The following is a 64978-nucleotide window of genomic DNA, read 5'->3' as shown; positions in this document are numbered from 1 at the left end:
TCGCATGCAATATAACATTCCGTCTTTGGATTTAAGAAACGTTGTATAAAATACAAAAATAGGTATATGCTTGCTAATGTGTGTACGCCAGACACATATAACAGAACACTAGTAGTTGTATTATATGTCTTTGTGCATACAGAGAATATTATCAGATTATTACATGGCATTTTTCATATCGCATGTATTATCTGCACTAGATTCAAAATCAGCACAGGGGCCGCATGGCTCGAGGGCTGATGATACATGCACAATGTATGCAATGTAAATACGGGAAGGCATAAGACATATAAGAACAACAATGACATCATGCTAAGCGGATGTGTTCAACGTGCTCTTCCTTAACACCATTAGCGAGTATGGTCTTGAGGAAGTCCGTTGGAGGGGACGATAAATGGCTTACCCGTGTCAATAGAGAGTGATATCTCTTGGACGTTAAATTGAGGACGGCTTCTATGTTGTTGTTGGTTTTTTTTTTACCAATAAAGCCATGTTATCTCCAGAATGCTTTATATACTTGTTGTTCCTTAAATTTATTTACAGACACTTACCAATTTTCTCTACCAACAATACTTTTGTGGAAAAATAAAATTCTACCATTAATGTCATCTGCCCTATTTGTTCGTACATAACAGAAGTGACGAACAGCCGCTTTCCCTCAGTGACTACTGTTATATTCCTAACTTGGACCAGTCAAATGTATGTAGAAAATGTTGGATCGATCCGTGTTTATAGCTAGATAAACACCTCACTTGTATGACAGTCTCATCAGATTCCATTATATTGACAGCGATGCGTGAACAAAACAAACAGACATTATAGGTTAAAAGTCAATTGATAAGTCAACATTGTGCTATAATCCTTATCACTTAAAAAAACCCACATACAAGCATAGAGCAAAGAATCAAAAATAGCATACAGACCTAGCATATAAGTAAAACTTAAAGACAAGAATACACAAAATTACCATAGTAGAATAACACAATAACGGGAAATATAAGTACAGAAACACGTCATAAATATGAAATGAAGAAACATAAAAAGACGTATAGACAAAGCACATAGCAAAAATGAAAGACGAGTAATAAACAAGCAAATAATTTCGAAGTAAAAGCAAAAGGTATATAGACAAAGCACATTAGTAAAACGATAGATAAGTAAACGAGAATATCTTAAATATTAATGACAGAATGGACAAGTACCACAGTATCTTAGTAATACCAATACAAACAAAGATGTAACAAAGATGCACAAAAAGTCATGTATCAAATGTAGCAACCTCATTCATTGCTTTTTTGTTTTTGAATATTATTTATGTAGTTTAAATCCACCATAAACGATTGCAAGGTCACAAGTTCAAGCATTGGGGCCGAATAGCTACATCAACATGGATCTAACGTTAAATCGTGCGTATGACAACAGAATGTAAACGTCACACAGGTAGAATTATAAAATAAGGCCAATTAATATTAATTAATGACTTTGATCCCCGCCCGCCCCGATTTTTTTGATTTTTTCAAAATTTACGATTTCCGGATTTTGTTCATTTTCGTTACCGATATCCGTGTCGAAAACTTCGTTTTGTTAACTTCCGGTAACAATTTCCAACAGGAAGCGACTAAATAACAACCTCGCCAGCCAGGTCAATAATTTTCTATATTTAGATCGGAATTCCTTCTATTTATTAAGACTCGGGTTAATATCGGTTAGGGAAATTTTTTCCGTAATTTTATAATAAGAAAGAATAGGATAGCAATTATCGTTATTAAGTGAAGAAAATGTTTCTCGTTTCTCGTTTTGTTTATATAGATTAGACCGTTGGTTTTCCCGTTTGAATGGTTTTACACTAGTAATTTTGGGGCCCTTTATAGCTTGTTGTTCGGTGTGAGCCAAGGCTCCGTGTTGAAGGCCGTACTTTAACCTATAATGGTTTAATTTTTAAATTGTTATTTGGATGGAGAGTTGTCTCATTGGCACTCACACCACATCTTCCTATATCTATCGAGTTACTCAATGAAATTTCACTTAAAGTGGAGGGGCATTTAAAAAATTTACCGGCCTTGTCCGTGTGTACGTCCGTACGTCAATAAATTGTTTTCCGTTCTTTTATCTCGAGTTTGCCTCAACAAAATGTTATGAAACTTATACACAACCCCTTTTACAACAAAATTGAGATCACATTTGAATTTTGCTGGCGTCATTTATACCATATTAGGGTTATGCGCCTAAACAATAATTGAAAAAATACTGTTTCCATTTTCTTACTTTTAAAAGTTTGCCTGACACAAAATCAAGACATATACCTAATAAATTTGCAGCAAAGAAACAGCGTCTTTATTGATGCTCTTCATCTTGAAAATTAAAGTAAGATCTTCAACACAGAGAAAACTATTCTCGTCTCAATGAAAGTTGCAAGACAGCCACTAGCACCAGTTTGAGCAGAATTGTTTGCTAGTCAATATCGTCACAGTTGTACCAGGGAAGACACACGGCAGATGCGAGGCAATATGATCAATTTAATATGAATAGCTGGCAAAGAAATATAACAAATCTCTCATAGATTGCCCGACAGTTCACTTATACATTGATATAAAACGAGACAAATCACACAGGGTAAGTTACTAGATGTTGTATATATATGAAACCCCTCACAAATGAAGTAGGTGGTGTGGTGGGATGTATGACTAACCAAGTGTGTTCTGTCCTGCTTGTCGGTTTGTCCATATATATAGAAAGTGAGGTACTAGTACACTATATTATGTAGGTGGTCTTTTAACCGAGCACAGAATAAAAATGCATCAAACTTATCATTTTTGCTGAAGATGAAGCCAGAATATTTTTTTTAGTACCTGAATAAGCCAGATCATTTTTTTGTGTTAAAATAGAGGCCAGATATATAAAATCCCCCCTCCTAATTCAAATGTTCCGTGCTTTAAACCACAAAACACAGATCAAGTTTGAATTTGGGAAGTGTCACTTTTACTATTGTAGAGTTATAAACACTTTACAAATGGAAAAAAATTCTTATTTCTGTTCTCTAACTTGAGTTTGTCACAAACACATATTATGAAACTAGTGTGCATCACTGATTAGGAGCAAACATTTGATTTTTAAATAAGGAGGAGTTGGTGCGAGGAAGATTTGTTTTTAGTTGTAATCCCTGACCTGCCTTTTTAGTTTTCATTGTATTCGGTACTGCCTTTTTTATTAGTTTACCCTGACTTGTTTTACTTAAATTGTCATCTTGCCGTTTTGAGCAAAGTTGCTCATCCTGCCTATTTCGTTACTCAAAACTCTTGTCCTGCATTTTTATTTCAAATATCATCCTACTGAAGGTCGGTCGTTTTTCTCTCCGGACACTCAGCTGGTTTCTGACCGCCACAAAGTAGCCAACATATGGAGCTTTAAAGAGACGTAAAAACACCAACAATCAATCAATCAATCAATCAAAACGGTTATTATAACAAAACTTTGATCAAAGTACAAATTTGGGTAGTGCTACTTTACTGTTCTTAAGGTAACAATATAGGAAATTGGACCATAGACACAGACCCGGTTTTACAGGTTAGTATCTTATAAGGACTAACCACCATAACCAGGTACTATAGTTGTCACACACTACCACAGAGGACTGATTAAAAGACCCTTTTGACCATGGACTCAGACCAGGTTTTACAGGTTAGTATCTTATAAGGACTAACCACCATAACCAGGTACTATAGTTGTCACACACTACCACATTGGACTGATTAAAAGACCCTTTTGACCATAGACACAGACCAGGTTTTACAGGTTAGTATCTTATAAGGACTGACCACCATAACCAGGTACTATAGTTGTCACACACTACCACAGAGGACTGATTATAAGACCGTTTGGACCATAGACTCAGACCAGGTTTTACAGGTAAGTATCTTATAAGGACTAACCACCATAACCAGGTACTATAGTTGTCACACAATACCACATAGGACTGATTAAAAGACCCTTTTGACCATAGACACAGACCAGGTTTTACAGGTTAGTATCTTATAAGGACTGACCACCATAACCAGGTACTATAGTTGTCACACACTACCACAGAGGACTGATTATAAGACCGTTTGGACCATAGACTCAGACCAGGTTTTACAGGTAAGTATCTTATAAGGACTAACCACCATAACCAGGTACTATAGTTGTCACACAATACCACATAGGACTGATTAAAAGACCCTTTTGACCATAGACACAGACCAGGTTTTACAGGTTAGTATCTTATAAGGACTAACCACCATAACCAGGTACTATAGTTGTCACACACTACCACATAGGACTGATTAAAAGACACTTGGGACAACAGACACATATACTCATAAAACACGGTTCTTCTATCTCTTATGTATAAACAGATTATAGAGGTTAGTATAGACATTCGTCAATTGCCATAGCATTGTCAGTTTATTTTCGATCTATGAGTTTGAATGTCCTTCTGGTATCTTTCGCCCCTCTTTCAGTAACCTGACAGTATGTTCTACGTTGCTATGTAACCACATAACACTTCTAAGTAAAACAAAACGCATATACAATTGTTAACTATCTCTTACTTTTAAACAGATCATGGAGGTGAGTACAGATATACGACTAACTTCAGTAACCTGGCAGTATGTTCTTCACAGAAATATAACTGTACAACACCTATTCTTAGTAAAAAAACTCATTTTACATGGTTGACTATCCCTTATGTATAAACAGGTTACAGAGGTTAGTACAGACATACAACTAACTTCAGTAATCTGGCAGTATATTCTACACAGAAATATAACTGTACAACACTTGTCCTCAGTAAAAAAAAACTCATTTTACATGGTTGACTATCCCTTATGTATACACAGGTTACAGAGGTTAGTACAGGCATAAGACTAACTTCAGTAACCTGGCAGTATGTTCTACACAGAAATATAACTGTACAACACTTGATCTCAGTAAAACAAAACTCATTTTACATGGTTGACTATCCCTAATGTATAAATATTTCAAAATTGATTATTATTTACAAAATAGCTCATTTTTTTCAACTGTTCTGTCTATTTCACAAACAAAGTCTTCATTGCTGGTGCCAGTTGCAAAAGCCTCACCAACACAATGGGTTTTTCTGTGGAACAAATTCTTGCATATTTTGCATTGAATCTGTAAAATATAATGTTCATGTATATTAAAGTAAAGCCTTTAAGTAATGTGTCTTTTCAAAAATAGAAAATAGATAATTATGTAAAAGCAATTGTTACAAAAAATTATGTAAGTCAATTGTTACAAAAAATTATGTTGATCTCTATGCATGATAAATTTGAAAAGATCAGACAAGATTATAAATAGAATATATAGAGTATACATGATTACCAATTGTTCTTCATCAGCATTTGTTCGAAATCCACAGCATGGACAGCATCCCACCATGTGTCCTGTAAAGAAAGGATTTTAAAAAAATTTGTGAGATATTAAAATATTAATGGATCTATAAGTGTCTACAATAAAACCAGGTTCTACAGGTTAGTCATCAGAAGATACTAACTTGTAAAACCTGTTTGGTGTCTGAGTATTTCTGGTCCTTTGTCTGGTCCTATGAGATATCACAGATGGATCTATAAGTGTCTACAATAAAACCAGGTTGTACAGGTTAGTCATCAGAAGATACTAACTTGTAAAACCTGTTTGGTGTCTGAGAATTTCTGGTCCCTTATCTGGTCCTATGGGAGATCACAGATGGATCTATAAGTGTCTACAATAAAACCCGGTTCTACAGGTTAGTCATCAGAAGATACTTACCTGTAAAACCTGTTTAGTGTCTGAGTATTTCTGGTCCTTTGTCTGGTCCTATGGGAGATCACAGATGGATCTATAAGTGTCTACAACAAAACCAGGTTCTACAGGTTAGTCATCAGAAGATACTTACTTGTAAAACCTGTTTTGTGTCTGAGTATTTCTGGTCCCTTATCTGGTCCTATTGGAGATCACAGATGGATCTATAAGTGTCTACAATAAAACCAGGTTCTACAGGTTAGTAGAAGATATTAACTTGATACATTTAATATTTTTTAATCAAGTTAAAAGCAATTTATATACATCTTCCAAAATATCATTTAATACTATATATATACCAATAAAATGTACCTGTGCATTCTGGGCTTTGACTATTTTAGCCTTATTTCTATCTGGCCCATGGTGACACTCAAATCTCTCTGTTTGTAGGACTATATAGGGATTGTCTGGCATATGAAGATTGTTCTTTTCCCTCCACTGGATCTTGTGCTGCTTACTGTCAATATCTAATAATTGAAATATTCAATACTTGATTACTACTGTGTTTGTATTACAGTGTGAAATGTACATGTATTGTATATTTATCACCTAAACTCATTCAGCATGTTCAGGACAGTTACCATCTCATTTTAAGTTTTAATTTTAGAAAGAAGTGATCTTTTTTTAGTGGAAACTGGTCCACTGATACAGAGATTTTAAGCCTAGAGCAATTATATACACAAATGGATGATAAGTAGTGCAGAATAGTCAGTAATGATGAAATGAATTATTTTCATGCAAATTACACATACATATCAGATCACTTTTTCAAATAAAAATTAATGCTAAAATCTGTTTTACACAATTAGTTTTGTTTCAGTTTCATCAATGTACTGGACAAAGAAATAGCATGATGATATAGAGTTATTTTTGTATATAAGCTTTGCTTTCATTCATAATATTTGTTCAATTTTATATAAAAAATGAGAACCGACTAATGTGGTTTAAAAATGTATCAATAAAGGTACAAGAACTGTCAGAATTAGGAGTTAACTATTCAATCTGAAGGTTAGAAATTATATCATTGTATTGATATTAAATCTTCGAACTACCTGTATCCTCTGTCTGTTGGAGTGGGGGTTGTTCCATATTTGCGTTGTTCTAGTTCTACATGTTTTAACTATTTAGCTTAGCTGTTCTCTTCCCTCCTGTTCTACTTTCATTTTCAAAAAGAGCGCCGGAAATAAATACGGAGAAGCCGTTCTATTTTTAACAAGTAGATGCGTACGCATTTCTGGTTTCAAAGGTTGTTATCTAGTTGCTTCCTATTCAAATCACTTTTTTTGGTTCCACAATATGTGCCATTATTCTGGCGTTTTGAATTTCATTCATTTGCGGTTTATTGTCCAGATTTCCTGACGCGAAGTCGTTATACTGACGTTCGTAGCATACCACGCTTTCTTTTCGTTTACACCGCATATTACTCTAAGAATCACGAAAACCATGTTGGTTTTCGTGATTCTTAGAGTAATATGCGGTGTAAACGAAAAGAAAGCGTGGTATGCTACGAACGTCAGTATAACGACTTCGCGTCAGGAAATCTGGACAATAAACCGCAAATGAATGAAATTCAAAACGCCAGAATAATGGCACATATTGTGGAACCAAAAAAAGTGATTTGAATACGGAAATCGATCCTAGCACTAAGTTGTGCGACGCGGTTCCTTGCCTTGGATCCTACATAGAATACAGGGTTACTAAAGATGTAAATGAAAACTGAAAAAAATGCTAAAACTGATGCTTTTACTATTTTAATGCAGGGTGCAAATATAGCTAATCATATGCCTAATATAAAACATGAACTAAACCAAGAGAACAAATTATTTAATGATATAATTGAGTGGCTAAGGGCACAAAATGTGGGCTTTTTGTCAACTAATAAAGACAGTCTTGGGGTGAATTTGGTTAATACGTTAACAGACATTTTGTGGTATGTGGACGGTAATCACCATACATTAGCTAGCCGAGCATGTGGTATTCCCGAAGCACTGACTCATTTTAATGGGTACTATAAACCTGAATTAAGAAAGAGAAAAAAATTGATTCAACTAGTCTCCAAGAAAACATTTAACGCAGTCATTCAACTGCACTTTTACTTCTTACGGAAAATGGCTTTTTAAAACGAGAGAAGTGGTTGCCAATAAAAACTATTCTTTTAGAACTTGGACAAAATTTGAAAAAGTATGATGATTTTTTAGTTTCACAGCAGTACAGAACAGAATGCAGTGCTTCGAAAAAGTGTTCCAAGGGGACAAGGAGAGGTGGGAATATTTAGCACCTGTCTCTAATATCAATCCTACAAAGCAAGCAAGATACAATTTATTACATACTGCTATTATACATAGTGACTTTTTTGCTCCTATTGTGGTCAATGACTACAGTCTGGTTGAACCAAACAGAAGATATGACTATTTCAAAGGCCATATAGTACCTGTAAAATGCTGTCAATTTACATACACAGGATCAAAAGAACACTTGATGTTTCTGTGGAAAGTTCCAATGGTATCTGAGAGTGATTTACTTACAAAGAACATGCAAATAGCATGCAATTTGCGTAAATCACTCCCGGTGTATCACAGTCGGGCAATGCGACGTGAATTTCTTTTTTTGTTTGGTCGCACCATTTCTAATAAATCTGCGTTTTTAAGAGAGGCTTATAGACGTCTGACTGGGACCCGTCTGTATCACTTACGGCATCACAGACAGAGGTTGACAAGCGCATTAGTGAAATTTTAGACAATGAAGACTCTGAACGTATTTGTGACTTAAGACTTAATAACCGGGGTCAACCCGAAAATTATAATGAATTTCTTTCAGAATGCCAAAACTATATAAATGAGAAGCTTGAATTAGCTGTAGATGACAGACGGCATGACATAATTGATAAGAGGGTGATGTTATAACTCATTTGGCAGATGCGTTTTCAGTTAGTTCTTAATAAAAAAAAGGTAAAAGCTAAATTAGCTCCAACCATTTAAGTTCCTTCACAGCAATTTTGGCCACGTTATGCCAATTTTCAATCTTCTCATAGATATACAGGCAAGTTGAAAGTAAAAATTTATGATTCAAAGTCGCCAATTTAGAAAGACTCATGTAGATATGCATTATGCTTCTGCTATTTTAAAGAGTTTGCAATAATGTATAAACCATTTTGTAATTTTGTGTGTATGAATGATAAGCACAAATTAAAAGTTGGGGAGCCTGGATATCCAGTTGCAACTTTGCAAAGGGGGAAGCAAGTCATTGTTGCCATGGGAAAGAAATTTGAGGTTGCTGATCACGACTTCACACAATTTTCAATAACTCAAAGTGTAAATCTATTTTCAGATATTCCAGATGAAATTGAACAAACATTTTATTGTGGGCAAGTTTTTGTTGATGTAAAAGAAACAACATTTCAATCTTCTTCCCCATGGCGACATATGCAACTGAAATGTCTAAAATTCAGAAAACATCATTTTAAAAAAATGGTATGATCAAGCCCATTTTAATTTTTTACAGCGATGAGGGTTCCGACCATAGATTGACATATGTTTCAGTTCAAATTTCATTGATTTGCGTGTTTCTTATATTTCATCTTAATATGATTTGTGTTGCTAGCCCTCCACAAAATACCTGGAAAAATCCAGCTGAAAGCATAATGTCTTGAATTGTCCTGAACCTGGGTTTCCATTCATTAGGACTGATGCGTGAAAAAAACAGAGCACTATGAAAAACAATTAGATTCTGCGAATTTATTAGGTGAAATTAGAAAACTAGCAGAAATATATCCTACTGTTGAGGAAGAGGTTTTAGTATTTTATTGTCAAATGTAACAACTATGCTCAAATGGAAAGATAAAAACTTAAAGGTATTTAATCCAGCAACAGAGGGTGAAATATTTGATCTCAGACGAGAAATATTGAAAATAGACTAGGATATTAAAGTTACAGATAGTACTCAGCAGGGTATTTAAAAAAGAAAATTGTTTTTCAGTGTTTTGAATGATCATTGTAAAATTGCTCAGTACATGTTTAGTGTAAAAAATGTGGTAAAACATCATGTCATGTTTGCAAAAAAAATCGTTTAAGTAATGAAATGTTTGAAAGTCTTTATCATCTTCCATACCCAGAGCCGCTTAATTGTGACAAATATAAATCATTTGATCAGTTATATGGAAAGCCAACTTCAGAGAAGTATAGACCATCACTCGTTGGCAAACCATCATCTGAACATGGATTACCATTTTCTCTATCTTCTCAGTACGCTAAAAATTTTGAAATGGTTGTTATATGTTGCGATTGTGATAAACCTAGAGTTCTTTACTCCAAAAAAAAAGTTAGGGGTGTCAGAAGGACACAACTATCACATTGTTTAACTAATATTCAGTACACATGTGGTTTCTCATTTGATGATTTAGATCTTGAAGAAGAAACCCATGTTTTGAAAACTGTGTTTGTAAGAAAAAACATAACATGTAACTGTACTGTTGAATAAACTTATTATTCTGCTTGTTTTGAAGATGTTTGTTTCTTTTGTGGAACGGATGAGCTTGAACCTGTTCAGGCAGGTGATGAAGATGAAGCCAACAAATATGATCCTTTATGCACTGTTTGTAAAGATAATGGTAAAAAAACTTGTTGAAAGACGTACTAGGAACAAATCTAATCCTAAATGACTTTGAAAAAAATTAAACAAAAATTTTCTATAAATGATACATTGTTACAAAAATGTTTGAACTCTTTGTTTTAATATATGTTCTAAGTATCAAAAATTTGTAATATATTGCATTTAAATGTCATTTTTGTTTTGTTTAATAAAACAGATAGTTTTATTTGAATTAAGCTTTTATTGTCATTCACTTTGATATGGTCAATTGTTGGATAATTTTTCCACTGGATATTTGTCAGAGAAATGAGATTTGAATCTTGTAACATGAGATGGATCATCTGAGATTCAAGACTATTTTTGTGACTTTGAGATTTCTTTTGGTCAGTTTAATTCTGAAGAGATTGGAAGTTGAATTTTCTATTGTGCACCAGCATATGTCTGGAATAAAATATAATACATGTATAAATGTTGACTGATTGCCAATCAGACACTTTTCAAAAGAGACCAAGTAACATGGAAATTAAGAAGTATAGCCAAGGTTATCTTATGGCCTTTAATAATGAGCAAAATAAGCCATTTTATAACGTTTATATATTTATAAAACCTTACAAAATAGTTTCATATGAAATAAAAAATAAATTAATCCCACCCTTCCCATTTTTTTTTAAAAGTTGGATGAAAATATACTAATTAATTTTAGTTGGCCTAATGTTCAAAGTATTATAAATAATAAAGTCTATAGTTTTCTGCAGAATGCAAAACAGAAGTTTGTATCATGCGGTTGTTATTATCCATTGTTTATATCATAGATTATAATGTTAATGTCAAATTTATCAAATATATTGTAGAAATATTGATATGTTTATGGAAATGTTTTTATGTCTCACTAAAACTATCAGCCACCTTAGCCAATGTATACTACATTGAGTTGGCCAAATGTCATAATCATCAAAGTCCGTAGATACCAGGACTAAATTTAGTATACGCCAGACGCGCGTTTCGTCTACAAAAGACTCATCAGTGACGCTCAAATCCATAAAAGTTAAAAAGGCCAAATAAAGTACGAAGTTGAAGAGCATTGAGGACCAAAAATCCTTAAAGTTTTGCCAAATACAGCTGAGGTAATCTATGCGTGAGGTAGAAATGCCTTAGTATTTCAAAAATTTCAAAAAATTGTAAACAGTAAATTTATAAATATAACCATATCAATGACAATTCCTTTCAGCACAAACTGTCATTTGAAAAAGGTTTCTTTGACAACATGGTAGCAATTTTCCAATGCCTAAAAACTTTGGACAAATTACTAAAGTTAAAGAAGATGAGAAATGTTCGTTTCCTGGCTGGCATTTACATTTTGACAGAGGTTTTGCCAATATTGGCTAAATTGAGCAAGATATTACAGAAGAGTATTATCAATTTTGATGTATTGGGCCTTGCTTTGAAAAAACAATTGATGATTTGGATGCAGCACTAGAAGGAGAACTTTTTAGCAAATTTGAAGAAGAGTAAGCAGTTGATTGAAAATATAAAACTTTAGAACTAGACCCAACACAATACAAACTAGAACAGATGAAATGTCTTATGAACAAATACACACAGGCTTTAATTTTAAATATGTATTAAAAATTCACAAACTCGACCCCAATCCTAACAGCGTTTTCAGTATTTTGCCGTGCCATGATGCCAGAAAAGACTAATCCACTTTTCAGAAGATATGGTCACGGTAAGTTGCATAATCAAGATAGAAGTACAAGCAGGGTGGACTAGCTTTAAATATCATTTAATAAAATTCAAAGATGATAGACCGATAAATAAACAAGAAGGAACACCAACTGAACAAGCTGAATACACTCTTCAGAAAATTATTCAACTACACTTTTCCAAAATTGACTAAAATTTCAGTCAAGTTAGTAATGATTGGCCAGAAAGTGCTGTGACAAGAATTAAAACTAGGATAAGGAACAGACTGAAGAGTACAATACTTTCAACATGATTTCAGGTTGCAGTAAATGGTCCACCAGTTTGTGAATCAGAGCAGTTGATTAAACAATTTGTACACAGCTGGTATGATATAAACCAAAAAGGAAAATGAAAACTTCTAAATCATCACCTCCATTCCAGACACCAAGAAATGTTGTATCAACATCTAAGGCATGCTGGCAAACAAGCATATATAGAATTGAAGTTGTGGAAGATGATGAATCTCAAGAAAAGAAAAGAATAAATAATATATTAACAATTTTGTAGCTGGCATAGTTTCAGTCAGGAGAACAGGCCCACATTCAGATCTGTCAGAGAATGAATAGAAAGATTATAATTATGAATAACTCGTAGAAAGAATTGGATAAGAGGAAACTGACACTAGGTGTACACAGAATATACAGAAAGTATAATATAACTTAATACTACACTGACAACTATTCACAATATCTAATGTTCATTTGTTGCCAATTTCATGTCTTCACGAAATAAATGTATGTTTGGCTATGCTAGCTAAGCTAGGAACAAAACGGAAACGCGCGTTGAACACAGATTTATTAGCCTTTCCTTGGAATAGGTGCATGATGATGTGGATGGTTTAACCTAAAAATAATTATCAGTGGAACTGATAACAGATCGTATAATAAAAAAAGTACAAAAAGATATACTACTTCAAAGAACTTAAAAATCAAAAATATAAAACTATGATAAATACTGGAGACAAAAAACAAAGAAAAATCATATAGGGACATGATAAGCAATGACGGATTCTTGACTAGTGCACGGGCTTATAATAGTAAGGTCAACGATTGCTATTACGAACGGTTTTTTTTCTTTTTGAAAATGTCATTTCTTAAACATATACCTTATCCAATTAGGGCACTGTATAAATCACCAGTACAAAGCAATGTAGTCGAAATTATCCCTTCGTATGCTTACGGACACCAGCATGAGTTGGTTGACCTTTAAAGAATATCTACTTCATACTACAATCCAGCCCCCTTTTACCGTTTGTAACTTATTTCGGGTTTTTTTCTAACATGAGCAACACGACAGGTGCCAAATGTGGAGCAGGATCTAATAACCTTCACGGAGCACAGTGTTTAGTGGGGTTTGTGCAGCTCAGTCTTTAGTTTTCTATTATGTGTTTTGTGTACTATTATTTGTATATGGGTCTTTTTTTAGCCATGACGTTGACAGTTTATTTTCAATTAATAAGTTTGAATGCGTCACTAGTACCTTTCGCCTTACTTTATTAATTGGCATCACTTGTTGTTTCATTTTTTGAAGAAATATCAACGGCACAACATTTTAAAAACAAAAGCTCTTATAGGGCTTACAACCTCATAAGCCAAAAAATGGCTTACACCACATTGGTCAAAAGAAAAAGACCAGCCATAAACTCAGTATACAAACACCACATAGAAAATTAAAGACTGAGCAACACGAACCCAACTAAAAACCGGGGGTGATACCAATTGCTCCGAGTAGTAAACAGTCCCTGCTCCTTATGCGGCATCCGACGTGTTGCTCACAAAATTACACACACAGTAATAAGTTGAATTCGATAGGACAAATTCGGGGCAATAGAGGAAGGGATTGTGACTTCAACGATTGGACTATTTCTGTCGTCATCTGTAAATCAGATATTTCAAAAGCAGTCAACCAACTCGAGATATCGTCTGTAAAATTGTCGAATTGAAATTATGTTCATGTGTTGAATGCATGTCTGTCTTATGTTTGCAGTCAATTCATTAATGACAATTTCTTAACACTCAGACAAAATCACGGAATAATCTACTTCAAATGAACGATTGCAACATCTGATATTTTGCTAGTTTTACTAAATTAAATGCAATATCCTATGGCGTTTTTTAATTATTTTAGTTGATGCTAACTTCCTCATTTTCACGAGTCATTGGTTCTTGTGATATGTATAAACTAGCATCAGATTATCCCTGCTTGATGTACATTTATTTATATCGATTTTGTGATTATTTCCTTAACCACAAATGCTGTTCAGTAGCTGTATCCATGCTTTTGCCAAAGTTACTAAACTATGTCGACATTAGAAAAATATAAAGAAAAAAGATTTTTCAGACGTCATTAGAATAGGTTTTAATGAAGAAATTCCTACTAAACGTTCTACAGGTTACAATAATTTCGACAACAAAAATGGTTTCATTTATCTGTTTTGTTTTTGTCTCTGTTTTTTGTTTTGCTTTTCCCCCTTTAAAATTCTCACGTATATATATATATATATGTATCCCCTTTTTAAAAATATAATTTTACCTAAACGTGGGAAGAGAAAACACTTTGCGTTGTTCAAACTGGTTAACCTTACCAGAATAAATCACGAATGACTTGTTGACGATCGACGATCAACATGTTAGAATATGTATCTTCGTGGCATCTACATCCGTATGCAATAAGAACTGTATTTGGTATGTTGTACTGGCATCCAGACACTGCAATCGTTGATCATTGTTGGAGGCCAATGACCTTTTATTGTTCAGATATGTTTCCTTCAGTATGAAAAGCTGATTGTCTTATTGACAATCTTACCAAATGTTATTACTTTTCATTATCTTTTATGATATCTCATTCATAAAGTGATTGAATTTAAAATAAAATTACTAATGTTATTGAATAACATTTCAAAACCACGTCTCTCTTTGGTAAGGATGTAAACTCATCATAGATATAAGGATTTAAATTGTGTACGACAGACGTGTGTTGTCACATCAAAAGGAAACCAGGTTTACTAGATTTAAGAAAGGCAACTGCTTTAAGGCTAGTTTGATCCTTCACGTTCTGTGTCTATATTTCCAATTATTAAGAACTTTTTCTATTTGCCGTCGAGAAGTCCTTAATAATTGGAAAAATAGACGCAGGAAGGGAAGGGTCAAACTAGCCTGAAAGCAATTAACTTTCTTAAATCTAGTAAACCTGGTTTGTTTTCAAATTAACAGCTTATTTCTTGTTTTCTTTGTCTTTACTTTGATATATTGTTTGTCTTTATTTTGATTTATGATATTTGAACATCAGTTAACTACTGCTTCCTCTAATTTAAAACAACTACACAATTTATACTATCAATACATTGTGCGTATGAGTTTATCTAAAAAGGTATTCTAGCTGACTGTACTGTTTCTTTGTCATCAGATTATACTAAAATGTATACACTTAATGCAGTAACAATTTAAGTGCCAGCAGTCATTAATACGAACAAGCATAATTATTTACATAATTTGGTTGTCCTTTCAATGTTGACATTTAAATTTCCGATTTGCTCAATTGGATTGTTTCACTGCTTTCATTTTGTATTGGATACATGTAGAGCTTATTGTATGATACGGATACGTGATTATCATGAAGACATTGACATGTATACATGACTGCTTTGTACTGTTGGTGGCTTTCGGGAATTTTTACTGTATCAACTTAAAAAATATATATTGTTTCACACCAAGTTTTCTAAATTATGTTTTGCTATTTTTAAGGAAAAAGCTTTCCAAAAACCTCAAATAGTTTATTTGGATATTTCATTCGATATATTCATATGCCAACTTGATATTTATGGCAGGTTCTATTTATTATATAAAATCCATTGCCATGTTTATCAACGTCTTGTCTTTCCCAAGTTTTTGCTCTCACTATTTCCATTTAATTGAAGTAGAAAAGCTCTATCTAGAAGTAATCATCTAAACGCAAGACAGGTGTCTACATCTACAATATGATATTGACTGCAGACAATTGGTTTCTGTAACTAATTATTCTTACTCCATTTTGGAAAACTTGTTAACTTGTATTTATTCTGAGAACTGTGTACCCAGAATAAATGTATGTTCAAGTTCTTATTGACACTAACATGATATCAAAAAGTAAAATCTGTGAATAATATTAGTTGGCAAAAAAACAAAAAAGGATAACTGCATATGAAGAAATGCAGTAACCTTTTCATACTTCTTATTGCATCTAATAATTACAAGCAGTCCTATTAAACCTGTCTATATTTTGAAAAAAATGCAAATATCGACATGTAAATGACTTTAACCGATATGTTCGTGTAACTTTTGCTGAGTAGATCAATGGTGGCCGGAAGTACTGTTGTGATTGTGAAATGATTATCGGCATCAAGTGTAGAACACCAATATAATTCATTGTTTGTAATTACTTCAGACTATGCAACAATACAATGCGATGACTAACAGTACAGATCAAATCTATGCTCGAAATCAATATGTACATCAAAAGAACAATGCAACACCTATCATTTGAGGTAATTACTTAAAATCGTTCTAGACACCGTTTGTTTCGGAAAAGGTACGCTCATTGTCAACCATTGATCACTCTTTCATTATAAAGTCATTTTTGTATAGATTTAAAATCGTTAATATTGCAGCAACAAAAACAAACTATTGATATCTTAACAAAAATAGAATCAGTGCCATTACAATAGTTTAAATGATCATCTAATTTTGTACAAATCTGATAGTTTACTCATGAATTATTCTTTTGATTCAGATCAATGACGTCGGACGAAGGTGGAATTATTAATCTTTTCGAGTTGGTTTTTTGCTGCAGTTTAATGGTTAACAAGCCATATCGTAAACAACAGTTCATGAACTTGTTTGGAGAGTAAAAAAATAATTGCTTGATTTTTTAATGGATTTGCATTAATTTGAAAAATCATGATAACAGCTTTTATAGTTTTCTTGCAACCGAAACGCTCTTCTGGATTTACCACTAACATTTGTAAGACAATGATGTAATAAAAAAAAATCACAGTCGGAAGAACTATATGAATAAACAGAACATTCAAAATTAGCCAAACCCATCTAAGTTCGATTGACTGATGTATTAAGTAATGTCAGCGTCCATGGTCTTTATAAAGGAGATAGCACATTTGGTCAAATAGAACAATTCAAAGTGCATAAAAACTCTTTACAAAGAAGTAGTCGTTGTTTAAGTCATAGTCATATAGAAATCGAGTCAATACACTCTGTATTTACTGCAAAGTTTCGGAGACACTAATTGACACAAATAAGAGAAGGCATTTGAGAATGACTTTCCCGAGCTGTTCGTTGTAAATTCTTTATATCGGGTTGGTTAGTTAATGAAATTTTTATAAACTGTATTTATCAACTTGTATCAGCGTTATGGCATAATCAATATTTTTGGTTAACTACTCCTCTAATAAAGAATTGCAGCAAAAATGATGAACCAGGGGTTATACCAAAAAGCGTTTCGTCTTATTTCTAAAAACCAATGCATCGGAAGGTACCAAGACCTAGCTTGTTGATAAATATTTCGTATCAACTTCACAAATAATACACGATGGTCTAGATCTTGAAGTATAGATTATGGGTACTAACGTTGTTAATCATCTTAAAAACGTGTTATAATATTTTCTAATCCATTCAAAGCGTCTTTGTACTTAAACATCCCGTCATTAAGTTATTGTGGTATGTTAAATAATTACATTCTTGTCTTTTATTTTTTGCTAACGTGTTTGGTCTATATGCTTATTTGTGCCTCTTTGTAACATAAATATTATGCTTGTTTGTATAATGATTAAAATTATAACACAATAATGACTCTTGTACCCCTATTTATGACATTTTTTACCTATTAAGTCTGTTTGTTTTGTTCACACATCGGTGTCAAGATCATGGAATTTGATGCAACTTTTACACGTGAGAGGTTTGGCTAGCTACACAACCAGGTTTAATCCACCGTTTCTTACATACGAAAATGCCTGTTCAAGTCAGGAATATATATCCATTCGTTTGATGTGTTTGAGCTTTTGATTTAGCCATTTGATTATGGACATTCAGTTTTGAATTTACTCGATTGTTTTTTTATTTACTTTCTATCTTTTGACGTTATTTACATACAAGTTATGGTCAAATTGAGTATTAATTACTGGCTACCTTTCGATACGTTGTCAAAGACATGTATGAGAAATATGTGCTACAATTCATTTTCAAAATAAACGAAAAAACGTAATGTTTTTTCCTTATCAAATATACAAAATTTGCGAAAACGATTATCATCAGAAGTAGGTTTATTTGTCGGTTGATTTTAGAACATATCACCTCTAAACAAGCCTAGAACAACACTGTATTAGCATGCATTGTATTAATTGGTTAACATTTATTACAATACCATTTGCATATATAACGTCCAGACAACACGAAATAATAAAAGATTGGACAATTCAATAAAAACTGCATACTCTATACATACATGTCCGAAAGGTAGGTTTTTCAACTTCAGAGCCTTGCGTGACCAGATGGGAAAACAAGTATTTTACAACTATTATTTTTCGTGGGCTTAATGTTTTGTGACAAATAGTTCATGAATATTCAGAACGAAACATTAATAACAAAGTTAAGCATTTATAGGCACATAAAGTGTAAAAAATGTCTCTTCTTGATTTTATTGCAACAAACAACATTTGAATCTCTTAAAATAAGTATTTTGACGTAAACAAACAACTAAATTACTCTTTTTAATTGGCCATTTAATTTAACCGTTTTAATGAAGAAATAACACGTAACATGTCGTGTGATGCCATTCGTATTGCAAAATGTGTAATCAATGATAAATCTGTTGAACACGTTTTAGTCTATTTATTGTTCTCTACAAATAGAAGATGTATCCATCGTGTATTCATTTTCCATACAGAGAACAAACATAAGCTGTAAAAATGCATGTAGGAAATGCATAACCGAGGTATAAATTACAACACTCAATGTATCAGTCATTGAACTCGCTATTAAATGTCTCGTCTTTATGTTACTCCCGAACTCCGAAACTGCTTGGTTTGGAAACTGAATAATAATGACATTTTTCTGTGTACTTTCTGTACCTTGAATTTGCATAATCTGTAGAACGGCGCACATAGTTTGCGTTGAAAAGAGATACCATATCGACAAGGTACTCTGTTTTTTCTGCAAAATTGAGGTTTTTAAATTGTCGATAAACTGACATTGTCAAATGTTATGTGCATTCCTACTTCAATGATGTTATTGCAAAGTAAGTTATGTTGCATGGGAAGAAAATTTTTAGCAACACAAATCATACCTTGCAGTCGACAAAAATTACGAGCATGGTTATCATTCACAGACTCAGAAATCAACCAATCAAAATACTAGATTTGGTGTTCGATATCCAACTTTGTACTCCTACTGAATAAAATTGTATGACCAGGTGATCGGAATTTTCAGTAGTTCGTGTTCAAATAAAGACACCAGTCGTGTTTATCCTTTGTGAGTAATATCGGGTAAATACGCACCGTGTGCAACATAGAAGTAGAACCGTGAAGGGGTCTCAAGTTGTCTTACCTTTAAACATAACACAATTTATTAACCATTGATAAATGTTTATTTAACTGACCCTAATTTTTTTTTTTACATTTTTACATTTACAGTTACTGGTAGATAAAAACACGTAAACATGAGTTGAAAAAAACCGAACAAAACCGACGAATCTTAAGTAAGGATTTACAACGGTGTTTTTTGACTGGTTAGTCCGCGAAGCAATGAATGTGGTTGTTAAATTTGATAGATGTTTCTTGTACTTCTTTGTTTTAAAAATATTTGTTTGTTTTGAGATTGCGACACAGTGATGACTGACAATTTTACCTAATATGTATGTTTTGTTCACGCATCGTTGTAAATATAAATGCAATTTGATGCGACTGCAATACAAGTAAAAGATTTAGCGCTATAAAATCAGGTTTAATCCACCATTTTCAACATTGGAAAATACCTGTACCAAGTCAGGAATATTACAATAGTTGTCCATTTGTTTGATGTGTTTTATCATTTTGATTTTGCCGCTAATTTTGATTAGGGACTTTCAGTTTTAAATTTTCCACGGAATTCAGTATTTTTCTGATTTTACTTTTTATACAATTTTAAGTCTTATCCTACTGTCACTCACAGTGGTAAATCCAATACCGTTTAGACAATTTGAGCACGGTCAATTTAGTTCTGTTCAGGAGCTTTCTTTACGGTTCTGTTTTTTAAAAGTATACTGCGAGCGAAATATCTAAATAATGCTGTCGAGTAAATTTAACGGAGTACGAAAATAAAGTGTAAGACTAACATAACATTACTTTATAATGTGATGTTCAGTTTGTAAGGACTCTTAAAATTAAAATGACCATTTCAAATGAAATTTGATTTATTAATGGATTGTCATATCGATCTAAATTCATACCAAACAAATCTTTTTTGGAATAATGCCTTGACATTATACACCATTGTTTGCTGGTAAAAGACACATCCTTAACTATCCTTAATCATTGGCAAATATGCCATTGGAACTTAGATTAAAATTCAAACATTATGACGTATCAAAATGGTAATGATTCTGGTTTTTCCTTTTATTACAACAAAATACGATTTCCGTTTTAAACAAATACAAATATTTGCAATATATGCTTTGATCAGACATAACACTGTAATAATAATTTTCATTTATTTGTTTTCTAATCAGCATTTCACAATTGTTCAAATAATCATCCTGGGTCAGTCGATTTTGGAAGTAAGTGGTAGCTTGGGTGAAATATAAAAAGCATAAATATCTATTTTTATGGATGGTGTAACTGTTCATCCTTAATTCGGAAGATAATTTTATGAATACCGACGAGTATGTACTTTGAATGATATAAACTCCGAAACAGTAGTGACGTTGCTTCGCTAAACTTAAAGTCAATGTAGACTGGTAAAGATGATGTAACCGCTGTTTCGGAGTTCGGGAGTAACATAAAGACGAGACATTTAATAGCGAGTTCAATGACTGATACATTGAGTGTTGTAATTTATACCTCGGTTATGCATTTCCTACATGCATTTTTACAGCTTATGTTTGTTCTCTGTATGGAAAATGAATACACGATGGATACATCTTCTATTTGTAGAGAACAATAAATAGACTAAAACGTGTTCAACAGATTTATCATTGATTACACATTTTAACTTGTAATCTAGGTTGACAAATTGAAAAGCTAACTTACAACCTTGAAATATGTTGAATTCTGATCTATGAACTTGGAGGTATGAATATTTGCGATATGAAGGGAACTGTTGGTCTATTTGTTTTAATGTTTTGACGATGATTACAAAGGTATATTCATTATTCTGTTTATAATGATCTTTAACAAAATGTTTTACCGAATCTCTTAAATTGATGAAACTCTTGATAATCATACAGACTATCAGAATAAAGAATTGGTATTTGAGAATTTAGAAGTAGATATACTAGGAAGATATGATATGAGTGTATATACATGTATGCTCCAAGAGAGACGAAATTTACCAAATGAATGAAACCCATAAATCGAAAAAAAAATGGAAAACGCAAAAAAAACCACACACATAACAAAACGGAGACTGAAATTTACCAAATGAATGAAACCCATAAATCGAAAAAAAAAAAATGGAAAACGCAAAAAAAAACCACCCACATAACAAAACGGAGACTGAAAACACCCAACACTGGGGGCAGATCCTAATGTGGCACCAGTCGTGTTGTTCATATAATTACCAGAATAGTGATAATTCCAATTTTGTAAATCACATTCGAGGAATTGAGGACAGGACTATGGGCATGACAATTAATTTTTAACATTTTATCCGTCGTCTATAAAAAAACAAATATTCCATAATTGTCAACCAACTTGTGAAATTTTCGAAGGAGTTATTTAAATTTCACTACTTGGAACTGTTACAAAACGTGAAATCTTTTTTGTCAAAAAGTCGCGGTACACAATTTAGTTTTGAATTTAAAATAAAATCACTATTCTGGTATATTTTTGTAACTCTCTTGTGTTATTTTACTCATAAATCCGAATATATTCGCTTCTGTATAATAAATGTTACATTTGTTTAGTGGTTGTTATGTATATTTGTATGCGTTATATGAAACGCAAATAATGTATGCAATAGACTATATTGTAGTGCCATCAATAAAACTCGACAAAATTATAGCATATTCCTTTAAGTTGATTACTAAACTGTGGTCATGGTGTAATAATATTTTATATCATTTTGGTTCTGCAATTCTATCTATTTCAAAACAGAATTGTATTTCATATTTGTTTAATTGATTAGTTCTGATGTTTAGCCAGACACATATTTATTTAATTTATTCTGCATGGAAGTGTGAATTTTATTAATATTTGCACCCTAAGGGAACAGTAAATAACAAAACTGTTGAAGTGACATTTAAATTAATATTCGTTGGAAAGGTCTCAAATCCCAAAACTGTAATAAATTTTGTTATTGTAATTAAAATGAAAAGACTGTCTGTCATTATTATTATAAAAATCTTAATTGGCTTTTATATGAATTCTAAATTAAGGCAATTTCTATTTTAAATTGAAGCCGATTTGTGCCACCGTAATATGTTTATTGGTGTTCTATTATTAACAACTTGACTCCCAAAGATCTCACGATTTTTTAATATCAGGGAAATCTAGTCATTTCTCTTGGTTTTTTTTTTTTTTGAAATAAGAAGCTACAATTAGCTATTCAAGTAAGGATGTTTTGATTTGTATTTCTCTCAAATGTTAAACATTGATATTTTTGGTATATTGAAAACTTTTAATTTGAGCATGTTACACAAAAAAAAACTGTCGCACGAAAAGACATCGTTATTAATTTTTTGTCGATGATAATAAATTAGGAAAAAGGGAGCAGTATCTAGTTATCGTTTAAAAATTTGTTGAGCACGTGACGTGACGACGACGTTGTTACTGGAATGTTTGATACTGTGCAACATGTTCTGAAACTGGCGAAGATACAAAAACGAAGGATAGCGATCGACGACTAGTCTACACTGGACCCCTGTTGTGTTCACTTATCGCTACACTTCGGTGCAAAGCTATAGATGGAACGGCGGACCGGTTTACGACTAGTCCTCTGTCAATAAACACAAACCTATTTGGCAGAACAGACTGGATGGGCAAATACTAACGATGACTTTAAGTATGGATTTTGATTTTCACTTTAAAAGAACGGATGTTGTCAGTTCAAAGGCTGACTCTGACTAAAGACTTAACTTCAGTCTGTAAACCATAAAGAAAGACGATGTATACAGATTTACAAAGAATAAAGATTATATAATAATAAAGTTAACAAATTTTACAAACATAAAAATGAAAGCTGGACACTGTCTAATGAATTGACGATGATAACGAGCTGCAACCATGAACAGGTTGCAGAAAATGGCGATGCTAACAATTGACTAAGGCCAAGAACCTATAGTTATTTGACTGAGAATACTCGCTTAACCTCCACTGGTAGAGGTAGACACAAGTCTTGTGCAGTAAATAACAATTTAATGATTTCAGGATGAATACATGTTATTTTACAATTACGGCGGAAATGGCCTGACTCTCACTAAAGTAAGAACAGAAAGCATATTTATAAAAAAAAAACTGGTCCTCTCCCTTGCAACATAGGGTATCACAGATATCATAGCCAAACAGATGAGGGACAAAGAACCAGTCTAATTTACAAATTACAATGTTAAAAAATGTTACAAGTCTATAATAGAAACGAGGTTATCGAATGACAATGAAAAATTACAATTAACACTAAGAGGATTAATGAAAGAATATTATAACAAAAATCTGTCGCTTGAGTTTTAGGCTGAATAGTACTAATTGAATGACTAAATAATTAATTATTTTTACATAAGAAAACGTAATAGAACTATAAATAATTTTTATCTATTATTTACAAAAAGAATTATCTATAAACAAATGACACTTAATAAATACTTTTAACACAAAAAGCTTTATAAAAAAAATCGTTACATGGGAATGGATTTACTTTGACGGACACATATAATTGCTAATAAATGATTTCGATAAAAAATATTTATAAGTTTAACAAGTTTGTAAGTGAAATTCCCAAAAATATCAGATTTAGGAAAACTCACATTTTTAAATAGTTGCAAATGAAGATGCACCATTTACACAAATTATCGCTATCACACTGCACTTTTGAAGTCGAGACAAATTTTGACATTGCAATCACTCTTGTTTATAGAAGTTAGATATTTATAAATATTTAGATAAATTTAAAGATCATTCTTAAAATAATAGTGTGAGTCAATTCTAATACAGTTTCTTAATAGAAGACATTTTTATTTACCAAAAAATGTTAACCAATACTTAAATGTGGGCATATTAAATTGATACACCATATAAATACAGCATCCGAATCAATATCATTATTTCATCGATATTGTAATTTTTTCCAAAACAATCTTCGGTCTTTGTATGGTGAATGAAGACCGCACTTTCAGTTGCGGATTTATGGAGTGTGGCAGGGGGCGTGCCCCCTTTTGCACGCAAAATTTAATTGATTATACAGGGAATCCCTGAATCATGACTGGAGCGAGCACCCTCTTAGGCAGTCAGTGGACCTCCACTTATAAAAAATTCTGGCTCCGCCACTGTCTTTGACCTATAACGGGTTTTTTTTTTTATAAATTGTGACTTGGGTGGAGAGTTGTCTCATTGGCACTCATACCGTATCTTCTTGTAACTATGTTTTCTTCGTGTGTCTATGTAGGTGAAAAAGTAAAAAGATAGATGTAATATAATTACTTTTTCAACATCTGAATATTACATTACATTACACATATCCCCTCTTCTATATAGTTAACGACAGTGCAGTTCTCTTTGATCTAATGTAATTGAAATCTACTTTTTTGGTATCCTTTTCATTCTTTTACTATGCATAAACATTGCAAAATTTCAAAACTTCGTCGGGGGTACTTAGTATCAGATTGTTGTTTATCGTTCACCTCGTATTATTCTTGACTGACTCCAATCTTTTTTATATCGTAGGTCTTTAAAAAAAACAAAAAAAAACTCATACTTGGATTACAAAATCTTTGAAAATATAGTAACAAGATTCAGTAAGATTGCAAATGGGACAACTATCCACCAGAGACCAACATGGCATAAGAGTTTATAACTATAATTATTATGTAATTGTGTGGTCTTCTATAAAGATACATGTATAAGTAGAAGTGGTATTAGTGCCAATGAGCAAAACCAATACCACACGGTCAACTATAAAAGAGTTCTGTGTATTAGTATATTGAGGTAATAAACATACACGATAGTATGCTTCTTATAGATCGTTACATTGTGTTTTATAAACATTAAATATTTAAAAAGATAATAAAGAGTATGCATTGTGAAGGTCACTATTCCATTATGCTTATTTCGGTAAAAAAACTAATCTAGACCAATCATTAATGAGAGAGTAGTCTTTTCTCATGTCTTAAGAAATAAAATAAAATATCAGCGATATTACTAATTGATTGATTTGTTGGCTTTTAACGCTACTTTCAACACTTCTGTGCTTTTTCCTGGTGGTCAGTTTTTATTGGTGGAAAAAGTTTTTGAGAACCCGGAATGAAGCACCGGAGTTCGAAGATAGGTTATAAATTGACGACCGTGACTTATGGAACTTCTTCTTGTCAGTCATAACAAGTCTCGGTGATCAATTTCTCGACTTGCAGACGACTAAACCAACAGTTTCACGGAAGAATAGTCACACAAAAATTCATATTCAATAGTTGTTTATTTGATCAAATAAAGTGATTAAGAAAAAACGAAATATAAAACATTGAAGCTGACAGATTCCGTGAATGTAATTCTATAAGGACATATAAAATAGATCGATATTACATGCGAATCAACTTAAAAATCTATCACCATACCATGTATGATCGGAATTAAAAGTCGATAAAAAGGATCAGAATCAATCTGAGAGACAGTTTATATTACAAACAATAAAAAGCGAACCATTACGAGATGTCATTGCGGAATGAAAGTGCGATAGTTTTATCTGTATTTCTTGATTTTATGTCGATTTACCGGCGTCTATCAAAAGAGTCCTTGTTTTCAATCCTCAGGTAAACTGATATTATTCTATAGAAAATAGTCATCAATATTTCAAGACTTCGAAATGAATTAAAATTCATTATGTTTGATGCTTATTTTATCAGTTTTACAATTATCTATTGATTGCGAACTTATTGGCAATTTCGCAATACATGCTTCATTTATAAAACTGGAGAGTTCTGGGACGCAGGTAGAGGTAAAGTTTCATAAAAGTGCGAGGTATTTTAAAATTAGACCGTTGAAATAGCTTGATTCATATGAATATATATGTTTGTATCAATAATTTAATATAGTGACATTTCTTAATTATCAGTATATTTAGAAGGCGATAAATATTTAACAAAAACACTATGGGGACTTAATGAATGAGTAGACAAATTTATATACTTTTAGCAATTACAATAAAGTAAAAAAAAAAGTGATCTTTATCAGTGATGCATGACATTCAAAATGATATCTGGATTAACGCATATGACGCTATGTGATAGAATTTCCAAATACCGAAAAAAAGTCGTTAAAGAATGGAATACATAAAACGGAAGGAGAAACTAAAAAGATCAGATGATACAAAAGTTAAACTCAATGTTGGAGGAGTTATTTTCGAAACATGGGCTAGTACTCTTGAGAGTATCCAGGGCACCAGATTAGCCCTGTTGGCTCATCTGAAAGAGGCAGACGAGTCTTGGGACAAGGAAAAACATGAATTTTTCTTCGACAGACATCCAGGTGCTTTTACCACAATACTTCACTACTACAGATCTGATGAGTTACACATTGATCAAAATATTTGTGGAAATATTATAAGAGGGGTATGTTACATTTTTCTCTCTCAATATTTCTTTCTCTTTCATTTCAGTTGCAATTGGATATTCTTCGTGTGAAATATGATTTTTTTTCATAATATCCAAATATCCACTGCACTGCACTAAATAATATAAATAAGATTTTTTTCTGTACTCCAAAATAAAGATTTATATATAAAGATAAAATGAGATATGATTTAAAAGCCCACACAAACCTATCATGGAGATACAAAAGTGAAGAAGATACTAAAGAAAGAATCAAAATCAAAAGTCGACGAAATATAGAAAACATCATGCAAAAACACAATCTAAAAAGACAATCAACAGTTTATGCAGCACGACATAAACCTTTAAGACTGAGAAAAGCAAACCTAACAACAAACCAGGGGTGATCGCATGTGCTCAATTATAAGGTTAAACGATCTTTCTCCTCACGCTGCACCGGTTGTGTTCTTTATGGGCTTAAACAAAGGACATGTACCCCGCAATGAATTTTTACATCTAAACGCCTCAAATTCATAACAAGAAATTCATTCAGTGTAAACCGTCCGCGATACAAAAACCAAATTATTTGACAGACGCAACAGCTGTCGGAAGTCGGTATCTGTGTTTGTGTGCTATCTGTCGTATGAATACCATTCACTAGGTAGTGAGTGTCTTTTTACTGGCACATGCGGATAACTGGGTACACCACACGATCGTCTACATGAGACTCAAAGTGCTTGAATCAAAACATTTGCAAAACAAAATCATATTAAATGCTTAACATTGTTATGGAACGCCATAGCTGTCTTCCGTTGTTCATATTTAGTATATGCTGTGCTCATTTAATTATTTTCAGCGTTTTTTTCTCGATTATGAGTGCCCTTTTCATTATGTTCAGTAATATAACAAATATGTTGAGCAGTAACATCATAATGATCAGTAGAATAATCATTATATTGTGCAGATCTGGTATTATATTCAGCACTTTAATCAATATACTTAGCAGTTTTGGTTTTATGTTCAGTAGGTAATTATTCTATTGAGTAGATTTGTCTTTATATTCAGTACTTTTGAAAATATCTTCTGTCAACAAATTTGTATATTATGTAGACTAAGATTTATCATTATGTTGACTACAGAAACCGAAATATTCAGTGGTCAAACACACTTTATAATCAGTAGTGTTATCATTATGTTGAGTGAAATAAATATTATGTTCTGTAGATTGATCATTATGTTCTGTAAAATATATATTATGTTCAGTACAAACAACTTTATGATCAGTGGTCAAAATGTTTTATGTTCGGTTCAAAAAATATTATACTAGGTGGTAAATCAATTATATTCAGTGCTTTTTTCCTTATGTGGTGGTGGTAGACTTCCGGAAATAACCGTAAACATACGAAGCCGGACAATTTTCTCGCGGGGTTATTTTCATACTGTCTGCTATACAACGTGCTCTTACAGAACTGAATCTGCAAACCTTTCAAAAGTTTAAAGATGAGAGGATAGAGGATGACACTTTTCAGCACCTTGCTGATTAATACTTGATCAGACTAGGTGTTAAAACTATTCGTGATAGAATAAGATTGAGGGAAGCGATGAGGAAAACTCTGTGACTAAATGACACAGAAGTTAACAACTATAGGTCATCATAATGCCCCCAATAATTAGAAAAGCTCCCGCGTAGATAGCTATAAAAGAGGGAGGAAAGATACCAGAGGGAGAGTCTCCGAAATGCTGTGTGGCAGACAGTGTTATTAATTAATTATTAGCTCCCTTGGTAAAACTCCAAATTTCATATTTAATGTATTTCATTGTTAAACAATTTATATGAAGCTTAATAAGTATATATTTGTTAATTGCATAGTTTTTGATATTTGAATTCATTGGTTAAAGATATTTATTTATATTATAAAATTTAATATTTGCATCGTCGCAAAATCTTTGCTTACCTTCTTTGGATACCTTCAGTGGAAAAGTTATATAGTTTATATATAAGACACTTCAGAGCTTAATAATGTACCGGCCGTGGAAAGATAGGTGGAAGATAGACAAAACAGAAATAAACTAGTTGATGGAAGAATTAAATATGGACTGACATTGCAAGCCAATATTATAAAGAAGATGTGGTATGATTGCCAATGAAACAACTATCCACAAAAGACCAAAATGACACAGACATTTACAACAATAGTTCACCGTACGGCCTTCAACAATAAGCAAAGCCCATACCGCATAGTCAAAAACAAACAACAACCTCGTTTTCCAAAATTCATAACACGATTTGTTTTAATTCTCATGAACATCTAATTGAAACTTTAGCCCATGTAACGTCGGAAATTAACGTCTTTAGGATTTTAGACGTTTCAGACGTTTGGACAAACTGGCTACCGTTTTGTGATGTGTGGAAGCATTTTATTCCTTCAAGACCCAAATACTTTGTTAATACGAAAAGATTATTGGCAGTTTTTACTCTTCGTGTATCCAACTTTTGTTTTGATCAATTATAAAAAATACGCGTTTAACTGCTGAAAAATGAAATATCAAATGCAACTTGGACAAAATGGCTACCGTTTGAAAAACGACTGTGTAGAGAAGATTTTATTGAATCAGCAATTTTTTAACTCACATGAGGCAAATATTTGTACTTTTGTTAGATATTATTATTGTCTTACTTTTTTTATTCATTTTCTGCTATATCTACTTATAAAATTAACTTCCAGTCGTTGAGTTAACGAAAAACGTCGTTGGACATTTTTCTTATTCCAGCTTAATATGTAGCCACCGAGTCAAATGAAATTTGGCAAAATAACGGCTTTATCGCCACAAAGAACCGATACATGTCGTTGTTCCTGCCAAAAACCAAGAAGATCCGAGGATCTCTATTGATAAAATTTTAAACAGTTTTTAATAAATGAAACGTTCCGTTTTTAATGAATATAACACCCGTTTTTTTCACATAGCTTTCTTAATCCTGGATTTATTAATATTTGATCGTGTTATCTAACATTTTAATTTGAGTGGCGGAGTAAATTTTAAATAATTTCTAAAAAATATGTATCTTTCTCACTGAATGTATCCAAAGAAGGTAAACAAAGATTTTGCGACGATGCAAATATTAAATTTTATAATATAAATAAATATCTTTAACCAATGAATTCAAATATCAAAAACTATGCAATTAACAAATATATACTTTTTAAGCTTCATATAAATTGTTTAACAATGAAATACATTAAATATGAAATTTGGAGTTTTACCAAGGGAGCTAATAATTAATTAATAACACTGTCTGCCACACAGCATTTCGGGGACTCTCCCTCTGGTATCTTTCCTCCCTCTTTTATAGCTATCTACGCGGGGGCTTTTCTAATTATTGGGGGCATTATGATGACCTATAGTTGTTAACTTCTGTGTCATTTAGTCACAGAGTCTTCCTCATCGCTTCCCTCAATCTTATTCTATCACGAATAGTTTTAACACCTAGTCTGATCAAGTATTAATCAGCAAGGTGCTGAAAAGTGTCATCCTCTATCCTCTCATCTTTAAACTTTTGAAAGGTTTGCAGATTCAGTTCTGTAAGAGCACGTTGTATAGCAGACAGTCTGAAAATATCCCCGCGAGAAAATTGTCCGGCTTCGTATGTTTACGGTTATTTCCGGAAGTCTACCACCACCACATAATGAAAAAAAACACTGAATATAATTGATTAACCACCTAGTATAATATTTTTTGAACCGAACATAAAACATTTTGACCACTGATCATAAAGTTGTTTGTACTGAACATAATATATATTTTACAGAACATAATGATCAATCTACAGAACATAATATTTATTTCACTCAACATAATGATAACACTACTGATTATAAAGTGTGTTTGACCACTGAATATTTCGGTTTCTGTAGTCAACATAATGATAAATCTACATAATATACAAATATGTTGACAGAAGATATTTTCAAAAGTACTGAATATAAAGACAAATCTACTCAATAGAATAATAACCTACTGAACATAAAGCCAAAACTGCTAAGTATATTGATTAAAGTGCTGAATATAATACCAGATCTGCACAATATAATGATTATTCTACTGATCATTATGATGTTACTGCTCAATATATTTGTTATACTACTGAACATAATGAAAAGGGCACTCATAATCGAGAAAAATCCGCTGAAAATAATTAAATGAGCACAGCATATACTAAATATGAACAACGGAAGACAGCTATGGCGTTCCATACATTGTATTTGACAAATAAATGTCCACCACATTAATATGTTTAATACTTAATTGGTGGTAGAAGCAGGAGTGACTATAAAGAACGAGCGATCTTCGCTAGGATAAAGAAATGGAAAATAAGATTTATATACGTCAAACGTAGTCATCTTCGTATCTTTTTTAATTTTTTTAAAACTTTTTTAAACATTTTTAAACTTAAATGCATTAATATATTTCGGTTATAAAGATACTACAAACTTATCATAAAAAGATATTGTAGGAATGTTCAGTAACCTTTAACCTATGCGAACTAGCAGAAGTATATTCTGAACTATTAAGTACAAAATGTTACTTGTCATCGATTACATAATAACAAATCACATAAAGACATATCTTAAGCATTATTATTTAATTTTGTGAATTAAACACATTATACGTCCTATAATTAATGCTCTTATATATATAAATAATAAGCTGTTAGTGCTGTCTCTATTTTAAGTTATGTATTTATCTATAATTCTTTTTGATATCCGACTTTAATTATCGTGTTGTTTCAAATTTACTCAGAATGAATACCACGACCTGAAAAGATACAGAGTGAAAATAACTTTAAATTTATGGTTTCATGCGTTTATGTACGTTTCCGGATTTACCTTCCTCATTTAAATCGTTTTTTAATAGTAGTACATTTATCTAAAATTTGTTTCTTTTAAATATCTTGGTCGCTTTCATAAGCAGCAAGTTTTGTTAATTGATTTATAACTTGATGCACTTGACTAAACTCGCTATACTGTACAAGGTGATTTTGCAAATTTTGTTCCAATTCGAAGACAATGAACTTAATACATTTAAAACCAGACAAAACGTCCAGTAATACAAATACTACGTAATTACTTTCTACTGGTTAAAACTTTTGTCACTTGCCAACATTCCCTAATGCCCACACTGGTACATGTAGTCTTAATTTCCCGCTTTCATCCCGGTAGTCCCATTTAACACAACCCACCAATTGTATTCATAATCAGTTTAGTCCCTCTTACAACATGTTTAGCTATTTATTTTATGAAATAAAAAATAGCAACAGAATAAAAGGAAATTGTATAACTCAAATATACACCACATACCCACAGACCAAAGGAAGGTGTAAACTCGCGTTAACCGTTGCACGGCCTTCAACAATTAACAAAATTCATACCGTTTAAAAGGCTATATAAGTCACTGGCACAATACAATTTTGAATTATAAAAAAGTGTAAACCAACTCCCGGATGAATGCTAAAATAGATAAACGAAAGACAAATATGGCAGATAGCAACCAGCGACAACCACCGAATTACAATTTTCATAATAACATGTATGTATTAATTGTACCAAGTTTACTGCACCAGATGCGCATGTCGACAATTGATGTCTCTACAGTGATTCTTGAGGCCAAAATATTTGAAAGCCCACAATCGAATACAAACACTGAACATAAAACTAAAAATGACAAATAGTTCATACATACATTTGTAGGTGATGCCACGATGAATGTCGTCGTGCCCTATAGATAAGTATAAAACATCAAAATTCTATAGAAAAAAAAGATAGATAGTGTCTTTTCGTTGTTCAAATCAGCATAAAATAAAATGATAAAATATTGAGAAATACAGTGATTTTGGGATAACGACAATTAAAATGGATAGTTTAAGCAAAAGCATGACGAGTTAAAAAAAAATAACGTGAAAAGTAAACATCCTTATTCTACTCTTCTATCGTTCAATAAACATTGAAACATTATGATTGCTTTGTTGTTTAACGTCTAGTATCAATTTTGATTTATATTCGTTACGAAATCATGTCAATGTGAAATAAATATTAACCTTGGTACTAGAATGGAATTTTAATATGTTGTTAGATCACAAAGTAAATATCCATAGAAAGATATGCCACTGTTCATTAAAACATTTGTCTGAAGCCGAGCCTTCGGACAGACTTTGGTATTACAATGAATGCCGCTCGCTTAGCTGCGTAACAACACATACTTATTTGCACGCCTTAAAAACTAAAAAGACAGTTTATAAGTATATGAGTTGGTGAAGACAATTTTAATTATTACACTAAAGCACATACCTGCTTTTATATAAACTACGTAATTGAATAGTGAGATTCATAATTCAGTCTAAGGACGTTTAATTTGAATAAAGTTGGACGAGTTTTGTTTAAAATTGCGTATGGTCGCTCTTTTTTGTGTGTCAAGATCTAAACGCAGTGATTTTTGCTATAATATGAAAGGGTACCTGTACAAAAAACTTATATCTTGTTCATTAGCACGCATTTTTTGTTAGTGTAAACGCGTAAATCAACCAAAACAATATATCGAAGCAATATATTATTATAATTAAAAGGGTGACGAAAGATACCAGAGGGACATTCAAACTCACAGATCGAATATAACCCGACAACGCTATGACCAAAAAAATAAAAAAGTCAAACAGACAGACAGATGATAGTACACATGACACAACAAATAAAACTAAAGACTAAGCAACTGGAACCCACTAAGCGTATATGCTTAAACGAAATTGATCATTTACACTTTTTGTATAGTACAAAAAGTGTATCTGCTTAACTTCAGGTCACAATTTTGCCAAATATTATCCCGTTTCTTGTCCAGATCTTTAAATGTTGTAAATTTGTAATATGCACCCTTTTTGTGCAGTATTATAATCAAGCGCCCAGTTTAATTAAGAAACATGATATTATAATCCATAATGGAGTTAATAGATCATAAAAAGATGTGGTATGAGACAGCTGACCGTCTAAGACACAATTTATAAAAGTAAACCATTATAGGTCAACGTACGGTCTTCAACACGGAGCCTTGGCTCACATCGAACAACAAGCTATATGGGGCCTGAAAAAATAACTAGACTAAGTGTAAAAACATTCAAACGGTAAACCAACAGTCTAATCTATAATATAAAAAAGAGAGACGAGAAACACTAATGAACCACATTAACAAAGGACAACTAGTGAACATCAAATCCCTGACTTAGGACAGTTGCAAACAATTGAAGCGGGTTTAAACGTCTAAATGGTACAACACCTCCTTCACCCTTATTTGAAACAATACTGTAGCATCAATTGAAATGGCTTGATGTTTAATTTAACAATTTTCTCTAAAAGTGAGAATTATTAATTAAACAATATGAGCATGACATCTTGATATCAAATGAAAAATAGCTTAATCATTCGTGACTTTTAATTACAAACAGACTGATAGGTCAATGTCTCAATAACGTCCAGTGGCAAATAGTTGTATTCCGATTCAGGATCAAGATAACATGTTTAATGATAAAACTGCAATAACTTTAAGTTTCAAGTTCAAGGTTAAACTAACTTAGTTCATTCAAAGCTATGTAACGGTTTGGTCAACTAGTTATCTTAATAATAATAATAATTATGATATTAAAATTTGTCGAGAAATATAATCTCAATTAACAAGCCATTACCTGATGACCAGTTGTTTACCAAGAGAATATTGGTCCATTAGTAAATATAGATTTCCTCTGATTTCCATAATAAAAGTATTATGATTACACTTGAATACATTTGATATACGATTAGAATAACTTATTGACCGCCAGACAAAACAAATAAATATAATAAACAGTATTAATTGTCAACTTTAATGCTTAACAGAACAATTGAATTGTATATATCCCTCAAACAATGTCCGATATATCTCAATTCCAATAATTAGAAGTTTTATTAAAGTTTATTGTAACTCAATTTGGGGTCACCAGGATTTTTCTTGTATTAATGCTGTAAAAAATAGAGCAATGAGATTTTTTATGGGTGTGGGTAAATACACCCCTAACTTAGCCTTATATGGAGATATGGGTTGGATGCCCAGTATTATATCTCAGTGGACATGTATTTTTAGATTATGGTCGAGACTTACTAAAATGTCTCATTGTAGAGTTAATAAAAAGGTTTTCTTATGGGGCAATAAATGCTGTAATAGTAAATTTAAAAATTGGAATTATAGAGTCAATGTGAAATTTAAAGAAATGGATATGGAGTTTTTATGTAATACTGATTTTTCTATTGATAAAAATACAATTAAACAAATTGAAAAGGAATTTTTTTGTAGATATAAAGAGAAGTGGTACTCTGACTTAATGTACAATGAAAGAAGTAAATTGCGAACATATAGAATGTTTAAGCAATGCTTTAATAGAGAAAATTATTTATGTATTAATATGCCTGGAAAATATAAGAGTGCATATGCTAAATTTAGGTGTGGTGTTGCATCTCTGAGAATAGAAACTGGCCGATATGAAGGCATTATGGTTGACAATAGATTATGTTTTAATGAGCAATGTAAGAAAAATAACATTATTGAAGATGAGAAACATGTCTTAATTAACTGCCCAGTATATGCAGATTTACGAGCTATTTTATTTAGACATGCTAGCTCTTTTAATTGTGATTTTGTTAATTTGTCTGATGATGATAAATTCAAATTTTTATTCACTGATGAAAATGTGTGTTACTTTTTAGCCAAAATCTGCTATGATGTATTATTAAAAAGAAAAGGTATTTTATATAATTGTAGATAATAATGTGTTTTGTAGAAATTTTATAGTCTCTCATAACTCTTTTTAGAGTGGCTCATGTTGTTTTAAATATTACTGTAATTTTATAAATGTATAAATGTATGTCAATTTTGAGGTGAGACTCTAATAAAGTATTTGTCTTGTCTTGTCTTGTCTTTTTTTCAAAGTTTGAGGATGTCAAAAGGTTAAAAATTAGACCGATTTATAAATATGATAAAGGCCACATACAAGATTGGAATAGGGAGTGATATTGGTCTATTTACTAAACATAAAAAGTGCTACAATTCAGGAAAAAAAGTCTTAAATATTTACAAAGTTAATAGTATCAACTTTCTAAAATTCTTGCAGGGAAAAGAATATCAACTTTTTTTTACTGTGCTCAAGTTTATACAGAATGAATGACTCCATCAGAGTACACATTCTATACTGTTAATCATCTTGCCAATAAAAAGGGTCTGTGCAATAACTGCATATTTATATTCGAAAAGATTTTATGAGCAACATCTAAATGCATTTGTTGTTGCATGTGGAAAATACATTTTAAAATTGTTTTTAATTGTAACAAATGTCACTTATTTTAATTTCACGGCATAGTAGTATGATTGTTAGATCAATATAACTGTTCAAATATATCGAATGAGATCACATTCATTTAATAAATGAAAAACGGACAATTTTGAAGTTCAACTATATAGAGTTGGGCGATTACAACTTCAAGCAAGGTCGTAGTAAGGAGTGATCTATGCACATGTACTGCGAAAGGCCGTGTTTACCCTGCAAGTAAATTTGATATCTTTCCTTGATATTCAGGGTTAATTCTTGTGGGGTTAAAGCCAGTTAACGAACAGAAAGCGCTTCAGGAAATAAATAATAAACCAGTTTTAGATATCACTTGACAACGAAGACGGATACATTTGTGATTACTTAGTATACTGTAGATTTATTTTGTAATGATGATGACATTGTCATTATAGACTGGGCGTTAGTATTTTGCAATTTCGAAAAGAAAATTCACTAACTATACCCAAACATAAGACGTTATGCGTATATTTATCTATTTCATTTCTAGTTCATTCTAAAAAATAAATCTAAATGTAAAATTATCGACAACTTCTAACAAAGCACATGTAATGGTTTAACTTTAAGGAAATTAAACATCATCTATATAATTACTAGTAAAATTGAGAATGGAAATGGGGAATGTGTCAAAGAGACAACAACCCGACCAAATAAAAAACAACAGCAGAAGGTCACCAACAGGTCTTCAATGTAACGAGAAATTCCCGCACCCGTAGTCGTCCTTCAGCTGGCCCCTAAACAAGTATATACTAGTTCAGTGAAAATGAACGCCATACTAATTTCCAAATTGTACACGAGAAACTAAAATTAAAATGATTCAAGACTTACAAAGGCCAGAGGCTCCTGACTTCGGACAGGCGCAAAAATGCGGCGGGGTTAAAAATGTTTGTGAGATCTCAACCCTCCCTCTATACCTCTAACCAATGTAGAAAAGTAAACGCATAACAATAGTATATGTTCCAGACCGTATGAGTATTTGGACCGTACGCAACTTTACAAAAGAATGCAAATGCAAAGGAACATGCATGAACTGCAAAGATGATAATGTAAAAAATATTACATAACTTGTGTCACCTTGGGCGATAGTACCAAAATAGGATTCAGATATACAATTAAACAAATATTTATTTTCAATTGTTCGTTTGTTCATTTTATCCATCTAATTATAATAATAACAATTTGTAAAACTTGAAATAAAGATTGTGATAAATGCTTGTTTAAATTAAACCCATATGATCCAATAACATGTATAATCAGCTCCTACTGGACCATACGCGTATACTCATACGATCCGACGGTACGCGTATGATCGGACCATACGCGTATTACGTATACGGTCCGGACCGTACGCGTACGGTTCAAATACTCATATGGTCTGGAACATATATATAACGAAAGTTGAAATATGAAAGAATTGGCCATGGATACAAGAAATTTTTTCCATGCTACAATGTAACTGTAGCCAATTTAAAATCTTTTTTTATTTTGTTCCTTATCTAATGCTTTTCTGGCATATAGTATCAATTGTAAGTTCTTTATCTTTTTAATTTCACGTAAAATACATCCTTGATGTGTTTTCCCAAAAGTTTCTATGTTAATCTATTCCCTGATTGCCATTACAATTGCAGTCGTTTAGAAATTCTAAGCACTGTCTTCACATCTACACATTACAGATAACATTACCATAATGATATTATATTTCAGTTTTTTTTGCAAATCCAAGGGGTCAGGTTGTGTAGTTGTCGTGCTTCCTAATTCTAGTTGTCAGGTAAACACTGAACTCTTTGTGTGTGAGGTATTATGAGGCGAGGTTGGTGCACATTGTGTGCTTTAAACGAAATTACATAAAAATAACCGTCTGAAAATCTGTAACAATTTAAAGTTGCCATTGATACAAATATTTTTGAAAGACAACCAGACAAAGATGCGAACTGAAATTGTATCAAACATGTACCATTACATGTACAGCTCACTCACGAAGGTTTTACTTGGCAATTTCACAGCAGACGACAACTCTGTAGGTTGACTATCTGGTATTTACTTGTCACCAAATATAGAAAGGAATTTTTAAGAAAAAAGCCAGGTCACTAACCGTTCTTAGTAGATTAAATTGTTCTTCGCATTTATACATGCATGCAATATTTTAACTGGAAGTAAGGTATAATTATGCCAGTCCGGGAGGCGGATCAAAATAGTAATCTTTTCTCTCGACTATTCAACCCACTTGACAGGACAAAAATAAGAAATGAGTGTTACAATCTCTTTATCAACATTAATAATGCACACATATTGACATTTATTCTCTAAACTGCCATATCAAAAAGACACGTAGGCTTTGTTTTGTATTTTCCTTGTAAAAGATATTTCCAATGATCTGTATTGATTTATAATTATGTATTAAAATTATTGAATTGCAGGCAATGCCAATTTCAAGACGTTTTGAAACATGGGGTATTGACGATTCTATCATTTTGGACTATTTATGCAAACTATGTAGACAAATTTTAAACAATATATATACGTATGACGATATTTGTCTAGTTATTTAGCGAAAAACAGTCCATGTATTTATGAATTTAAATCTTTGAATTTACTCGGCAAGATACAGCTTTTTTAGCGCTAACGAATAATCAATAAAAGAGGGACGAAAGATACCAGAGGGACAGTAAAACTCATAAATCGAAAATAAACTGACAACGCCATGGCTAAAAATGAAAAAGACAAACAGACAAACAATAGTACACATGCCACAACATAGAAAACTAAAGAATAAGCAACACGAACCCCACCAAAAACTAGGGGTGATCTCATGCTCCGGAAGGGTAAGCAGATCTTTCTTCACATGTAACACCTGTCGTGTTACTTATGTAATATAAACGGTTATTCCATAACGGCCAACCAATTCGTGATGGCGTCCGTAAAATTTACTAAGGAATGATTTCAACTTCACCATCTGGAACTCTTGGTTTAATAAGTTCCTAGTGAGCACCAACCCTCTATCGAGAAAATCATGATAGGAAATGCAAGCACACTCATATCGTATCAATTGGGAGATATGTACCCCGTATGCAGGTGCTGCTGGAATGTTGCTATTTAAATATGGAAAGTTCACAATTGGAAAGCTGAAATCATCTTTTATGTCGTAAAGTTTTGTTATCAATAAATATTTCAAGTTGGGGATAAAAATGCTTCATTCCTTCAATGAGTTGAATAAATTTTTATTAAATTTCCACTCATTCTGATTGTATTAAAATAAGGACAAGAAAGGGAATTGATAACTGAATTTTTGGTTAGATGTTGCGTACAAGTTTGACAAATCGAACTGCAATGATTTTTTTACATCGGGAAGAACTTAAGTTCATTCCGATGTATTGCTATCGCCTAAATTTCCATTATGCAAATTTGTTTTTGGTTTTCAACCGATCTATAAAAATTATAGATCCGCGGACATTATCTTGTGCCAAAAAAACCATTCCTTATCACTTGTTCTAAAAAAAAATCAATGGATACTCCTATAAATACTTTGTTTAAAACACAAATTAATAATATGAAAAATGTTTTGTCGTTAGATATATATATATATATATAAAAGTATAAAATCATTGATAATAATTATTATCTATGCAGACGTCCCGAAAATTTGTGTTTAAGCTTGCGGAAGAATATATGAAGAACGTGTGCGACGCTCCCTGCAATGACCGGTAACTCTGTAATTATTTTGCGGGAAATATGATTGGCTTCTCATATCCAATGTTTTAAAAAAATCGTTTTTTACAGAAAAGTATCCACCATGCACTTGCACTGCACTATTATTAGAATAGTAAAATAGAATGATATACATATGGATGAAAATTATATATACATGTAACTGTTCTATTTTACATTTTACATTTTAACAAGCTTATAACAACATTTTACAAACATCTGAAATATTATTAGCACTATGCATTGCTGTTGTAGAAATGACATTCAATGAGTATGTTTCGTGTTGAAAATGTGACCTTGCAAGATTAATTCTATGAGAACAACCTGTACTTGTATGTTTCCATTCTGGTGGCGATGAACTCGTGTTCATTTATTCAAGCCTATACAATTGTTAACTTATTTCGATATTAAATTATTCATTTTAATTGACGAGATATGTTAGTCCGTTCCCCCATAAACATAATGACACAGCTTGATACGTTCGGGGTTTACAAGTAAAAGGTCGTTGTTGCGAAATTACCATAATAAGACATGGAAAAGCAATAACATACTTCAAGTGTTTTAGAATGAAGCTAACAACCCACACCTATAAGTGTTGATCATTTAAGAACTTCCGTGTACAGTTTTTTTTGAAGTAATGGAATATATTATAGATATCTTAGTCTAGTAGAAATAATTAAAAGAAATCGTGTGGCCTAAGGTAACATGATTTACACATTAAGTTGATAACACGTTTGTACAAAAAGTATGTAAGAATAGAAAATATACAGCTTTTTAAAATTTATTTACAAATAAAGTGTCAAACAGATCCTATGCGAAACTCGTAAGCCACGTTCACTTGTATTTTTTGTCCATCTGATAAGTTAAGCCTTTTTCAACTGATTTTTATAGTTCGTTCTTATGTTGTTCTGTTATTATACCACTGTCCCAGGTTAGGAGGAGGTTTGGGATCCCGCTAAAATTTATAACCCCGCCACATTATGTATGTATGTGCCTGTCCCAAGTCAGATGCCTGTAATTAGTCGTTGTCGTTTGTTCATGCGTTACACATTTTTTTCACAAATAAGGCCCGTTAGTTTTCTCGTTTGAATTGTTTTACATTGTCATTTCGGGGCCTTTTGTAGCTGACTATGTGGTATAGGCTTTGCTCATTGCTGAAGGCCGTATGGTGACCTATAGTTGTTAACTGCTGTGTCATTTTGGTCTCTTGTTGAGGTCTCATTGGCAATCATACCACCTCTTTTTTTTATACTTGAGAGATAATTTTCCAACGTCGTATATTATATCATATCAGCTGCTCGACACAATATAAAAGCTTTTTGATCTCGTTCGCTGCACTCACTCGACAAAAAGCTTCGAGTTGTGACTCGCATCTGATATTTTACAATATCAACAAACAGACTACCTGATAATCGGTACATGCGCAACCAAACGATCGCGCCCTTGGTACATATACGAGTTGTATGCAATCTAATTTTTTTTGGCAGAAAACTTGAAATTATACCAACGTGTTGAATCAATAATTAAAGTCATATGAAACGAGTGAGTGTTGTAAAATAATGTTTGTCCAATTCTTGAACCAATGCATGTATACATCATAAACTTAGTCCTCTGTGCACGATTTAATCATTATTTTCGCAAATATATGATATAATCGTCAAGTTTTTTTTCTCTCTGTTTATTATGATTTATCAAGTATAGCTGCTCATCAAATGCCGTGTTTTGAAGCCGAGATTAACCGATTGTCACCTTATAGTAAACAAATCACAAAAAGCATGGGTATTGAGCACGTGTTTAACATGTATAATCAGATATTTGTTTATTTCAATGACAGATTCATGCGTATTGTGGTCACCTGATTTTTACGAGGAGGGTTACGCTCGGGTCAATATGCGTACGGAAAATATGTCGGCGAATTGCTTCCTGGAAGCAAGCAATTAAAAATAAGTAAACTTCTTCTAAATGTGGACAAATTAAAGAATTTTCCTAAGAAAAAAGTATATGTACATAAGTTGTATAATGAAAACTATCCATTTAGTTATAAAAAAACATATGCATATTTTTTTTTAAATTGAGGTTTCTTATGACTTTAATAAAACACAAAACACAATTAGAATGACAGACAGCATACACCGACATCCATTACATTCCTAGGTTGCCAACTAAAGAATATGGCGTGTTAAACAGTTTTAAAGCGGTAAACCCCTCCGCCTCTTTCTCCCTAACAGACCGGAATATATGTACATGTATTAGACCGTTGGTTTTCCCGTTTGAATGGTTTTACACTAGTAATTTGGGGGCCCTTTATAGCTTGATATTCGGTGTGAGCCAAGGCTCCGTGTTGAAGGCCGTACATTGAACTATAATGGTTTACTTTTATAAATTGTTTTTTTGGATGGAGAGTTGTCTCATTGGCACTCACACCACATCTAACTATATCTATGTAGCCAAATTTATAACATAATATACACGTAAAAATGTACTAATCAACTGTTTTCTCGAATAGCTGTTCGTGATCTTAGATTACTTGTCTTAATTACTAGATTATAATGAAAATCACGGACAACATTCTGCAATTGCTTGTTAAACTTAAATACCAGAAGAATGATGTTGTTTTTCCAATTTGAACTTGACAAGTAATTAACGATAAAAAGAAAATGCTCTAGTTGAACTTAAAGTACTATACAAATCTTTTGATTGCCCGTGTCTATGGCTACATTACTCATTTGATATACTATCAATAACAAAAAGTGCCTAGAAACTACAGCTAACACGTTTGTCCTTTTATAATATTTGATATTGGAACTTAATTCTTTTGAGAAGAACAATCATTATGGTACTTCCTTCTATGACTTATCTTTAACATACTAATCTATCAAATGGAATTGGTATGAAAGTTTCAGATACAGACATCCAATATTATATAATTCTAGCCAAAAGGTAATAGTTTATGGATGTTCCTATAGTTACCATAAAAATTGATAATAAATTAATGGGATTTATTTGAGAATTGCCATCAAGGGAATTCCAAATTTTCTTTTAACGCATTTTAAATTCATTCGAAATGAAATTGTTTATTTTTAAATCTGATTGATCTACAATTTAATTGCATATCCGATGAAGCACTAGACTCAATGCACTTTGTTCTTTTTTATTTCAGGATACGGTTTGTGACAATTGAGTATCATATCAAATATTTAAACGGGTAAACTACAAATTGGAAAAATCCAATGGTTACCTAATTGTAAATCTATAGGGAATATCGAAAAAAAAGTTCAAATACAAAGGCTTTTAATAATTAAATCTTTGTCAATACATTATTATGGCATAGTTCGTTTTATAAAAAAATCACATTTTGTATGGTACGCATGCCACCTGTTCGTAATTGTAACTTTATACACCGCGTTTTAAAAAAAAATCATTGTCCGTTAAAAGGACTTTATATATCATTTGAATTTTATGTTATTTGATTGCATTCTCATGGACGAATATTGACCATATTTGTATATTCAATTTTTGAACCTACTCGTTGCATATATGAAAATAAGTTTAATGTGTTTCGCTGCCATTTATTTAGAACTTAGAGGTACTTCACTAAATAAATATGTATAGTAAGCAATGAAAGCTACTGGCACCAAATACATAATTTAAATTTATAGACGTCTGTTAAAAGTCTCGAAAATAAATATACTTTCTATCAAATGTTGTAATTGAAAAGAATATTCCAAAATAAACAAAATCAAGTAAGCAAAAATTGATCTGGGTGTAACGTTAAATTTTCAAGAGTATAATTATGAAAACTTTAGTGAGATGATTTTAGTCTTCTGTTATACATGTAAGGTAAAATGGTTTAGATAGTCGATTTCAAAAATAATTTCATTAAGAAAATCATCTTTCAATTTCCTGAATAGAAAAAAAAGCACCAATTTGGTAAAAAATATTTACTAAGATTTTATCATGTAAACGAAGATTGAAATTCGGAAATTTGTTCTGAATATAAATCAAAGCTTATGATTACTATGCAAAACGCTCATGATATGAAATAAAGACAAACGCAATAGAAACTTTGAACATGTTGCTTTAACCACCGACATGCGAACGTAAACAATGTCGTCTGCAGCATTTGACCTCACTTCCAGTTTTGGTGAGTTACGTGTTGCTGAATCTCTGAAGTTTTCTGCGCAGTGTTTTGAATTTGTCTTTACGTTTTATTTATCTTTCTGGCCTTGGTGTTATCAGTGTATCGTCGAATGATGCTCAGGTATATTCTCTCTATTTTTCCCTCTATAAAACAACGAATATGTTTCAGAAATTGTCACTTTACAAAATCTAAAATAACACGCAGAATTTGATCGGGGTTTCATTTCCATTTCAGCCTTGTTGCATATATTACACGGCTTATAGGCAAATTGAACGCACATATTTTGTTCGGCCTAATGTTTCTTTCGCTGTAAATTTTATTCCCACAGCGTGATATGGAAAAGAGCAAGATGTCTTTGAGAAAAACATGCTGTTTGAAATTTTCATTAGTATATTTTTATAAAACAATGTTATGTAATTATATCGATACCTGCCTTCTGTTGACATGTATTAGTTTGATGAGATTATTATAAATATCTATTGATTTCAAAGTATTTCATAAGATATCAATTGTGACACTAATAATGTGACATGCACATTCACTATTGGTTCAACAGGGAACGCTGATTTTTTTTAACATTGATTGATTCGTAGTTGTTTGCTTAACGCTAACTTGAAAATAATTCTTGATTGTTTAGAGACACCAAATTTGACTTTATTCAATAAAGCATGTTCTACATCGACAATAACATGTATAACGCTGATTTTGTTGAAATTGTATAGAAAGGTTCAGTTAGAAATTGTACATGTATATTAGGACAAGAACATACTTTTATGTGATATGGAATATGAAACCTGCCCTTTTAACGGTGACACGCTATAGCTAGTTCATTAGATAACAACTAACAAGAAGACTTGTTACTAGTACCGGTAATTATTATGTTATGAACTAGCATGTTAAAAAGCGGATTCAGCCTTGTTAGTTGTTATCTTATGAACTAGCATGTTACAAAGCGGATCAGCTTGTTAATTGTTATCTTATGAACTAGCATGTTACAAAGCGGATCAGCTTGTTAATTGTTATCTTATGAACTAGCATGTTACAAAGCGGATCAGCTTGTTAATTGTTATCTTATGAAGTAGATATAGGAAGATGTGGTATGAGTGTCAAAGAGACATCTCTCCATCAAAGTAACAATTTATAAAGGTAAACCATTATAGGTCAATGTACATGTACGGCCTTCAATAGTTATCAAGGGTACCAGGTTTATAATTTAGTACGCCAGACGCGCGTTTCATCTACATAAGACTCATCAGTGACGCTCATATCAAAATATTTATATAGTCAAACAAGTACAAAGTTGAAGAGCATTCCGGATCAAAAATTCCAAAAAGTTGTGCCAAATACGGCTAGGTTATATATGCCTGGGATAAGAAAATCCTTAGTTTTTCGAAAAATAAAAAAAATAAATTGAACAGCATGTTAAAAATCAGATTCAGTAGAGTGCTTTTGACTGGCTGATAAAGAGCAAGAGGTATTACAAAATTAGATTGTATTTCCCAATAAAATGTTACAATCATGACAATATTTGCCTCCGGTGACAATACATAGGGAAAACAAATATATCCATGGATTTTATTTGTTATTTCGGGTCCTTTCATAGCTGATTACGCGGTATGGTCTTTGCTCATTGTTGAAGACCGTACGGTGACCCAAAATAGTCATTTGGTCTCATGTTGAGAGTTGTCTCATTGGAAATCATACCACATCTTCTTTTTTGTGTTTCACATAACTCTTAATCTTCACGGTTGTAGCATACAAAATTATAGCTATTATTAGAATTTAGAGCTTATTTTCCAAATGCATAGTACGGTTGTAAAAGCGTTGATCTTGTGCACATTATGAAGCGCGGATTCGATTAATACAAAATATGTTTTGGTCAAAACTTACACGTTCCAGTAAAATTGCACGTTAGAAAAAAAAGAAGCATTAAGTTAAATGCAATTGAATATACAAACGTCAAACGGGTATGCTTATTTAACATGTTATTCAAAATATTTTGTACCTTGTAGGAACTCGAATATTGGGGTTTGACAGAATTAGATATAGAACCGTGTTGCTGGGGCACGTACAGTAAGTACAAAGACCACAAAGAAACATTGGCCGCGTTGGACGACAATTTCACTTCTTCGTTTGAACCAGAGTTATATGATGAAAACGCGTCAAGTTTCACAAAGTTTAAAATGCATGCATGGCAATTTTTAGAAGAACCTTCTTCTTCAAGAGGAGCGAAGGTGAGATCTTATAATGGTTAATTACTTTTTGTGATTTTCTGAACTAAAGAAAATAGTTATTAATAAAACTTGATATGCAAAAATGCTATATATCAATAGCACAAAAATGCAATTTCGAAGAATGAAACAAATTTTTAGTTTTTACAGTTACTGTAGATAACAATTTTAGTTATGAGGTCATGTCCTTTTCTGTTGATACTTAAGTTTGTGCAAATAACAAAAAATACTAAACTCCGATGAAAATTCAAAAAAAAAGGATAAATATTAAAATGGATAAAATCAAAATCTGAATGCACATCAAATAAATGGAAAACAACTGTCCTGACTAGCTATAAGTATTGGCATTTTCGTATGTAGAAATTGTGGAATAGCTAACAAAACCTCTCATGCGTATACCAGTCGCAAAGATTGTGATTATATTGATAATTTGTGAGCAATGCAAAGACATAATTTGCAAAATATACATTATTTAAAAAAAAAATCCAATTGCATTTATTGTGTTTTTTTATGATTTCGATTTCAATCTATGTGTTTGACAGCTGCATTGATTTCAAAATTATTTTTGTTTAGATTTTAATCATATATGTATATAGGCTAGAAGTTATCATGAAATAAAAGATCACAGCCAAACTATGCAGCTTATAGTACATGTTACCATGCTTTATTGATTGTATTCAATATCGAATTCCTATGATCTTTTTATCTTATACAAATGAGTTTTTAACGATATATTCCCACTACGCTTTTGTTTGCACTTGGAATAAAAATAAGGAGATTTGCCATGATTGCCAATATGTCAAGCTATTATGACCTGTATGCTATAGATGTCAACTAAAGCAGATTATCGTACGACCTTCAATAATGAGCAAAACCCATACAGTACACATGTAATTAGCTAAAAAAAAAGGTCCACAGTAAGACAAAATGTATTCCAAAATCAACTAAAGAAAACTTTCGACCGGGTTTAAGCTAGTAAATGATCATTAAAGAACAAAAACAATCATGAAAGTGTTTAACAGTTTGCGTTACCTCATTCTAAAACTCTGTAGTTTCATGTAAAGACTTGAAAATAGTAATGTAACTTTTTTGGTTTATTTTCAGACCTTTGCGGTGATGTCCATGTTTTTTGTAGTTATGTCTATAGCTATATTTTGTTTAGAGACATACCACAAGTTCCGTGTTCCCATAGATGGCGCTCAACCGATCAATAAAACTAAATTTGAACTAATTATGGCACCCAATGAAGATTATTGTATTAAAGAAACAGTGACGGATGCTGCGTACAAATTTTCAGATACAAAACCGCATGTTGTTATGACTATTCTTGATTATGTGTGTGCAGCTTATTTCACAACAGAGTTTGTCATTCGTGTCTTTTTTGCTCCAAGAAAAATGCAGTTTTTCCGCCAGCCATTGAATATAATAGATTTGTTATGTTTAATTCCACATCTTATAGCCATCATTCTTGTTACTATAAACCCGAATGATAGCACAAGTCAACTTTTTAAATCGATGTTAGCGCTTAGAACCATTCGAATTTTAAGAATTTTTAAACTGATGAAACATTACAGCGCTTTTAACATATTAGTATACACAATCAAAGTTAGTACTAAGGAATTACTGCTGATGGTCGTGTTTTTATTTACTGGTGTTCTAATTTTCGCGAGTGTTGTGTTCTACGTTGAATCGGAAACATTTGAAAATATTCCAATTGGATTTTGGTGGGCTCTCGTTACTATGACGACGGTCGGATATGGAGATAAAGTTCCCAAAACTGAGGGGGGTTATATCATTGGTTGTGCAGCTGTGCTTTGTGGTGTTCTAACTGTGGCATTTACTGTTCCAATTGTCGTCAATAATTTTACACTTTATTATGCTCATGCGCAGTCTCGAATTAAACTGCCACCACATGAAAGAAAAGAATTGAAGAGAAAGTTGTTCATAAAAAGTAAAAAGTCACTTAGACTATTTGATAAATTCAGAAGAAATAAAGACAAAAAGCAGTCATTTTCGTCACTTGACTCGATAACATCTACGAGGGCACCACCTTATGGCCAAGAAAGTCAGTCACCGAAATCAGAAATGCCGAATGATGTTTACCAAGAAACTGATACCGACGTTATAACGGTTTCGTCTACAAGTTCAACTCGAAATAACTCAGCATCAACTGATGCTCAGAACAGACTACATACCATATCAGAGACATTGTCATCGTCAGGTAGTCCATCCGTCACGCCCATTGATGTAGAAATATCAGAATTGGAGGTAGGTTTTGTCAGAAAAATGCACATCGTATTGTTTCGTTTGGTAAAGAAGAGATGATTTTCTGCAATTTTTGAAAGTTTCGAACTTAGTTTGATTTTTTTTGTAATTTTGACACTTCAATAGAGTACCTTCGTCAATGCAATCTGTTTATTTCTGTTATGTAGCTTGAAACTTTTACATAAATTCTACAGTTATATAACTAATATTTTATTTTATTTGGTAATTTCACGGTACCTAATTTTGTACGATTATTATCTTATTTGAAGAGTTCTTTAAACAAAGTGATTGGAATTCAGGAAATGAAAGTTAATTTAATTGAAATAAAAAGAAATCATTTGCGACTGCTTATTAAATTTGCTAGGCAACCGGAAGTAGAGTAAACAATATAAATAAGCGTCAATGAAACTTTGCAGTAGTGTCAGTACAAACATGTTTTCAGTTATTAGCCTTTAATTGAGAGCCAATCTAAATACTTTGAAAGCTATTTTTGCAAGCTAATTCCGGTTACGTTATCCCAATTATATATAATCATAATTAGATGTTACAATTAACAATCTCTACAACAACAACCAGTATTGATTCTTTGTGTACATTTTTTTCTTTTATAGAAAGACCATTATATTGGTACACCATATCTAAATAATCGTGTCCATTATTGTTTTTAAAAGTTATCAAATGTTTAATAACGTCAATGCAAAATTACAAAATCAATGGACTTCTGATTGTAATCAATAGTCATTATTTATTCACAAAATTGAAACATCCTGGCAACCAAAGATGATATGCCAGGGATCTGATAACAAATATAGAAAATATGATTTGTTTGGAACATTTAAAAATGTCGTTGTTTTTTTCTTTCATTTCCTATATATTTCATATAATTGTATCGACATTAGATAACTATTTTTAGATTAACGTTCGGAGGATATTTTATATGTAATAGATCACATTTTTAAATTGCGCAATTATGTTTTATCGAATAAGATCAACAACGAACCTGCACATCTATTACCTCAAATCGATTTTGTCTTTGCAATTGCAATATTAATAACTAGTGAAGTGGGGTATGTGTTAATAATGCAAGCATTTCAAGATATATATATAAAAAAAGAAGACATTTAACTGTCAACAATTTTTTTACAACAACGATTATCGATAAAATCCTGCAAGCTCTAAATTGTCTCGAGAGCAGACATATTTGTGAATACTAGTACGCATTTTCGAATTACGCATCCAACTTCTTGTCTTGCTGAAGGTATCCAATATTTTTGCCTCAAATAAGTTACGGTAGCTCCTAAGCCGGAATGTAAATTTTCAATGTGAATATCATTTATAAGTAGTTTTGTTAATCTATGCTTTGTTGGTATTAAATACGGGAATTTTGCATTCTCTGGAAGTGGTGCGTTATTAATGCGTCCACCACATCGTATTAATCCGTCTTTGTCCAGATACAAACGTAATTGACGTATCGAACTATGCGTTGACTTTGTCCGTTAACTTACGTATTTCCTCCGCGGCGGCAACAAATGTTGTAGCATTGTCTGATATCATAACTCTGGGTATCGATTTTCTGCTTATGAATCTACGAAAAGCGGGCATGAACGATTTTTCAGTCATATCTGGAACTATTTCAAGATGAATAGCTCGAGTATTGGCACATGTAAACAAACATATATATAGAAACGTCGCACGATACTGGTGTTACTTTAGTGAAATCACGGACAAGACACATTCATCTTGTTAATTTTTAAACATAAACAATGATATTATAAAGTGTTGTATATCATTTTAAAGCTTTTAAACTCTTCTTTCAGATTATTGCAATTTTTTATATGTAACAGACCATTTTCATTAATTAAAACTCAATAAAACCTTTATTTTGCAATATGATTTCCTTGTCCCGCGTTACACTTTTAGGTTTGTAAAATTCTGAATACCGTAAAAAACATATAATTTTTTTTACCAAACGATAAAAAAGTTTGTCTAGAACAAGCAATTTAGAAGTAGGCGATGACATAATGTCGATTTTTCTCTCTCGAAAAGACGGAAAAATAAGAAAAAGGGATCAAGATGATACAAATTATGTGTCCCATGCACGAAAGGTTGCAGTATTTTTTTAAAAATTATCCCAAAAAGGGAATTCCAGAGCAATCCCCATGTCGAAAGTAAATAATTCTTATACTAGTATTTTTTACAAAGATCACACTTTCGCCTCATGCAATAATCAGGAAATTTTAAAACAAATTCTTTTTATTCGAGTTGATAAGCAATGTCCGACATTTTGTCCCTTTCAAACCAAATTAAACGTAGGGTTACGTTTTCTGTGTTTTCATGATGTTTATTTAATACAGTGCCATTCGCTACATCAAAAATTTTATAATGGATAAAAGTACAAGAATTTATCTCTATTTTGATATTAAATTCCCATAAATTAAATCTAATATACAAGATATCAGATAAAACTAAAATGTCCGATACAATGTCCCCACATACGATTTTGACGTTATTTAATCAAGTATGCTTCTAACGTTCCGTCTAATTGTCATGATTGCGGTTTTCACAGACGATTTGGAATACGGCTCTTTTATTTTATTGCTTAATAAGAAAACTTTAAAATTAATGTTTTATTGTGAAGCTCTTCCGATGGACAAAGAAGGGGTGGGGAGAGAGATTTCCTCGCGGAACTGAGGTGTTTTCCGGACTATAATAGTCGGATCCGCTATAATACAAATTAATAGAAAAAAAAAACCCAGCTATTATAATTGTTCCCGCTAATTCCCTTGCATATATGTGTGCAGAACTGCCATGCTAGATATGCCGTAGTCCTTTTGGCTTGACATTCTGGGGTGCAAAAATGAATGCATGCAGTTTATCCATAAAAAAAGAAATCGATTGCCCTTATAATTAAAATGTATATAATTAAATGGTTTCAATTCAAGTTACTTTTTTATTTTAAATTTGTTTATAAAACTAAAGCATAACATTTTTTATCTAAGAAAAAATCCTTTCTTAGGAAAAAAATTATCCTTTAAAATTTATTGTAAAAACCCATTTGAACAACATGCATTCCAACGTTTTTATTTTGTCTTACGTCTTTGAGTGTGTAACGTTAGGTGACACCAGTATCGTGCGACGTTTCATACTTTTCGAAGTAGTCCATCGTCTCCTTTGATGTTAAGCGCACCACTGAAATCGACGCCTGATATAGTAAATGGTTCTTCGGACGATAATCTATCTTTTGGTAGAGGTGGAGGATCTGGTGCTTTGTATGCAACTCCTGTTACTTTTCGACAACTTTTCGAGTAGATTAAACAAAAACCATCGAATATATAGTATTGATTAATACATGTACCGATTACTATTTTGTTGATATATCAAGTATATATATATAAAGAAAATCAAAAGACTGTTAACAAGCAAGAGTTTCATAACGGGTAAACATTTTGTCATAATGCTTTATATATGAGTTAGAGATAACCTTTCGTATGACACCATATTTAGCTCTAGTGGCCCAAAGGGCAAAGTGAGCTTTTCTCATTACTTGGCGTCCGTTGTTAACTGTTATGCCCGTGTCACACTGTCCCGATTTTTATATACGATGAACACTCGAATACGAAAATTGTAAGTTCGTACGAAGTTGGTCCCGATCTCGATAAAATACCAAAAAGTGACCGAAGCAAGTACGATGAATAACGAAGTCTATACGATGATGCCGAAATTATATACGATAGCAGAAGATGGACATACGAATGTTAACCGAAGACGGGTATTTAAGCTTCATTTCTCAGCAGAAGCCTACACGATTGATCACAAAGGCTACACGATGGATTTGGAAGGCTACACTAAGGATTACGATGATGGCGCGATAGCCATACGATGTCTAAAAGAAATCGATCTTTTTGTCTAATTCTTATAAAACTTAGTTTAGTATCCCCTCGCCTACTATATGTAAGTTGCGTGTAGATAAAATTGTTATGAACACTCTAGAACCAAAATGCTCAAAACTTGGTATGGTGTTACTCGTTAAGAATATCTTAAGCGCTATTGACTTTAAAGTTCAAAGGTCAAGGTCACAGTGGCAGTTGTAATACAGGCAATATCACCCTTGTGGACACTAAAATCAATATGCTTCAAAAGATTTTTTAACCACATTTGGTATATTGATCCTCCTTGTAATGATTTTTTTACGTTCAAGGCCAAAGGTCAAGGTCATGAAGATGAACTTGTTTTTTTCTCCTTGAAATAGCATAATACACAGGAAATTTGTTGCTCATTTTTTTACCTGCTGGTCCGAAAGACAATATTAAAGGTATATTTCCAGTTACTGAATGTTTTGGTTGATTTCTAAAAATATAGTTTATGTATCAAATATGCATTTTCAATTTACCATTTTCTGCATGTGTCATATACAAATATAGTGTCCATATTTTCCCCAATATGTAACATACGAGGAGATGCCACGCTCTACATTGCCTTGTTTGAACTGTAAAATGTGTGCACTAGTCTGAATAATCACCCATACTTATGCCCATGTATACTGATCTATCTTAAAGGTAAGGTTATGGGTTCGTTGATCCCTTTTATTTAAAAAGAGCTCTTTCCAGGAGAATATCATAATAATATAGACAAAAGGAAGGATGTGTGGAAAACAACAAATGCAGCAAAATATGACATATAGAAACAAAATGATTATAGAGTAAATATTCGTGTGACAACAACTCAGACAATACAAAAAAAAATTCAGAATAATGAAGAAAAAGTTGGTTTCCCTATATACGTGTACCTGCAGTGTTGGTGTACGAGGCGCGTTTATGATTTTTCATTTTGTTACTTGATATGAAAAATTGACAAAAAATGATATTTTACTTGTAAAACAAAATCCTGAGCCTGTAATAGCTGCTCTTCTTGTTCCATATGAATTAATAGAAACAACGTTGTCGCCTTTCTTGTTCTCATAGAATCATATAATATGAGCTCCATGTTTTATGAACGTCTTTCTTAACTGTCGTATTAGACTAACCAGTGCATATCGCTCATGGCACTTTAAATGTATTTTATCGCGAAAATTAACTTACATTTAGCTGGATTTATTGCCGTCGTAGTTCCATCTTGTCGCCTTTGTACTTTTATTCGATGGCAACACGACGGGATTACGAGGTCTTCGCGAAGTCGTGTTGCCATCGTAAGACCTTCGGGTAGCTTCGTGATTCATTCGTGTAGACATCGTAATATCAAAACTGCCCGATGGAAACGATGGAAACACGAATGCAATACGATGTTCAAAGATGCATTCCCGGTGACATTACGATGGTGAGGATGGTGATACGAATTCAATACGAACCCTCAACATCGGACGCACCTTCGGGAATTTTTTAACATGTTAAAAAATTTTGAACCCTTCCCGAAGTTGTTCCCGAAGGCTAGAAAAAGTGTCCGATGGTTCTACGATGGTTAAAGATGGCACTACGAATAGCCCGATCTGGAAACGATCAGTCCCGATTTTGAAAATATCCATAGTCGTGTTGCCATCGGCGTAAAAATCGGGACAGTGTGACGCGGGCATAACAAATATCTTCTCTGAAACTACTGAGCTTAATTTAAGCAATTTTGGCCACAATCATCACTAGGGTATCTATTTTAAAAAAAATGTTTCCAGTGACCTTTCCCGCCAACCAAGCTGGCCGACATGGCTAAACATAGAAGATAGGGGTAAAATGCTGATATATCTGAAACTAAAGCAAATCTGACATGGGGTAAAATGTTAATCAGGTTGCGATGTATATGCACTGAAATTTTCAAATGAATCGGACAACCCGTTGGTGGGATGCTGCCCCATAATTGGTAATTTTAAGGAAATCTTGCCGTTTTGGTTATCATCTTCAATGTTATCAATGATAGAGATAAACTGTAAACAACAACTAGTTTAGAAAGTAAGATCTACAAATAAGTGTGCATGACTAAAATGGTCCAGTGACTCCTTTAGGAGTTATTGCCCTTTATAGTCAATTTATAACAATTTTATAAAATATTTTCCTCTGAAACTACTGGGCCAAGTTCATTATAGATAGAGATAATTATAAAGAGCAAGAATGTTCAGTGAAGTGAGATCTACAAACACACCACCAACACCAAAATTCAATTGTGTCATGAATCCATGCTTGTCCTTTCCTGAATATGCACATATACCAAGGTTAGCGACAAGGTTAGAGCCTCTGGATATTACGATCGGCCACTTTTTACTAGTATATGAAATGATTGATAGATTGTTGTTTGTTTCTTACAATTGTATATGCTTTCCAACTTCATCAAATTGGTATCGGAATAAAGATCTTGATTTGCGACAGCCTGCGGACATAATGAATTATCTTTGATATATTTATAGATTATCATTGGTCATCTCAACGAGATTGATTTTCTCGCTTGAGCTGGTACAGCGAAAGTGAGAAAAGCAATCGAGTTGAGATGACCAATGATAATCTATTTATCGCTATTTTACCTATGACGACGTTGTCAATTTCATGTCAATTTCATTAGCAACGCCACGTGGTCTCCTTAGTTTCTAGTGATAATTATTCCATATCAAGCGAGAAGCATGAAATGAAAATTATCACAAAAAAAAGACCAAAGAAAAATGCACAAAATAGCGATAAAAACAATTATCATATACTTAGACTAAATAACATCTGATTTTTACTGCATGTTAATAGCAAAAAATTAACGTAAATTCCATATTGTTCGAATTGGTGCTTAGCGGGCTGACATGAAAAGTTTATCACATGCTTCGAGTGTTATCACATGGCCCGAGACCACAATTAATTTCTCTATCATTTCTTTATAACGTTTTGTTGCATTTAAAAAAAATTAACTGTTGTTTTTGTCTAATTTTGTGTGTGTGTAATGTACACTACAAGTCCAAAGATATATGCAATTTCTGAAAATTGCATCATTACATCATACAAATTTGGCCAATACACATCCCTACCCCTATAGGCAAGTCAAGAGATGTTCCGAAAAGTGTAAATATAACCTTTTTGCACCTGGCCTAATCACTCTTTCCTTATTGAAATCAGTTAAAATAAAACATCCAAAAGTTTATTTCAGCTCTCTTCTTTCATTTCCACCCCAGAAAAGCTAAGAAATGAATGAGAAAGGGAAAGAAAAAAAAATAAAGAAGAAATATACTATAACTAAAGGGAACTATATTTGTGAACAACGAAAGAACAACGAAAAAATTATTAAATAAATGCATTTTTTAAAAGTTACAAACATAATTTAGAAAGTTACTTTACAAAAAAGTTGACATTTCCAAACAGTGTTCATTATATATATTTTTGAATTATTTGTTTTGTCGTTTCGTTAAAATTGCGACTCTTGGGCTGATATTGAACCTAGGGCTGATAATACATGCGATATGAAAAATGCCATGTAATAATCTGATATTATAAACAAATAGCAATCAGTTAAAATCTTGAGGAAAGCAAAGTGCCAACTAATTTAGTCAAAGTTGACATTATGTGCATTTGATTGTTTTATTGTTATATAGTTTCCTATCTTCAAATATTTAAAAGTAGGAATTTATACAACCGTTTCGGAATCATCAAATTTGTAAAGGTTATGTTCGTATTGGGCAGTACATACATATATGTAAAAGGCAAATTTACAGATCTTACATTGTTGAGTTGATGTTTAGACGAGTTATATAAATATTATATACTAGTCGTGACGTTTTCAGTTTACTTTCCTCATGTGAGTGTGAATGTCCCTTTTGGTATCTTTCGCCTTTCCAATGACATTTTTTTTTTAAATGTTTCAGCACCAACATAGAGTTGAAACAGCCATGCTGCTCAATAACATGGCTGAAAATACAGAGAGACTAAAGAATGAAAAAAGGAGACAGCTGGAGTTGATAAATGAAAGACGTGAACAAAAAAGACAGTCACGTGAGGGAGGTAAAACACCTCGTTCAGTGCCACCGGCTGCTGCCTCCAAAGGAAAGAGATGATTGGTTCGTAAGAAATGGTAGCCGCAAGGTAAATTCTTCTGCGCATACGTTTAGTTTCTATGAAATTTTTGATCAAAGCATGTTAATCGATTCGGTAAGAACAGTTATAAGACTAAAAGAAAAAATATGAGAATTTCTAAACATGTCAAAGAGGTTAAGCATCACTGTGACAACGATTTTGATCTAAGTAATGTTGCACTTATTGAATGGATAAATGAACAAAGAAAGTAAAAAAAAAGGAAAACCAATATTTTAACTTTTATGTATAACAAAAAATCAAACAACCCTGAATGTATTTGATCTCAGTAAAGCTCATTTATCTTTAAATGTCTAGTAAAGCTCCGTTACATTTACATATCAATAAAAGACCTATTTGATTTTTTCTTTCTAATCGCAGACTATAGAATAAGCACATGAAAGGAACTTCCTGATTAGAGACATAGTCTTGTAAATTAAATTCTGAAAAAGCACTCAGGCATACAAAAGTAATCGCTATGATGTTTTAAAAGAATAATATCATTACTTATACAACAAAAAATACCGAAAGTCGTTACGAAACATTCACCACTTATCATGTATTGGATATAATGGTTCAAACTTGTTAAAGCAGACGCGACATAATCAGGAGTTTTTTTTAATCCGTTTAAATAACCTAGTGGTTATTTAATTTTAAGTGAAAAATATATTTTGCCTATCCCAGTTTATACCAAACAACAATGTGTTCATGAAAAAGAACCACTTCATTCACCATTTCACATTCTGTTATTTTTGTGATTTATTTCTCTTTTGCGTTCATATATTTTTTATTTCAAATAAAAACATATGGTCTTTCTGATGTATGTTATTTTAGAATATGTATCGTCCGTAATTCAAAAAGTTTAAAACAAACTTATTTAAAAATAAAACGATGAAATAGGTTGCATCAGAACTCCCATAATCGACAGGCGTCACGGATATACTAAAAGAAGATGCCAATGTCTCATAAATGTGTCTTACTTGCATCTTTAGACAATCAGATTCAATTGAAACTTAAACTTTACGACAAAAGGAGTAGGTCCGGTAAGACCTCTTTTTGGCCCCAAAATATAGCGGTTTTACAAAATTGTTAAAATGTAAACTTTTACTTAGTTATTGGATAGTAGAATGGTTCTGCTACATAAATATGGGCTGTTTTTGACAATACAATGCACATATATTGGGTACTGGTATCATGAAGTCGTGCTAAATTACTGAAATCTTCACAATTCCAGCATTTTAGTTAAATTTTAGACGGTTTCCGGGTGAAACGAAAGTGGCCGCATTCGTGTTCATCCAAAATATTGAAATGGAAGTTGTATTTGATGGAAATACATAACATATGTAAAGATTGAGGATGAACACGGATGCGGCCACTTTCGTTTTTGACAAAAACCATCTGAAAAGTGACATTTTTTCGGATATTTGGTAGATTTTTCATATTTGAGCTTAAATCGGATCGTTTTTAATGACTTAATAAGTTAAAATCTTGCACATAGATTAATTGAATCATATGAAATAGACACTTAAGTGTTTAAAAAGTGGTCAAAATCTTTCGTCAGATGAAACTAAAATTTGAGGCCAAAATCGGTCCTTACCGGACCTACTCCTTTGTTGATATCAGTTTCCCAACTGCAAACTTTTTATTTTAAAGTAAAACATCCAATCAGCGCCTGCATATGATGAATATATCGCCCACTTGATAATGAAATAATAGAACTTGCGTTTCTGATTATGATTCTCTTGAAAGATGGATGATGCTTACAAATTAAAGGAGCTGTTTAAACGAGGGTTACAAATGTATGTTGAAGTCGTCCCTTCAAAATGTACCAGGGTTGGTTGACAATCAAAGAATATCTGTTCCATAGATGACGATGGATGTTTTCCATTTATTATTACTTCAATCCTGTACTATTTTACTTGTATGTTATATCACTACATGCATGGGCAACACGACAAACGCCACACCAGGGGTTGAAGTCATAAAACTTTTCTCAGTGCTTGGAGCACAAAAACCATGCTCGAAACATAAAATCAAGTATTCTGATTGGTTGATTTTTGAGTATGAGTACAAAAAACTGACCCGAAAATTGTATGACTTCAAGGCCTGAAACAGTCTCTGCTAAGCCTTCAACACTGACTGAGTTCACCCTTGATTGTTACGTAATTTGTTTAGCTAATTTTTTTAGTTTTCGATCTTGTGTTTTAATGGGATTTTTTAAATGGCTTTGTCAGGTGTTTTTTTTCGACTTATGAGTTTGAACATCCATTTTGGTATTTTCCTCCTCTATTTATTTTCAAAAGTAATATACAGGGGCTAAAATATATGTTCAACATATTTCTTCTTTTGTTTCAGGGTATGTTACCAGGGAAGCCTTTCAAATTCCGTCCATTACGCTGTGAAGTATCAACTGCTGATATATTCTAATGTGTTGTACATTTCCATAGATACTTTATATTTATAAAAAAAATAACACTAATTGACACAATGTATATTATAATAACACGCATGTATTGCACCGAGCGCTAGCTTTTAACCTTGATATATAAATGGTTACTTGTTCTGGTAATAGCTGTAATAACAAAATAGAACTGGAAAAAAAACTTTTCACAAGACAGGATGAACAAATATTCTGCAACACAAAATTCAAGAAACTTAATATGTACTAAACAAAATTGAATATAGCATACATAGAAACAGATGCTAATTAAAATTAATGATAATTCCGGGGAAATTAAAATTCATCTTCCAATGGTTACAGTGACATGAACTCATATATTATATATAAATTCATTTGTTCTCAATCTTGAGATGATTTTTTTTCAATGATGAAATTTCTGATGCCTCGTCCAAAAAAATAAATAAGAGTGTTGGTCATGCGTTAAAAAGCCACAAAGGGTTTTCGGTGGGTCCAATACAGTTTTGTCTCTGTAATTGTACACTAGCGGATACGGTGTATTGATAGTATATAGGCACCTGATCAGTATTGTAAATGCTGTTTTATCAGTATTGGAGCTGATCCAGTCATGTGATTTTATTGTATAGTATACAATTTAAATCGTTCTGTTGATGGTCATAGCCGGGTAAAAAGTCCAGTTAGGTCACACAGAAACAAACAATAGAGTTTGAAAACTATGAACGTTATGATTTTGTATAATCTTGCTTGGTGTCAAACCTAACAATGTTTTCACAATTACTGCACACAACGCTAAAAAATTGAGGGTTCGTCGATTTTTTTAATTTTTTTTTTATAACAGACAGATTCTTGCAGTTTATAAGAATGAGTAACCTCCTACGTTTGAATAAAAAAAATTAAAAGAAAAACATCGTATTGCACCCTATACAGTTGTTGTACAAATCAAAATCGTGGGTCTATTTTTTTCATTATGAGCCTGTGTATCTTCTCAACACAATAATTTAATCAATTTATAGCAGGGATTCATTTACATATATTGATCCTTCATATATATATATATGGCCCATGGTTGTTATATTTTCATTCTTTGGTCTCCTCCGGACGGTTGTCTTATTGGCAATTATTCAGCGTGTTATTTTACATTTAACAAAAAATAAGGTTCTTGCCGACCTTTCATTTGCAAATAGCAGTTCCAACTCATCCACATTTGAAATAATTGTTACCTATAATTACATGCTAGTTACCAAATATTCTAGAAAATACATTATTATGACATTAAACATAAATTATCTTGTTATTCGGACAAATATTTACATAATTTATTTTTTCATAATGAGTTTGTCCATATTATGTTATCTTTTCTCATTTTCGCTCAATAAAACATGTCCAGAACTAAAGTAATTTTTGTTTTGAATTTCACACTACAGATAATATGATAAATACTAAAATAATGACAGTATATACACAATTCAGTTTTGCAGATATGAAACTGTCACGCCAATCGCAATAACACATTCAAAATACTGAATAAGATTTTGCTTAGTCTAAGAGTAAATAAAGTAAATAATAATCAAACAACACAAGTTTATCAAGAACCGACATATGTACATACAGGTCTCCATTCTACACGAGACCACCAGTCGTAATGCCATGTGTGCATATTAAACGAAAAACACTTAATCGTTAGGTTTAACAAATATATTACAATTAATATATACGACTGAACACAACATCTGATATAAAGACTGATTCCGTACACAAAATAATTATTAAAAAGCAACGACTACCTTGCTTATAACAAACGACATAGTGTGGAGGGGTTAATCTTAATTTTACCTTTACATTGGAAAATGATGTGCAATACAACTTATGAACAAACTAAAACAATCAGTTGAAAAGATATACTCATCAGATGGATAAAAAAGCACAAAAAAAAAGAAAAAAAACCCCACACTAAATACAGATTTAAGAGCACTCGATTATACTGACAGCTAGTTCAAAGTCAATAAAAACTAATAAAATAATCATGTATCTTAGGCTCAAAACTCCTTTGACATGCGACTCCATGCGAAAAATGAGAATCAAATCTTAGAACCTGTTTGTAAAGACAACGTTAGTATATATAAAATAACTGCCTCTATAACAAAAAAAAAGAGACTATTTACTGTTAATTGCAGGCGAAAGTGTTTTATTTGAATACTTAATTCGAAAGTCATAACTGTCGAAAACATCTTCGCATATAAAGAACACCATACCGCACTTGTGTATAAATTCAGAAGTGGTTGAATAGCTGATAAAAAAAGTAAAATATCAAAGGCATTAAAACAATACGGCATACCAAACCGAATATTAAAAGAATGCTCAAAACAACTAGAACCTGGACATTAATATTCCAAAAAAATCATAAATACACGTATACAGTACCAAGAGATGGTCTAAATACAAGCATCGCAAGTCTTTAAAAAGAAAGATAAACCCTCACTAGAAAACTACAAATCAGTATCATCAACACGAAAGCTACAAGAACACATCATCTGTAGACATATGCTTAAATACTCCTGATACATACTTCACTTAACCTTGAATTCAGGTCGGGCTATTCCTGTGGAACGCAACTGTAAGTAACACTATCGAAATTCAAGAAATCCTTTGTCGCAGGACAACAACCTGATGTAGCTATCATGGATTTTTCCAATGCATTTCACACCTTGCCACCTAATAAAAGAGGGGCGAAATATACCACAGGGACAGTTAGACTCATTGATAAAAAATGGACGTGTTTACAATGGGCGACGTCCAAGGCAGTATTCTGTTAGATCTTCTTAAAATTGCTACATAAAATTAACAACTCTGGTGTAATGGGACCACTCAACTAATGATCCTAACGCAACGAAAGATGAAATTTTGAGAGGAAACAGAGGAAGCTTCAATTTACCCCGGTGTACCACAAGGAACTGTACTAAGACTCCTTCTCTTCCTCAATCACATAAACGACCTGCAGTTAAATTATTGGTCATCGTCTTTGCCTTCTACATGTTCTATACAGAAACATACATACACATCATTACCATACATCCCTACAGCGAGACCTCCAAAACCTAGATATATTGGCCAATGACTGAGGCATGCGCTTTAATGCAAAGACGTGCTATCTTTATTTTGAGTATAGAAAACAAAAGCTAGAACATGTACAGGTTTAACAGGCATGTACTTCAACAGGTCACACATAATCCATAACTTAGGCTTGCAGATATCGGAAGACTTTAAATGGACTGCTCACATCTAAAAGTATCCACGAGCGCCAATTCAAGAGGAAATCAAACGTTTTTGCTCAAAGGATCGCCAAAATCAGTTAGTATAAATATTGACTATGGCATATTGGTCCATATACCCAATCCGTTATAAATCAACTAGAAAGGACAACACGTAGGACAGTTAGATTCATAACTAGGATTACAGGTCCAGAGAAGAGGGTCGGTCACTAAAATGCTAGCCCAGTTAAAAAAAACGTAGACAATCTATAGTCAAGAAGAACAAGTTAACGGCTTGTGGTAAGTACAAAGTTGTTTAGGGTTTGTTCCCAGATAATAATCCTGTCGATTTTCTGGTGAACTCGTTATTAAAAGTAAACCTGAGAGGAAAATTGAACCGAAAATAATCTATAACTTTAAAAGTGCCAATATTGTAACAAATTCAGTAATGAACAATACGAAGGCACTATACACTATTCCATGCAACACGGTTTCATATACTAACTCTTTCTTTGTCACGAGCATAATGCATTGGAAAATAACTAGAAGACAGTTATACGTGCAAATACCTGAAGGCGGGCTACAGCTGGCCCCTAAACACAGTAACGCCTTTAACACCAAGCGAAAAACTCTCACCTCTTGATATCTTCAATTAACAAGACTCTTTGGCCGGCTTGAGCGAAATACTTTTCAAACATTATTTGGAAAGAGTGTGGAACGTAAAACAACAAATAATCGGGCTCGGTGAAAAAAAACCACACTGAAAAGAAGTACATATTTAAAAACAAGATATTGCGTACACACAGGTTTAACTCTGAATCCATGTAGCATTTATATTAGTAACTGAGGTATCATATAAAAGGCGAAGGACTAGTAATCCTTGTTGAACACATTTTGACTAACATTTCTGAATAATACAAAAATGTATGAATTAATTCTAATATTTAGGGCACATATATATAGCCTACATTGTAATACTTTATAAAACAAGATTATATAAGATATATTGTTAGACATACAATTTACTTTGGGGCTCTGCAAAAGGAAATAAAATTTCACTAACATTCCAACTGACTCCATGTTCAGTAAAATGCAAATTTATTTCGTCTTCAATATAAAAAAGAAGATGTGGTATGATTGCAAATGAGACAACTGTCCACAAGAGACCAAAATGACACAGACATTAACAACTATAGGTCACTGTACGGCCTTCAAAGCCATTGTTCCAAATTAGACTGACTAAGCTACTTACTTGTACATTTTGAACAACCAAACACCTGGTAATAAATTGTTAAAATAAGTCCCTCAAAAATAGGGAATATATTACTTTTGGTGTATCAATAATTCGTTTTTGAAAAAATGCATGTTATAATGGTGATTTCGAATCTGTTAGATTTTTCTACTCTATATATCACTTTGCCTCATAATCTCATTAAGAAAGACAAAAACACACCTTAATAAATGGACATTTAAATAGTCAGAACAAGTGAAACTGCGAGCTACTGCTCACTGATGATACCACCGCCGCAAGTGGATAATACTAATAGTGTAAAAATATGCAAGTGTTCGGTAAGCAGGAAGTTGTCGAGTGATGAATCTGAAAACGCATCACACGGTATAGCTGACTTAGATAAACCCTGAAACCAAATTTCAGAAATCCTTGTATTGTATAGTTACTGAGAAAAATGTGACGAACATTTTCAACTTGCCTATCATGTGTAAAATCTTACAAGTGTTCGGTAAACAGGAAGTTGTCAAGTGATCAATCTGAAAACGCATCACACAGTATAGCTGACTTAGATAAACCCTGAAACCAAATTTCAGAAATCCTTGTATTGTAGTTCCTGAGAAAAATGTGACGAAAATTTTCAATTTGGCTATCATGTGTAAAATCATACAAGTGTTCGGTAAACAGGAAGTTGTCAAGTGATCAATCTGAAAACGCATCACACGGTATAGCTGACTTAGATAAACCCTGAAACCAAATTTCAGAAATCCTTGTATTGTAGTTCCTGAGAAAAATATGACGAAATTTGTCAACTTGGCTATCATGTGTAAAATCATACAAGTGTTCGGTAAACAGGAGGTTGTCAAGTGATCAATCTGAAAACGCATCACACGGTATAGCTGACTTAGATAAAGCATGAAACCAAATTTCAGAAATCATTGTATTGTAGTTCCTGAGAAAAATGCGACGAAAGATATTCATGAGACGGACGGACTGACGGAAGGACAGACAGAGGTAAAACAGTATACCCCCCTTTTTTTAAAGCGGGGGTATAATAAAAATTATCAAGTACAGAATGATTCATGCCTTTTTATTTAAAAAAAAAAATAGCTGCGTGTATATCATTTGATCTTGCTTAGATACGAAAACTGCACTTGGATTTTA

The 64978-nt window shown here is 32.5% G+C and overlaps 1 protein-coding gene across 1 annotated transcript; it reads left to right on the top strand.

Annotated features, from left to right (window-relative positions):
- Positions 1-25926: 25926 nt before the first annotated feature.
- Positions 25927-60711, top strand: LOC134715330 (potassium voltage-gated channel protein Shaw-like). Its single transcript, XM_063577439.1, has 5 exons — positions 25927-27162; positions 46415-46636; positions 47738-48901; positions 56715-56931; positions 59275-60711. The coding sequence occupies exons 1-4, from the start codon at positions 26875-26877 to the stop codon at positions 56901-56903; spliced, it is 1863 nt and encodes a 620-aa protein (XP_063433509.1). The 5' UTR covers positions 25927-26874; the 3' UTR covers positions 56904-56931; positions 59275-60711.
- The last annotated feature ends 4267 nt before the right edge of the window (positions 60712-64978 follow it).

This window comes from Mytilus trossulus, chromosome 4 (genome assembly GCF_036588685.1).
Source record: "Mytilus trossulus isolate FHL-02 chromosome 4, PNRI_Mtr1.1.1.hap1, whole genome shotgun sequence".
Lineage (NCBI taxonomy): Eukaryota > Metazoa > Mollusca > Bivalvia > Mytilida > Mytilidae > Mytilus > Mytilus trossulus.
The sequence above is the reverse complement of the archived record's forward strand: the minus strand, read 5'-3'. Positions and strand labels throughout refer to the sequence as shown.

What these genes read in the sequence shown, in the direction of transcription:
- LOC134715330 (XM_063577439.1), top strand. Translation starts at nt 26,875, where the DNA reads ATGGAATACATAAAACGGAAGGAGAAACTAAAAAGATCAGATGATACA. An exon ending in GTGGAAATATTATAAGAGGG is followed by an intron (nt 27,163 to 46,414) that starts GTATGTTACATT and finishes TGTACCTTGTAG; the next exon opens with GAACTCGAATATTGGGGTTT. An exon ending in CTTCTTCAAGAGGAGCGAAG is followed by an intron (nt 46,637 to 47,737) that starts GTGAGATCTTAT and finishes GTTTATTTTCAG; the next exon opens with ACCTTTGCGGTGATGTCCAT.